General features: G+C 44.5%; 1 protein-coding gene and 7 gene segments (V, D, J or C); all 8 read left to right on the top strand.

Moving 5' to 3' along the window:
- The first annotated feature begins 6,370 nt into the window (after positions 1-6,370).
- On the top strand, positions 6,371-6,837 carry LOC136143284 (immunoglobulin heavy variable 3-23-like). The segment is given in 2 exon segments: positions 6,371-6,416; positions 6,521-6,837. Coding segments are annotated over 2 exon segments (363 nt in total).
- A 6,089-nt stretch (positions 6,838-12,926) lies between these two features.
- LOC136143292 (immunoglobulin heavy variable 4-38-2-like) lies at positions 12,927-15,733 on the top strand. The segment is given in 3 exon segments: positions 12,927-12,993; positions 13,077-13,370; positions 15,585-15,733. Coding segments are annotated over 3 exon segments (510 nt in total).
- A 5,179-nt stretch (positions 15,734-20,912) lies between these two features.
- On the top strand, positions 20,913-21,379 carry LOC136143285 (immunoglobulin heavy variable 3-23-like). The segment is given in 2 exon segments: positions 20,913-20,958; positions 21,063-21,379. Coding segments are annotated over 2 exon segments (363 nt in total).
- A 6,089-nt stretch (positions 21,380-27,468) lies between these two features.
- Positions 27,469-30,276, top strand: LOC136143291 (immunoglobulin heavy variable 4-38-2-like). The segment is given in 3 exon segments: positions 27,469-27,535; positions 27,619-27,912; positions 30,128-30,276. Coding segments are annotated over 3 exon segments (510 nt in total).
- A 5,179-nt stretch (positions 30,277-35,455) lies between these two features.
- On the top strand, positions 35,456-35,922 carry LOC136143283 (immunoglobulin heavy variable 3-23-like). The segment is given in 2 exon segments: positions 35,456-35,501; positions 35,606-35,922. Coding segments are annotated over 2 exon segments (363 nt in total).
- A 6,089-nt stretch (positions 35,923-42,011) lies between these two features.
- Positions 42,012-44,819, top strand: LOC136143290 (immunoglobulin heavy variable 4-38-2-like). The segment is given in 3 exon segments: positions 42,012-42,078; positions 42,162-42,455; positions 44,671-44,819. Coding segments are annotated over 3 exon segments (510 nt in total).
- Positions 44,820-49,998: 5,179 nt separating this feature from the next.
- LOC136143282 (immunoglobulin heavy variable 3-23-like) lies at positions 49,999-50,465 on the top strand. The segment is given in 2 exon segments: positions 49,999-50,044; positions 50,149-50,465. Coding segments are annotated over 2 exon segments (363 nt in total).
- Positions 50,466-56,575: 6,110 nt separating this feature from the next.
- On the top strand, positions 56,576-69,873 carry LOC136143288 (uncharacterized; the record flags this gene model as incomplete). The annotated part of the gene is made up of 5 exons (XM_065901424.1): positions 56,576-56,621; positions 56,705-57,120; positions 64,478-64,592; positions 64,697-65,009; positions 69,712-69,873. Coding segments are annotated over exons 1-5 (1,052 nt in total), but the record flags the coding sequence as incomplete, so codon positions are not given.
- Positions 69,874-71,071: the final 1,198 nt, after the last annotated feature.

Below are 71,071 nucleotides of genomic sequence, written 5' to 3'. Positions count from 1 at the left end.
TTGATTCCAAATAGAGCCTGGCAAGTAGGGACTTATGGCCAAGCCGACGGTGGGGTGGAGTGGACTGGAAATTACTAACAGAAGAAATACAAGCTAAGGGGATTCTGGTTACATAGCCTCAAAAGGATTCTTGCTAAAGGGAGACCAGGGTGGTCAGATACCGCGTGGGTGATAGGAGGTTTGATGGCTTTGATCAAATACTGTGGGTGATCAGAGTTCAAAGGTTGGGGATTCTCATTATTCTCACTTAGCAGGGCTCTTGACAAAACCTGGCCATGCACATATAAACACAGAAGCCCACAGGTCAAGACTACTTGAGAAGAGAATTACAAGGATCCTGTTGGCTAAGGGGTGGTCAGGGGTCTTTGTCACACTTAAGAAGAGGAATACTGAACAGACAAGTAAACCAGGGATGCACACAGACACACAGAGAAAAGACCATCTGAGGACTCAGTGAGAAGAGGTCCACCTGCAAGCAAAGGAGAAAGGCCTGAGAAGGACCCAAACCTGCTGACACCGTGACCTTAGACTTCTTGCCTCCAGGCCTGAGAGGAATCCATTGCTCTTGTTTAATCCACCCAGTCTGTTATTCTGTAATGGCCACACTAGCCAACGAGTACACCTATAATATAGACGCAGACAGACATATATGGAAATGTAAGTATCGTATTGGAAAAGAAATATCAGCCATTCTTCAGAGGTGACATGAAGCTGTGTCCACCCTGGATCTCAGCCAGCACCCTCCTCCACAACCCTAGAGAAGGACAATCCATGACCATCTTTATATGGAAGCATCCCTCCCACCTGCACATCACACCCAGGCTCAAGGGGAAAGCACAGCATCTGTGCTACTCAGAGTCAGGGTTCTCATCTTCACTGACATAACTCTCTGAAAGTCAAAGCATTGATCAAAATGAACATGAAAATCTTCTGCTCATTCCTCCTCTTGCGGGCATCCCTCAGCTGTGAACATCTCCTGGGTCTGAGGAAGGTGGAGTTATGAGATGACATCTGTGAACTGGGTGTCTCCTTGTTTCTCCTTCACCAGGTGTCGTGTCCCAGGTGCTGGTGCAGAAATCGGGCCCAGGACTATTGAAGCTCCTCTCCCTTACCCGCTCAGTCTCTGGATTCTCCATCACAAACAGTGCTGGCTGCTGGGACTGGATCCCTCAGCCCCCAGGGAAAGGGCTGAGGAGACTGGGGTGCTTTGGTTCTGGGAATAGCACAGCATACAAGATGTCTCTCCAGAAATGACTCTCCACCTCCAGAGACACCTCACAAATTCAGTTTTCCCTGCAGCTCAGCTCCGTGATGACCTAGGACACAGCCCTGTGTTAGTTACTCTCCCAGTTGGTTCAGTGAGAAGTCAGGGTGAGTCCAGACACGACCCTCCCTGCAGGGGCCGCCCCAACCACCAGGGGGCGATCAGGGTTATCAGGAAACAAGAGGACCCATTTCAGGGCAGGTGCAGACATTGGGATGGAGGGATTCTCTCTCAGAAGCTGTGGTTTCTCCACTGGATCATTGCCACCCCGGAAGCCTCATCCACAATGATTCCAGAGAACTTTCTTGTCTCTAATCTTGAGACTTTCATGGAGTCAGGCTTGTCTGTCTTTCCCCATCTATCTTTGGAAGAGCTGCACAGAAATATTTCTCCATGAGAACTTTATTTGAAGGTTAGGTCACTACTTTCTGTTATTAGTTGTCAAGTTTTTAATCGTTTAATGGCATAAGTAATTTTTACTGTTGAACTTTAAATCTGCTTTCCACCATCAGATGGATTTCCAATTCCTCTCATCCTCACAATCTCTCCAGTCTTGTCTGATGCAATGCCTTTCACTTGAATAGTATGAGTCATGTTGATATTCGGAAACTGATGTCCATACAGCACTGCAGGCATTCTCTCCTCTGAGAACATTTTGAAATGTCGGGACACAGGTTGGGCTGTAACATGTGGGCTGTGTTGCCTGCACCTTGTTATCTCGTGTGGACATGGATAATGGATATTTAGATAAAAGAGAGAGAGAGATAAAACGGCACACATACAGGTATATGATCATCGTTTGGAAAATAACCATAAAAACTGGCTACATAACCCATTTTTAGGGAGTGGTAAAGGCTCGAAGGTGTAAAGATGATACAAGCACCCGTATGAAGTTATTTGAGCAAACATAAATATTCAAACAAATTTGGTAAATACTTTTCTAGCTCACTCATCAATCCAATGGTGAGTGTCTGGTTTTCTCTCTAAGAAATTGACAAATATATTCCATTTGGCGGCCATTGACATTCCTTCCAGCAAACGGATGAGGGGCCTTTTGCTCTACACCATCCCCAATATTTGAATTTCTTAATATTTTGTGCTTTAACTGTTGTAATAAGTGAGTAGCAATATCTCATGATTGTTTTATTTTATGTTTCCTTAACGAAGAATCTTGTGAAAACCTTTTATCTCTTCTTTGTGGAAGTATCTTCAGATCACTGGCAAAGTGTTCATTATTTTCATTTTTTGTTACTGTTGTTGAGCTGTGAAGTTGCTGTATAGTCACGATACAAGTCCTTTATAAATATGATATTAGAGAGCACATTCTCCAAGTCTGTGCCTAATTCCCTTATCAGTGAAGTTATTGTTACTCTTGCTGTTGTTGGTTTCAGGACAGAAATTTTAATGGATACAGAAAAATTACAAATTGATTTTACGAATGATGTTTGCGATATTATACCTAAAAATTCATCATGAAACTCAAGGACACTCTTTCATTTCTATCACGTCTCTACACCAGGCCTCATTGTGGGATGGAGGGTTAAGTGCAACTTCTTGAAGGGAGGATGACCATGATGAGGTACCTGAAGTTATTCCTTAAGGGAGATTTATCCTACCTTCCCCATTCAATCTCTTTATATAAGTATGAATCAAGACATTTGTTTCATACCTTGTATTAAGGTTATATACTAAGGCATTTTCTTTGCTTCTGTAATTGTTACAGCTTGTCTCCCATGAGGAGCTCTTTCAGATAGTCTTCTGTGTCCTCTTTACGGGCACCCATCCATTTGTGTGAAGACGTACTTAATTTCTGGTGCCACAAGAATCTGCAGGATAAGCGTGTGTATTCTATTCTGTGGCCCTGGAATTAGCCAGGCCTCACATGAGTCGTGGATCCTTTTCTGGAGAATAGCATTAACAACCAGAAGAGTTGGTATTAGGACACTAATGCTGGTGTCCTGTCCACTGGGGGCATTGACTCTAGACCCTATAAGCTAAAAGACCTTGGAAATATATCTGTGTTCTCTACCCACGTATACACACACTCATCGGCAACTATCTCTGTATCTCACTTTCTGACCTGTGTGGAGGTAAAAGTGAGATCATTCTTACATCTCCGATCCTAGTGCAACAACACTTGGGGAAATCCAGCCTTTCCCCCTTGCTTCTCTGTTACTTTCCATCTGACAGTGAGAAGCCTGGCTCCACCGATGCCATCCAGCTACTAATTGTTCAAGTCCACATGCACAGTTGGAACTGAACGCTTAGCCTGACTCCTGATGGAAATACCGTTATCCACCAGGCTCTAGTGCTTACGTGCAGTGGCTTAGAACTTAGCCATCAGACTCCACTCATTTCCAAAGTCACTTAGGTCAAAACCTATTTTCCCACCTTCTACTGACATGCTAATTCATAGATTCACTATGATATTAGCTATCATCTCTACAGTGTGCATCCTTCAATACTTGAGTCGCCTTCTTATAAGTGGCATTTATATTTATATTCAATAAGGTTCACTCTTTCTGCCATTACTTTACATATTTTGACAAATTCATAGTGCAATGTTTCCACCACTGCAATTTCATAGAGTAGAATTTCACTATCCTTAAATATTGCCCATGTTTCACGTATCAAACACCTTCTCCCCAATTCCTGCTAAATGCTCATCTGATAGGTTTATGTATAGACTGAAGTTTTCCCAAATGTGAAATAGGTGAAATTGAACGTTTTCAGACCGGTTTTTTAATTAGCAATATGCATTTAGGATTCCCTCATGTCCTTTCGTGGTACAATACTTTAATATTTAAACTGTTGAATACAATTCCACAGCATGGATACATCACTCATTGTTTATGTACTAATTTGTTGAAGAACATATTTGTTGCTTGCACTTTTTCTCAGTTGTAAATGAAGAGACCACAATAATTCATGGGCAGTCAATGATGGAGCTGTAAGTTTCCAGTCAGTTATGTAAATATTACAAGCATGACTTCTGGGGTCTTACATTAAGCTCTGTCTAGGTGTGTAAGTGACTGCACGGAGAATGGGCTCTGATGCAGAGAACACTCAGCTGACCCAGACATTGTGCTAAAAGGATGTCAGAGCCCAAGCAATGTCCACACGAGGTGGACACAAATCCCAGCCCTCAGACCCGGCTGAGCCCCCAGCGTACAGTCAGGGTCAGCCTCCCTTACACGTGAGTGTTCCTCACAGGAGCAGGTCCTGTAGCTGAACTTGAGCCTCTCACAGCGACCCTGCATGGGGCAGGGTGGGCTTCTCCTCCAGACACTCCCTAAGCAGAGACGGTGAACAAAATAAAGAGCTGCTCTCAGTGGAAACTGTCAAGGGTTGTGACAGGGTTTTGTGCATCAATCAGAACCTGGATCATTATTTTTCATTTCCGCATGTGATCCTATTCCATATGTGGTAAGTATATGGCACATTGGGACTGGATGAGGGGACACAGGTCACACTGTGAGCGGAGATGCTATGAAACAGTGCAGATCCAAGTCCAGGGCCAATGTCCTCCTCCCCAGGATGTAGGAGGACCTAACAGCTCAGGCAGGACTCCTGGGCTGTCCCAGGTAGGAAGACACACCTGTGTGGATAGAGAGGTAACACCATCTGACTCACACTTTAGCAGGACCACGCTGACACTGGCGAAGTAGTTACTTAGGAGACGTTGGGGCACTATTACACCCTAACCACGCTCGACCTCAAGGCATCCGTTTGTAGCTTAATCTTGTAGTAGTTTTTGTTGCATTCAGCAGCCTATGTCAGGGTTAACAACCTTAGTCTTTGTTATTCTGTGAGCATTTGTCTCTCTCCAAGACTTAAATTTCTTGCTCTCTTCGTTCTCTAATTATCTGATATATTGGTGAGATTTTGATAATGTGCAACCTGCCCCATTTTGAGGTTGCTTGAAGAACATTAAATAAGAAGCGTTTTCTCAGCTGCTCATCTCTCTGCATCTCCAAGACGAGTATCAGCTTTATTGTGACACCCAGAAACTGGAAACAGTTCCAATATCACACATCAGCTTAATAAATAAGACAATCATGCTACGATCATTCATTAACTGCGACCTGTTACTAAAACCAAGGATTCCTGACACACACAATAACATGATAGTGTTCACAACTATTTGTGCTGAGTAAAATAAGCCATAACAATAAGAATACATACAATATCATCCCACTTTTATGAATTCTAGAAAATGAAAAGTAATCTGAGATAACAAGGGAAGATCAACGGTGATGTGGTGACAGGATGGAAGATAAGAAGGGACAGGAAGGAGGAAACCCAGAAACTACTGAAAATAACGAGAGGAATTGACTTGTTCTCTCCTGATAATGCTGGTGCCTCCGTCAGTATTCATTACAGTGTTCATTCTGAGTGTGTGCGCTTTAGTACATGTCAAAAACCTCATTAAAGTGATTACAAATGAAGAAATGCATGAGTTGGGAGGGAAGGAGTGAAGGGAAGAGACTGAAACATAAGAGACTCTTGAAAATACTTCTCATCACCCCTGACCCCCTCCATACATTTTAGGTAAACACGAGAAGACAGCACAGTCATCGTGACCTCATTACAGGAGGGGGATCTGCAAACCTCACCCGGCAACTCCAACTCTGTCCTGTAGTAGGTTCCAGGGAGCAGCCTGGCCCAGAGCTCAGGAGCAGATGCTGGATCTAACGGTCACCCCATGTTTCTCCTTGGACACTACACACACCCTCCATTCCTCTGGGTGTAGTTTACACCTCTAATATGAGGGTAACAATGGCAACTACATCACGGGATGTGAGTGCATATGTAAGATGATATATGGGTCCTAAGGGTTTACTCTGGAACAATCACACAATGAAAGTTATATTTCCCAGATGCTATCAACACCACAAAATCCAAGACTCTCACACCTGCTCTGAGACGCTGCCCTTTCTGAGGACATTCAACAACATAGCCTCTTATATACTAGAAGGTCATGCAAATAGAGTCCTTCCTCTGCTGATATAAAGCAGCCCCAGCCCTGACCCTGCAGCTCTGGGAAAGGAGCTCCAAGCCGGGATTTCCACGTGCTCCATTCGGGGTTCAGACAGAACACTCACCATGGACTTTGGGCTGAGCTGGGTTGTCCTTGAGGCTATTTTACAAGGTAATTTATGGAGAGCAAGAGACACTGAGGATGTGAGTGGATATGAGTGAGGGAATCAGTGGATGTGTGACAGTCTCCTGACCAGGATGTCTCTGTGTTTGCAGGTGTCCAGTGTGAGGTGCAGCTGGTGGAGTCTGGGGGAGGCTTGGTGCAGCCTGGGGGGTCTCTGCGACTCTCCTGTGCAGCGTCTGGATTCACCTTCAGTAGCTATGGCATGAGCTGGTTCCGCCAGGCTCCAGGGAAGAGGCTGGAGTGGGTCTCAGCTATTAGTAGTAGTGGTGGTAACACAAACTATGCAGACTCTGTGAAGGGCCGATTCACCATCTCCAGAGACAACTCCAAGAACACGCTGTATCTTCAAATGAACAGCCTGAGATCTGAGGACACGGCCGTATATTACTGTGCGAAAGATACACAGTGAGGGGAAGTCAGTGTGAGCCCAGACACAAACCTCCTTGCAGCGAGACAGGAGGGGGGATGCAGGGGGCACTCAGGACATACAAGTGTATGTTTCAGCCCCAGGAGCAGGTGCAGATGGTAGTTAAGGGCTGCTTTCCTCCAAGGGTCTGGGGTTTCCTCTCCATATAGCAGTTTTCCCTGGGGAACCTCTCTGTACTCATCCATGGTTCTTCAGTTACACATTCAGCCTCTCAATTAGAAAGACTTTTTGAAATAGGAGAATAAATGTAATATATGAAAGGCAGAGACTCAAATTTATATGTTCAGGTTTTCCCTTGTCTAAATGTTGTCTAAATTGACCCGTTTCAATACTATCCCAGCGGATGTATAAAGAGTTAAACATATTCTTCCTTCCTCATTGTGATATCTCAGCCCTGCCCTACTGTAGACCAGCTGTCCCTGCCAGGATGCGGGCTGTTGACTTGCTGCTCACCTCTTGCATGAGAAGCATAAATGCGCTGAGCAGCCCCGGATCCTCAGGGGGTCGCTGGGAAAGATGCCAGTTAGAGGGGACGTGGGTGGGGGTGTTTCTACATGTGCTCCTTGCTTCCAGGCCCAATAGAATCCCTATACGCTTATATAAGACCTGCATCCTGTTCTCCTGTGCAGATTATTTTATGTCAAATATTCATCATCACAGCTATTACCAATAGACACATATGTAGTTGGCAGGGAAAGTTTAGAGTCAGGTGGATAATAACATGAATTTTCAGAAGCTGCTGAAAACAAATCTATTCTCCTTTCTTCACCTCAGCTTCTTATGTGAGCACTAAAATGCAGGAAATCACTGAGGTTCTCATTCCACGAAGAGTCCTGCCGACCTACAGGCAAGCCCACCTCTGTCCAGGAACCTTTGCAGGGGAGGCCAGATCCATGGTGGAGAAGCCCAGGCCTCGACCGGAGGCCTCACTGTGTCCTGATGTGTGCTCTCCAGCTCATCACGTGCCATGTCCAGGCTGCAGTTTACCTTCACATCTGTAGGATTCAAGTAAACCGATACCTACATCACATGCTTGCTGTGCATATGTAGAAACAAAATATACAGGAGGCCCTGAGTGTTGGGGTCCAGGGTAGGGCACCCCTAAATATGCCTCCAAGTGACTTAAGACAGAGCCAGTGCAGAGGGACATTCTGACCTTCCTAATGTCCCTCTTAAGTCCTTGGGGTTTAGGGGGCCCTAAGTCCTTGGGGCTTTAGGGGGGGAGGTGGAACTGAAATGGTCCTTTACCGCATATCTTCTGCCTGCCTTTTTCTGTGCCAAAACTTAACCCTAAGAGTAAGTTTAATCAGAGGAGTGAGAAAATCTAGGAAAGGAACGACGTGTCCAACCAAACAAATAATAATAGTTTATTCATTAAGCAAATCAAGAATCTTTAGTTCCTCCTCAAGGGCTATAGATAATATTCTTGTCCATGTCCCATGAGCCGTCTTGTAGATACTGAAACTCCCACCAGGAGGAAGAAGTTAACTGCATGACGACCAGACTGTAGCCATGACATAAGCTGCCACAATTCCAAGAAATGGCTTCAAGAAATGAGAACAAACCGACCCTGGTCCTGAAGATTAACTCTACTTAAAACAAGCAAGAGGAGGCTGATCAGACCACCTCATGACCAACTGCAAGACGACTGTCACAGCTGACTCTGCCGTTTCTGCCCGTAGCCCCTCCTTCCACCTGTAAAATCCCTTTCCCACAGATACTCGGTGCGGGGTGACCTTTGGAGAGAAGTCAGTCCCCAACCCCGGGTGCAGGCAGCCAAAATAAAGCAAACTTTCCTTTCACCAACTTTGCCTCTTTATTGGCTTTTCAGGACTGAGCAGCCGGACGCTGCTTTCCTTTGCAGACGGACACTCTTATCACCAGGAAGGGGGAATTCAGGCCTGGAATCTTCTATGAACAAACCTTGCTCCTTCTTTAATGACTAGCCAGCCCAAACCCTGCTTAGGTTCTTCACTAATTGAGCACCAAAAGCACACATTTCCTCCTTCTACCAATTCCTCACAAATATTGCATTTTGTCTAAAAATATAAAAGCTGCCTGCTTTGGTCACTTCTGGGTCCATTTCTATGGCACATCCATGCACATGGTTAAATTTTTTTTCTTTTCTCCTGTTAATCTGTCTTTGTCAATTCTGTTACCAGCCCAGCCTCAGGAACTCAAGAGGGGCAGAGGAGGAGATTTCCCTCCTGACATGTCCAAGGTGTCTTCTCTTCAGCCTCATGCTGTACAACCTCTAAGGAGGCTCAGTCCTCACGGCCACTGTCACTCTGTTGACGTCACCTTGCCAGGTGTGTTCTTCTGGAATCTCTACTTTGCATTTCCATCTCACTATTCGATATTTCTTCAAATCAGTATGTGATTTCAGTGTCCATTTTCTGGATATACACAGTTTATTAGTTATTCCCTATGAAAGGACATGTTGCTTTGTCCAAATTTCGGCAGATATCAATAAAGCTAACTAAGCATCATGGGCAGGGTTTTCTCTAGACTAAAGTCTTACTGTCTTTCACAAACATACAAAGGAGCACTATTGCTGAAACATAGATAACAGTATGTTTAGTTTTGCAGGAAGCCCCCAAAATGTCTCCCAAGGTGCACCCCGTTCTGCATTCCCACCAGCTGTGAATGGACCCCCTGCTGCTTCACATCCTGCAGGTGTTTGAGGATCTCAGAGTCCTGATCTGATCCACTCTTGTAAGTTTTCAGGGATATGTACTTGTTCGGAATGGCACTTCCCTGTGACATATGTTCTCCCACAGCCTTATTTGCAAACTCTTTGTCTTTTTGGTCAGGTGTCTGTTAAGGATTTTATCCCATTTTTTAATCCTTTTCTTTCTTTCTTATTGTTGAGTTTAAGGCTTCTTGGTACATGTTAGATAACAACCAGATATACTAGATATGTCTTTTGCAGATATTTTCTGCGAATCTCTAGCTTGCATTTGGGTAAATTTTAAATGTATTTTATTTTGCTTTTCAGTTATTACTTGTTGTGTTTCTATTACAATGAAAAGTGAAGTTAAACTTTCACTTCCTAAGCCATGGGAACTTCATGTGGGAACATGTCACAGTACAATCAAAGGCCTCTTTCAGATACTACAAGGATGGAATGGGTGAACAGAGGGGGGACTTCTTCAGAGATGCTCTTCTGGAAAAGTAGAAATGTACCAACGTACCCTCCTTCCTGTGTTGCTGGTGAGAACTGTGCTGCGTGTCCACAGAGACACAGATCCTTGATGAGAGAGTGAGATTTCATCAGTTAGAATGACCGTTTGCTAACAATAAATTTTACCCATAATGGATCTGAGTTTATGAATGATTGTTACTTGAATGATTCAGTGGATTTCCCAATGGTTGAAAACAAAATCAATTCCTTGAATTATTTTTATTAATTTTAATTCATGTTACCCCAGAGAAGAATTTGACAATCACAATTTCAGTAACACATTTCCATTACTTTGACATATACCTCTTAAATTTTAGATACCACGTTGTTGCATAATAAATGTTTCATTACATCCCTCACATTTGAAACTGGAATCCAAGTGGACCTAGAAGATGAAATGTGAGGGTAGTGAATGCCTCTACATTGAGTAACATCTAAGACAACTAATTTAATATCACACGAGGGCATTGCTGATTTCTAACTCTTGTTCCTGCTTCTTCTTTTCTCAGTAATTCCAAAAACATACTAAATGACCTAAACCAACTGTCCTCAATGTTCCTGAAGTCCACACCTCATTCTGAGCTTATACTCTCAAGATTTTATAAGGGAAAACACAGAGACCATCAGAAGGACCTGTCCACGTGGTCCCCATGAACCCACCACCATCAGCCCTTCTCCCTCCTATCACGATGGTCAGGCCCTCTTGCTGTGACGATCACTGTTAACCAGCAAAGCGAGACGACTTAAATCTCCCCACTTCATTTCCCATCACCCACTGGGCGTCTCTAATAGACAGTCCCTCCAGCATTATCATATGATCTGGTCTCCAGACTTAATGGACCCCAATTATCTCCACAAAAGAAAAATAACTTTTTTTAGGACTGGTGCCCTAACACATTTTTCCTAGGGTTAAATGGACCCTAACAACACATCCCCATCCACAGAAACATAAAGACACCTGCCATATATCCTTCTATGTTAACATGAATTTGGATGGATCTCCTCTAATCCACCAGCTCAAGAAGGGCAGGTCAGATGCTGGGGCGTCTGTACAAATTCAGGCCCTTCTTCCACCTGCTGAATAATGGGCCCACCTGATTCTAGGTTTTAGATGTCATCGCTTCCCCTCCCCTATCCCACAGCGTATCAGCTCAATTTTCAGGTCCTGACAACAGGGTCCAGACTTGTCCCGTGATTCTTGCCCATATCACTGTGGTTGGCTCTCCTATTATCAACATTCATGCAGGCAGATTCTTTAGTATTTATTTTACTCGGCAAATATTATTGGAAAAGCTAGAAGAAGTATACTACTCTGTTCACGAAATAGTATGGAGTAAATATCTTCTCATACACAGCAGGCTCAACATCAGTCAGTGTTCAGGTGAAATCACTGGGCTGAGGGAGAGCTGACCTGCCCCAGACCCACAGGTGTTACCTCTCAGGGCAGAAGTGGAGCCAGCGCTACATGTACAGGGTGTCAGTCAGAGATGGGGACTCACATTGGTCTTTCTGGTTCCCAGGAGAGATAACATCACTGATGACACTCATGTCAACATCCAACACCCCTGGCAACCCCACTATAAATTTCAGACATACCATTACCATCGTGATCCCCAGTTTACATCCTTGCAGACGGAAATGCAGATGGTGAGGCCACATCCTCAGTACCCACAATGAGATGGGATGGAGGTGTGCTCTGCTCTCCAGCACCACTTACTGATGTGACCTCAGGCACAGTCCCAGGACTCAGTGACCCAGGGACTCGGGAGAGCTGCTCTCAGGTGGACTTTTCAAGGGAAACTGCTTCCTGAGGTGAGGACTTTCCTCTGACCATGACACCCACATACTCTGCAAGCCATTCACTTTGAAGGTTTACTTCCAAGAATCATACATGTTCTCTCACCCAGTGCAGTGGGAACTGTATTCCCTGAGCTCCCATGTCACTAACTGTGACAGAGTTACAAATGAACACTTCTAGAAGGAGTGAGTCTGGGCACTGTCACCAGGTCACCTGCCCAGCATGTTGGAGTCCTGAGGATCTTCCAGGAGCTGTCTGTTCTTAGACCTTGCTAGCCCTGGGGATTCCCCAACGTCCACATGCATGGAAGGAGCCCTGAAGCTCGCGGTGTTCCTGCAGACACTCAGTGGTGCACAGGAAACAGAGAGGTCAGGCTTCAGGCCATGTCAGCAGTGCTGGGATCCATGACCATCTCAGCAAGAATGACTACCTTGTCCACAAAATACATGGTGTGTTTAGTTGTTAAGAGTAAATCCACCTCCAGAGCAACTCTTGATAATATTTAAACTGTTTCAGGTGAAGAAATGTTCACCCAAATTAAGGGAAACACGAAATCCGCTGTGAATTCTGATAAACATTAAATTTTACCTAACTTTGTCTGAATTCAATGTCAATATTATATGTATAGTTTGTCTCAAATACTTGCACATCCAAGAAATAAACATGAGGTAATGCAGAAAAGAAAAAACAAGAGTCTGTGTCTGACATCTTGGAGGACCCTGAATATATGAAGGGTATTGATGTGAAATATATACGTCCATGGGATTAAAGTCTATTCCCCAAATCTGCGGTTAATACTTGAGCACAGTTGATTTCCTGACTAGCCCTTCAGCATCATTTCATTCCAGGACAAAGAGATCCCCAGGCATAGGGAGGGGACCCCAGGTGGGACTGAGTTCTCTGAGGGCACAGTCAGCACCCTCTTCAGGTGGAGCCCCAGAGGCTGGGACCTCCCTTCACTACTTTCCGATTTTTATAGACTCGTCCCTCCCATATGCAAACATCCCCTTATGTCACAAGGTAAAAACAAAGTACCAGTTCACTTAAATTCGGGTTTCTCCTCATGCTTCAATAGATTTTCTTGGCTTCATGAATCCCATCTGCAGGAAGATGAATCCACTGTGGTTCTTCCTCTTTCTGGTGTCAGCTCCCAGAGGTGAGTGTCTCAGGGATTCAGACGTGAACACATGGGGAAGCTGCATCTGAGCCTATGAGTCACCGTGGTTCTTCTGTCCACAGGTGCCCTGTCCCAGGTGCAGCTGCAGGAGTCGGGACCCAGCCTGGTGAAGCCCTCACAGACCCTCTCCCTCACCTGCACTGTCTCTGGATTCTCCTTAACCAGCAATGCTGTAGCCTGGGTCCGACAGTCTCCAGGAAAGGGGCTGGAGTGGGTTGGGGGTATATATGGTGGTGGAAGCGCATATTATAACCCAACTCTTAAGTCCCGGCTCCGCATCACCACGGACACCTCCAAGAGCCAAGTCTACTTATCGCTGAGCAGCCTGACAACTGAGGACACAGCCGTGTATTACTGTGCGAGAGACACAGTGAGGGGAAGTCAGTGTGAGCCCAGACACAAACCTCCCTGCACGGAGGCGCGTTACCACCAGGGGTCGCACAAGACCCAACAAGTACAGGGCTGCGACCTGCAGCAGGTGCATATATGGGCTGGGAGGGGATTCTTGTTAGAACCTGTGCTTTCCTCTTCCTGCCCAGGACCTCTACCAGAGACCCTGTTCTGTATCCTAATGTTTCATTGCTGTGGATTACGAAGTGTCTAAAAATTTTTCTGTGCATATACATATTTGCTTTTTATTTTTATTATAGTTGTGTATATATATATATATATATTCATATGCACAGACACATATAATACTCAAGAATTAATTTGTTTATCATTTCTTTATCTTTTTCTCAAAGGAGCTCCAAAAAACCCTGCAGCTCACCATAATTTTCAAGTTCAGCCTGAACTTTGTGAAACGTGTAAATATCCTGACAATGAACAAGAGATTTTTAAACAGTATTAATTGTTGTTTTGTTTTTGTAGATGTGGAAGGAAGAGACACACCGTCCTGCTTTCAGGCAACCAGTACAGGCATTCTGAATTCTGCCGCAGACAGTGTTATAGACTCTAACGCCAGAGCGCTCCAATACTGCACATGCAATTATCCTCGTTATTCACAGATTCCATATCTGCAAATTCACCTACTTCTAGCTTTCATGAGCACCCCAAAATAAATACTGTCATTTTGTGGTCATTCACGGACATTAAGAATGTGGCCGGTTGTTTGAATCAGGAAACACACATGCGCGCACACACACACACACACACACACACACATACACATACACATTTTCCCAGCTGAGGTCAGTCAAGGTGATGCTCTCTTTTCTTGTTTCAGCTACCATCCTGTAATTGGGGACTTTCTGCGGTCAAATTAGTGCCATGCTTTTCACATTTCTGTGATTCTTGGCAATTGTTTAAAGTATCCCAGGCATAGGGCTGAGGAACTGTCTAGAGTCCCTACGCACAAATGGCTGTGAGTGGACTTAGGGAAAATATACGAGACATCAGCTTCATTCAGTCATGCGTTATATGGCCATGGGTGGTGAAATGATACTCATGTTTCCAATATAAAGTTCACCCAAAGCCTGAAAACAAAACTCACTGCTGCATATGGGATGCAGCCTTGGAAAATTGGCTTAATTCCAAATAGAGCCTGGCAAGTGGGGGCTTATCGCCAAGCAGATGGTGGGGTGGAGTTGACTGGAAATTACTAACAGAAGAAATACAAGCTAAGGGGATTCTGGTTACATAGCCTCAAATGCATTCTTGCTAAAGGGAGACCAGGGTGATCAGATACCGTGTGGGTGACAGGAGGTTTGATGGCTTTGATCAAATACTGAGGGTGATCAGAGTTCAAGGGTAGGGGATTCTCATTATTCTCACTTAGCAAGGCTCTTGACAAAACCTGGCCACGCACATATAAACACAGAAGCCCACAGGTCAAGACTACTTGAGAAGAGAATTACAAGGATCCTGTTGGCAGAGGGGTGGTCAGGGGTCTTTGTCACTCTTAAGAAGAGGAATAATGAACATACAAGTAAACCAGGAATGCACACAGACACACAGAGAAAAGACCATCTGAGGACTCAGTGAGTCGTGGTCCACCTGCAAGCAAAGGTGAAAGGACTAAGGACCCAAACCTGCTGACACTGTGACCTCAGACTTCTTGCCTCCAGGCCTGAGAGGAATCCATTGCTGTTGTTTAATCCACCCAGTCTGTTATTCTGTAATGGCCACACTAGCCAACGAGTACACCTATAATATAGACGCAGATGACACATATGGAAATGTAAGTATCGTATTGGAAAAGAAATATCAGCCATTCTTCAGAGGTGACATGAAGCTGTGTCCACCCTGGATCTCAGCCAGCACCCTCCTCCACTGCCCTAGAGGAGGACCAGCCGTGACCATCTTTATATGGAAGCATCCCTCGCACCTGCACATCACACCCAGGCTCAGGGGGAAAGCACAGCATCTGTGCTACTCAGAGTCAGGGTTCTCATCTTCACTGACATAACTCGCTGAAAGTCAAAGCATTGATCAAAATGAACATGAAAATCTTCTGGTCACTCCTCCTGTTGCTGCCATCCCTCAGCTGTGAGCATCTCCTGGGTCTGAGTAAGGTGGAGTTATGGGATGACATCTGTGAACTGGGTGTCTCCTCGTTTCTCCTTCACCAGGTGTCGTGTCCCAGGTGCTGGTGCAGAAATCGGGCCCAGGACTATTGAAGACCCTCTCCCTTATCCGCTCAGTCTCTGGATTCTCCATCACAAACAGTGCTGGCTGCTGGGACTGGATCCCTCAGCCCCCAGGGAAAGGGCTGAGGTGACTGGGGTGCTTTGGTTCTGGGAATAGCACAGCATACAAGATGTCTCTACAAAAATGACTCTCCACCTCCAGAGACACCTCACAAATTCAGTTTTCCCTGCAGCTCAGCTCCGTGATGATCTAGGACACAGCCCTGTGTTACTGTCCCAGTTTGTTCAGTGAGAAGTCAGGGTGAGTCCAGACACGACCCTCCCTGCAGGGGCCGCTCCAACCACCAGGGGGCAATCAGGGTCATCAGGAAACAAGGGGACCCATTTCAGGGCAGGTGCAGAAGTCGGGATGGAGGGATTTTCTCTCAGAAGCTGTGGTTTCTCCACTGGATCATTGCCACCCCGGAGGCCTCATCCACAATGATTCCAGGGAACTTTCTTATCTCTAATCTTGAGACTTTCATGGAGTCAGGCTTGTCTGTTTTTCCCCATCTATCTTTGGAAGAGCTGCACAGAAATATTTCTCCATGAGAACTTTATTTGAAGGTTAGGTCACTACTTTCTGTTATTAGTTGTCAAGTTTTTAATCGTTTAATGGCATAAGTAATTTTTACTGTTGAACTTTAAATCTGCTTTCCACCATCAGATGGATTTCCAATTCCTCTCATCCTCACAATCTCTCCAGTCTTGTCTGATGCAATGCCTTTCACTTGAATAGTATGAGTCATGTTGATATTCGGAAACTGATGTCCATACAGCACTGCAGGCATTCTCTCCTCTGAGAACATTTTGAAATGTCGGGACACAGGTTGGGCTGTAATATGTGGGCTGTGTTGCCTGCACCTTGTTATCTCGTGTGGACATTGATAATGGATATTTAGATAAAAGAGAGAGAGAGATAAAACGGAACAGATACAGGTATATGATCATCGTCTGGAAAATAACCATAAAAACTGGCTACATAACCCATTTTTAGGGAGTGGTAAAGGCTCGAAGGTGTAAAGATGATACAAGCACCCGTATGAAGTTATTTGAGCAAACATAAATATTCAAACAAATTTGGTAAATACTTTTCTACCACACTCCTCAATCCCATGGTGAGAGTCTGGTTTTCTCTCTAAGAAATTGACAAATATATTCCATTTGGCGGCCATTGGCACTCCTTCCAGCAAACGGATGAGGGGCCTTTTGCTCTACATCATCCCCAATATTTGAATTTCTTAATATTTTGTGCTTTAACTGTTGTAATAAGTGAGTAGCAATATCTCATGATTGTTTTATTTTATGTTTCCTTAACGAAGAATCTTGTTAAAACCTTTTATCTCTTCTTTGTGGAAGTATCTTCAGATCACTGGCAAAGTGTTCATTATTTTCATTTTTTGTTACTGTTGTTGAGCTGTGAAGTTGCTGTATAGTCACGATACAAGTCCTTTATAAATATGATATTAGAGAGCACATTCTCCAAGTCTGTGCCTAATTCCCTTATCAGTGAGTTATTGTTACTCTTGCTGTTGTTGGTTTCAGGACAGAAATTTTAATGGATACAGAAAAATTACAAATTGATTTTACGAATGATGTTTGCGATATTATACCTAAAAATTCATCATGAAACTCAAGACACTCTTTCATTTCTATCACGTCTCTACGCCAGGCCTCATTGTGGGATGGAGGGTTAAGTGCACCTTCTTGAAGGGAGCATGACCATGATGAGGTACCTGAAGTTATTCCTTAAGGGAGATTTATCCTACCTTCCCCATTAGATATATTTATTCAATCTCTTTACATAAGTATGAATCAAGACATTTGTTTCTTACCTTGTATTAAGGTTATATACTAAGGCATTTTCTTTGCTTCTGTAATTGTTACAGCTTGTCTCCCATGAGGAGCTCTTTCAGATAGTCTTCTGTGTCCTCTTTACGGGCACCCATCCATTTGTGTGAAGACGTCCTTAATTTCTGGTGCCACAAGAATCTGCAGGATAAGTGTGTGTATTCTATTCTGTGGCCCTGGAATTAGCCAGACCTCACATGAGTCATGGATCCTTTTCTGGAGAATAGCATTAATAACCAGAAGAGTTGGTATTAGGACACTAATGCTGGTGTCCTGTCCACTGGGAGCATTGGCTCTAGACCCTATAAGCTAAAAGACCTTGGAAATATATCTGTGTGCACTACCCCACGTATACACACACACGTCTGCAACTAGCTCTGTATCTCACCTTCTGACCTGTGTTAAGGTAAATGTGAGAAAATTCTTACATCTCCAATCCTAGTGCAACAACTCATGGTTAAATCCAGAGTTTCCCCCTTGCTTCTCTGTTACTTTCCATCCAACAGTGAGAAGCCTGGCTCCACCGATGCCATCCAGCTACTAATTGTTCAAGTCCACATGCACAGTTGGAACTGAACGCTTAGCCTGACTCCTGATGGAAATACCGTTATCCACCAGGCTCTACTGCTTACGTGCAGTGGCTTAGAACTTAGCCATCAGACTCCACTCATTTCCAAAGTCACTTAGGTCAAAACCTATTTTCCCACCTTCTACTGACATGCTAATTCATAGATTCACTATGATATTAGGTATCATCTATACAGTGTGCATCGTTCCATCCTTGAGTCGCCATCTTATAAGTGGCATTTATATTTATATTCAATAAGGTTCACTCTTTCTGCCATTACTTTACATATTTTGACAAGTTCATAGTGCAATGTTTCCACCACTGCAATTTCATAGAGAAGAATTTCACTATCCTTAAATATTGCTCATGTTTCACATATCAAACACCTTCTCCCCAATTCCTGCTAAATGCTCATCTGATAGGTTTATATATAGACTGAAGTCTTCCCAAATGTGAAATAGGTGAAATTGAACGTTTTCAGACCGGTTTTTTAATTAGCAATATGCATTTAGGATTCCCTCATGTCCTTTCGTGGTACAATACTTTAATATTTAAACTGTTGAATACAATTCCACAGCATGGATACATCACTCATTGTTTATGTACTAATTTGTTGAAGAACGTATTTGTTGCTTGCACTTTTTCTCAGTTGTAAATGAAGAGACCACAATAATTCATGGGCAGTCAATGATGGAGCTGTAAGTTTCCAGTCAGTTATGTAAATATTACAAGCATGACTTCTGGGGTCTAACATTAAGCTCTGTCTAGGTGTGTAAGTGACTGCACGGAGAATGGGCTCTGATGCAGAGAACACTCAGCTGACCCAGGCATTGTGCTAAAAGGATGTCAGAGCCCAAGCAATGTCCACACGAGGTGGACACAAGGCCCAGCCCTCAGACCCGGCTGAGCCCCCAGCGTACAGTCAGGGTCAGCCTCCCTTACATGTGAGTGTTCCTCACAGGAGCAGGTCCTGTAGCTGAACTTGAGCCTCTCACAGCGACCCTGCATGGGGCAGGGTGGGCTTCTCCTCCAGACACTCCCTAAGCAGAGACGGTGAACAAAATAAAGAGCTGCTCTCAGTGGAAACTGTCAAGGGTTGTGACAGGGTTTTGTGCATCAATCAGAACCTGGATCATTATTATTCATTTCCGCGCGTGATCCTATTCCATATGTGGTAAGTATATGGCACAGTGGGACTGGATGAGGGGATAGAGGTCACACTGTGAGCGCAAATGCTATGAAACAGTGCAGATCCAAGTCCACGGCCAATGTCCTCCTCCCCAGGATGCAGGAGGACCTAACAGCTCAGGCAGGAATCCTGGGCTGTCCCAGGTAGGAAGACACACCTGTGTGGATAGAGAGGTAACACCATCTGACTCACACTTTAGCAGGACCACGCTGACACTGGCGAGGTAGTTACTTAGGAGACGTTGGGGCACTATTACACCCTAACCACGCTCGACCTCAACACATCTGTTTATAGTTTAATCTTGTAGTAGTTTTTGTTCCGTTCAGCAGCCTATGTCAGGGTTAACAACCTTATGCTTTGTTATTCTGTGAGCATTTGTCTCTCCAAGATTTAAATTTGTTGCTCTCTTCGTTCTCTAATTATCTGATATATTGGTGAGATTTTGATAATGTGCAACCTGCCCCATTTTGAGGTTGCTTGAAGAACATTAAATAAGAAGCGTTTTCTCAGCTGCTCATCTCTCTGCATCTCCAAGACGAGTATCAGCTTTATTGTGACACCCAGAAACTGGAAACAGTTCCAATATCACACATCAGCTTAATAAATAAGACAATCATGCTACGATCATTCATTAACTGCGACCTGTTACTAAAACCAAGGATTCCTGACACACACAATAACATGATAGTGTTCACAACTATTTGTGCTGAGTAAAATAAGCCATAACAATAAGAATACATACAATATCATCCCACTTTTATGAATTCTAGAAAATGAAAAGTAATCTGAGATAACAAGGGAAGATCAACGGTGATGTGGTGACAGGATGGAAGATAAGAAGGGACAGGAAGGAGGAAACCCAGAAACTACTGAAAATAACGAGAGGAATTGACTTGTTCTCTCCTGATAATGCTGGTGCCTCCGTCAGTATTCATTACAGTGTTCATTCTGAGTGTGTGCGCTTTAGTACATGTCAAAAACCTCATTAAAGTGATTACAAATGAAGAAATGCATGAGTTGGGAGGGAAGGAGTGAAGGGAAGAGACTGAAACATAAGAGACTCTTGAAAATACTTCTCATCACCCCTGACCCCCTCCATACATTTTAGGTAAACACGAGAAGACAGCACAGTCATCGTGACCTCATTACAGGAGGGGGATCTGCAAACCTCACCCGGCAACTCCAACTCTGTCCTGTAGTAGGTTCCAGGGAGCAGCCTGGCCCAGAGCTCAGGAGCAGATGCTGGATCTAACGGTCACCCCATGTTTCTCCTTGGACACTACACACACCCTCCATTCCTCTGGGTGTAGTTTACACCTCTAATATGAGGGTAACAATGGCAACTACATCACGGGATGTGAGTGCATATGTAAGATGATATATGGGTCCTAAGGGTTTACTCTGGAACAATCACACAATGAAAGTTATATTTCCCAGATGCTATCAACACCACAAAATCCAAGACTCTCACACCTGCTCTGAGACGCTGCCCTTTCTGAGGACATTCAACAACATAGCCTCTTATATACTAGAAGGTCATGCAAATAGAGTCCTTCCTCTGCTGATATAAAGCAGCCCCAGCCCTGACCCTGCAGCTCTGGGAAAGGAGCTCCAAGCCGGGATTTCCACGTGCTCCATTCGGGGTTCAGACAGAACACTCACCATGGACTTTGGGCTGAGCTGGGTTGTCCTTGTGGCTATTTTACAAGGTAATTTATGGAGAGCAAGAGACACTGAGGATGTGAGTGGATATGAGTGAGGGAATCAGTGGATGTGTGACAGTCTCCTGACCAGGATGTCTCTGTGTTTGCAGGTGTCCAGTGTGAGGTGCAGCTGGTGGAGTCTGGGGGAGGCTTGGTGCAGCCTGGGGGGTCTCTGCGACTCTCCTGTGCAGCGTCTGGATTCACCTTCAGTAGCTATGGCATGAGCTGGTTCCGCCAGGCTCCAGGGAAGAGGCTGGAGTGGGTCTCAGCTATTAGTAGTAGTGGTGGTAGCACATACTATGCAGACTCTGTGAAGGGCCGATTCACCATCTCCAGAGACAACTCCAAGAACACGCTGTATCTTCAAATGAACAGCCTGAGATCTGAGGACACGGCCGTATATTACTGTGCGAAAGATACACAGTGAGGGGAAGTCAGTGTGAGCCCAGACACAAACCTCCTTGCAGCGAGACAGGAGGGGGGATGCAGGGGGCACTCAGGACATACAAGTGTATGTTTCAGCCCCAGGAGCAGGTGCAGATGGTAGTTAAGGGCTGCTTTCCTCCAAGGGTCTGGGGTTTCCTCTCCATATAGCAGTTTTCCCTGGGGAACCTCTCTGTACTCATCCATGGTTCTTCAGTTACACATTCAGCCTCTCAATTAGAAAGACTTTTTGAAATAGGAGAATAAATGTAATATATGAAAGGCAGAGACTCAAATTTATATGTTCAGGTTTTCCCTTGTCTAAATGTTGTCTAAATTGACCCGTTTCAATACTATCCCAGCGGATGTATAAAGAGTTAAACATATTCTTCCTTCCTCATTGTGATATCTCAGCCCTGCCCTACTGTAGACCAGCTGTCCCTGCCAGGATGCGGGCTGTTGACTTGCTGCTCACCTCTTGCATGAGAAGCATAAATGCGCTGAGCAGCCCCGGATCCTCAGGGGGTCGCTGGGAAAGATGCCAGTTAGAGGGGACGTGGGTGGGGGTGTTTCTACATGTGCTCCTTGCTTCCAGGCCCAATAGAATCCCTATACGCTTATATAAGACCTGCATCCTGTTCTCCTGTGCAGATTATTTTATGTCAAATATTCATCATCACAGCTATTACCAATAGACACATATGTAGTTGGCAGGGAAAGTTTAGAGTCAGGTGGATAATAACATGAATTTTCAGAAGCTGCTGAAAACAAATCTATTCTCCTTTCTTCACCTCAGCTTCTTATGTGAGCACTAAAATGCAGGAAATCACTGAGGTTCTCATTCCACGAAGAGTCCTGCCGACCTACAGGCAAGCCCACCTCTGTCCAGGAACCTTTGCAGGGGAGGCCAGATCCATGGTGGAGAAGCCCAGGCCTCGACCGGAGGCCTCACTGTGTCCTGATGTGTGCTCTCCAGCTCATCACGTGCCATGTCCAGGCTGCAGTTTACCTTCACATCTGTAGGATTCAAGTAAACCGATACCTACATCACATGCTTGCTGTGCATATGTAGAAACAAAATATAAAGGAGGCCCTGAGTGTTGGGGTCCAGGGTAGGGCACCCCTAAATATGCCTCCAAGTGACTTAAGACAGAGCCAGTGCAGAGGGACATTCTGACCTTCCTCCCTGTCACCCTGAAGCAAGAAATAAACCTCCCATGTGAAAGGTGCCCTCTCTGTACCTGGAGGTGGAACTGAAATGGTCCTTTACCGCATATCTTCTGCCTGCCTTTTTCTGTGCCAAAACTTAACCCTAAGAGTAAGTTTAATCAGAGGAGTGAGAAAATCTAGAAAGGAACGACGTGTCCAACCAAACCAAATAATAATAGTTTATTCATTAAGCAAATCAAGAACCTTTAGTTCCTCCTCAAGGGCTATAGATAATATTCTTGTCCATGTCCCATGAGCCGTCTTGTAGATACTGAAACTCCCACCAGGAGGAAGAAGTTAACTGCATGACGACCAGACTGTAGCCATGACATAAGCTGCCACAATTCCAAGAAATGGCTTCAAGAAATGAGAACAAACCGACCCTGGTCCTGAAGATTAACTCTACTTAAAACAAGCAAGAGGAGGCTGATCAGACCACCTCATGACCAACTGCAAGACGACTGTCACAGCTGACTCTGCCGTTTCTGCCCGTAGCCCCTCCTTCCACCTGTAAAATCCCTTTCCCACAGATACTCGGTGCGGGGTGACCTTTGGAGAGAAGTCAGTCCCCAACCCCGGGTGCAGGCAGCCAAAATAAAGCAAACTTTCCTTTCACCAACTTTGCCTCTTTATTGGCTTTTCAGGACTGAGCAGCCGGACGCTGCTTTCCTTTGCAGACGGACACTCTTATCACCAGGAAGGGGGAATTCAGGCCTGGAATCTTCTATGAACAAACCTTGCTCCTTCTTTAATGACTAGCCAGCCCAAACCCTGCTTAGGTTCTTCACTAATTGAGCACCAAAAGCACACATTTCCTCCTTCTACCAATTCCTCACAAATATTGCATTTTGTCTAAAAATATAAAAGCTGCCTGCTTTGGTCACTTCTGGGTCCATTTCTATGGCACATCCATGCACATGGTTAAATTTTTTTTCTTTTCTCCTGTTAATCTGTCTTTGTCAATTCTGTTACCAGCCCAGCCTCAGGAACTCAAGAGGGGCAGAGGAGGAGATTTCCCTCCTGACATGTCCAAGGTGTCTTCTCTTCAGCCTCATGCTGTACAACCTCTAAGGAGGCTCAGTCCTCACGGCCACTGTCACTCTGTTGACGTCACCTTGCCAGGTGTGTTCTTCTGGAATCTCTACTTTGCATTTCCATCTCACTATTCGATATTTCTTCAAATCAGTATGTGATTTCAGTGTCCATTTTCTGGATATACACAGTTTATTAGTTATTCCCTATGAAAGGACATGTTGCTTTGTCCAAATTTCGGCAGATATCAATAAAGCTAACTAAGCATCATGGGCAGGGTTTTCTCTAGACTAAAGTCTTACTGTCTTTCACAAACATACAAAGGAGCACTATTGCTGAAACATAGATAACAGTATGTTTAGTTTTGCAGGAAGCCCCCAAAATGTCTCCCAAGGTGCACCCCGTTCTGCATTCCCACCAGCTGTGAATGGACCCCCTGCTGCTTCACATCCTGCAGGTGTTTGAGGATCTCAGAGTCCTGATCTGATCCACTCTTGTAAGTTTTCAGGGATATGTACTTGTTCGGAATGGCACTTCCCTGTGACATATGTTCTCCCACAGCCTTATTTGCAAACTCTTTGTCTTTTTGGTCAGGTGTCTGTTAAGGATTTTATCCCATTTTTTAATCCTTTTCTTTCTTTCTTATTGTTGAGTTTAAGGCTTCTTGGTACATGTTAGATAACAACCAGATATACTAGATATGTCTTTTGCAGATATTTTCTGCGAATCTCTAGCTTGCATTTGGGTAAATTTTAAATGTATTTTATTTTGCTTTTCAGTTATTACTTGTTGTGTTTCTATTACAATGAAAAGTGAAGTTAAACTTTCACTTCCTAAGCCATGGGAACTTCATGTGGGAACATGTCACAGTACAATCAAAGGCCTCTTTCAGATACTACAAGGATGGAATGGGTGAACAGAGGGGGGACTTCTTCAGAGATGCTCTTCTGGAAAAGTAGAAATGTACCAACGTACCCTCCTTCCTGTGTTGCTGGTGAGAACTGTGCTGCGTGTCCACAGAGACACAGATCCTTGATGAGAGAGTGAGATTTCATCAGTTAGAATGACCGTTTGCTAACAATAAATTTTACCCATAATGGATCTGAGTTTATGAATGATTGTTACTTGAATGATTCAGTGGATTTCCCAATGGTTGAAAACAAAATCAATTCCTTGAATTATTTTTATTAATTTTAATTCATGTTACCCCAGAGAAGAATTTGACAATCACAATTTCAGTAACACATTTCCATTACTTTGACATATACCTCTTAAATTTTAGATACCACGTTGTTGCATAATAAATGTTTCATTACATCCCTCACATTTGAAACTGGAATCCAAGTGGACCTAGAAGATGAAATGTGAGGGTAGTGAATGCCTCTACATTGAGTAACATCTAAGACAACTAATTTAATATCACACGAGGGCATTGCTGATTTCTAACTCTTGTTCCTGCTTCTTCTTTTCTCAGTAATTCCAAAAACATACTAAATGACCTAAACCAACTGTCCTCAATGTTCCTGAAGTCCACACCTCATTCTGAGCTTATACTCTCAAGATTTTATAAGGGAAAACACAGAGACCATCAGAAGGACCTGTCCACGTGGTCCCCATGAACCCACCACCATCAGCCCTTCTCCCTCCTATCACGATGGTCAGGCCCTCTTGCTGTGACGATCACTGTTAACCAGCAAAGCGAGACGACTTAAATCTCCCCACTTCATTTCCCATCACCCACTGGGCGTCTCTAATAGACAGTCCCTCCAGCATTATCATATGATCTGGTCTCCAGACTTAATGGACCCCAATTATCTCCACAAAAGAAAAATAACTTTTTTTAGGACTGGTGCCCTAACACATTTTTCCTAGGGTTAAATGGACCCTAACAACACATCCCCATCCACAGAAACATAAAGACACCTGCCATATATCCTTCTATGTTAACATGAATTTGGATGGATCTCCTCTAATCCACCAGCTCAAGAAGGGCAGGTCAGATGCTGGGGCGTCTGTACAAATTCAGGCCCTTCTTCCACCTGCTGAATAATGGGCCCACCTGATTCTAGGTTTTAGATGTCATCGCTTCCCCTCCCCTATCCCACAGCGTATCAGCTCAATTTTCAGGTCCTGACAACAGGGTCCAGACTTGTCCCGTGATTCTTGCCCATATCACTGTGGTTGGCTCTCCTATTATCAACATTCATGCAGGCAGATTCTTTAGTATTTATTTTACTCGGCAAATATTATTGGAAAAGCTAGAAGAAGTATACTACTCTGTTCACGAAATAGTATGGAGTAAATATCTTCTCATACACAGCAGGCTCAACATCAGTCAGTGTTCAGGTGAAATCACTGGGCTGAGGGAGAGCTGACCTGCCCCAGACCCACAGGTGTTACCTCTCAGGGCAGAAGTGGAGCCAGCGCTACATGTACAGGGTGTCAGTCAGAGATGGGGACTCACATTGGTCTTTCTGGTTCCCAGGAGAGATAACATCACTGATGACACTCATGTCAACATCCAACACCCCTGGCAACCCCACTATAAATTTCAGACATACCATTACCATCGTGATCCCCAGTTTACATCCTTGCAGACGGAAATGCAGATGGTGAGGCCACATCCTCAGTACCCACAATGAGATGGGATGGAGGTGTGCTCTGCTCTCCAGCACCACTTACTGATGTGACCTCAGGCACAGTCCCAGGACTCAGTGACCCAGGGACTCGGGAGAGCTGCTCTCAGGTGGACTTTTCAAGGGAAACTGCTTCCTGAGGTGAGGACTTTCCTCTGACCATGACACCCACATACTCTGCAAGCCATTCACTTTGAAGGTTTACTTCCAAGAATCATACATGTTCTCTCACCCAGTGCAGTGGGAACTGTATTCCCTGAGCTCCCATGTCACTAACTGTGACAGAGTTACAAATGAACACTTCTAGAAGGAGTGAGTCTGGGCACTGTCACCAGGTCACCTGCCCAGCATGTTGGAGTCCTGAGGATCTTCCAGGAGCTGTCTGTTCTTAGACCTTGCTAGCCCTGGGGATTCCCCAACGTCCACATGCATGGAAGGAGCCCTGAAGCTCGCGGTGTTCCTGCAGACACTCAGTGGTGCACAGGAAACAGAGAGGTCAGGCTTCAGGCCATGTCAGCAGTGCTGGGATCCATGACCATCTCAGCAAGAATGACTACCTTGTCCACAAAATACATGGTGTGTTTAGTTGTTAAGAGTAAATCCACCTCCAGAGCAACTCTTGATAATATTTAAACTGTTTCAGGTGAAGAAATGTTCACCCAAATTAAGGGAAACACGAAATCCGCTGTGAATTCTGATAAACATTAAATTTTACCTAACTTTGTCTGAATTCAATGTCAATATTATATGTATAGTTTGTCTCAAATACTTGCACATCCAAGAAATAAACATGAGGTAATGCAGAAAAGAAAAAACAAGAGTCTGTGTCTGACATCTTGGAGGACCCTGAATATATGAAGGGTATTGATGTGAAATATATACGTCCATGGGATTAAAGTCTATTCCCCAAATCTGCGGTTAATACTTGAGCACAGTTGATTTCCTGACTAGCCCTTCAGCATCATTTCATTCCAGGACAAAGAGATCCCCAGGCATAGGGAGGGGACCCCAGGTGGGACTGAGTTCTCTGAGGGCACAGTCAGCACCCTCTTCAGGTGGAGCCCCAGAGGCTGGGACCTCCCTTCACTACTTTCCGATTTTTATAGACTCGTCCCTCCCATATGCAAACATCCCCTTATGTCACAAGGTAAAAACAAAGTACCAGTTCACTTAAATTCGGGTTTCTCCTCATGCTTCAATAGATTTTCTTGGCTTCATGAATCCCATCTGCAGGAAGATGAATCCACTGTGGTTCTTCCTCTTTCTGGTGTCAGCTCCCAGAGGTGAGTGTCTCAGGGATTCAGACGTGAACACATGGGGAAGCTGCATCTGAGCCTATGAGTCACCGTGGTTCTTCTGTCCACAGGTGCCCTGTCCCAGGTGCAGCTGCAGGAGTCGGGACCCAGCCTGGTGAAGCCCTCACAGACCCTCTCCCTCACCTGCACTGTCTCTGGATTCTCCTTAACCAGCAATGCTGTAGCCTGGGTCCGACAGTCTCCAGGAAAGGGGCTGGAGTGGGTTGGGGGTATATATGGTGGTGGAAGCGCATATTATAACCCAACTCTTAAGTCCCGGCTCCGCATCACCACGGACACCTCCAAGAGCCAAGTCTACTTATCGCTGAGCAGCCTGACAACTGAGGACACAGCCGTGTATTACTGTGCGAGAGACACAGTGAGGGGAAGTCAGTGTGAGCCCAGACACAAACCTCCCTGCACGGAGGCGCGTTACCACCAGGGGTCGCACAAGACCCAACAAGTACAGGGCTGCGACCTGCAGCAGGTGCATATATGGGCTGGGAGGGGATTCTTGTTAGAACCTGTGCTTTCCTCTTCCTGCCCAGGACCTCTACCAGAGACCCTGTTCTGTATCCTAATGTTTCATTGCTGTGGATTACGAAGTGTCTAAAAATTTTTCTGTGCATATACATATTTGCTTTTTATTTTTATTATAGTTGTGTATATATATATATATATATTCATATGCACAGACACATATAATACTCAAGAATTAATTTGTTTATCATTTCTTTATCTTTTTCTCAAAGGAGCTCCAAAAAACCCTGCAGCTCACCATAATTTTCAAGTTCAGCCTGAACTTTGTGAAACGTGTAAATATCCTGACAATGAACAAGAGATTTTTAAACAGTATTAATTGTTGTTTTGTTTTTGTAGATGTGGAAGGAAGAGACACACCGTCCTGCTTTCAGGCAACCAGTACAGGCATTCTGAATTCTGCCGCAGACAGTGTTATAGACTCTAACGCCAGAGCGCTCCAATACTGCACATGCAATTATCCTCGTTATTCACAGATTCCATATCTGCAAATTCACCTACTTCTAGCTTTCATGAGCACCCCAAAATAAATACTGTCATTTTGTGGTCATTCACGGACATTAAGAATGTGGCCGGTTGTTTGAATCAGGAAACACACATGCGCGCACACACACACACACACACACACACATACACATACACATTTTCCCAGCTGAGGTCAGTCAAGGTGATGCTCTCTTTTCTTGTTTCAGCTACCATCCTGTAATTGGGGACTTTCTGCGGTCAAATTAGTGCCATGCTTTTCACATTTCTGTGATTCTTGGCAATTGTTTAAAGTATCCCAGGCATAGGGCTGAGGAACTGTCTAGAGTCCCTACGCACAAATGGCTGTGAGTGGACTTAGGGAAAATATACGAGACATCAGCTTCATTCAGTCATGCGTTATATGGCCATGGGTGGTGAACTGATACTCATGTTTCCAATATAAAGTTCACCCAAAGCCTGAAAACAAAACTCACTGCTGCATATGGGATGCAGCCTTGGAAAATTGGCTTAATTCCAAATAGAGCCTGGCAAGTGGGGGCTTATCGCCAAGCAGATGGTGGGGTGGAGTTGACTGGAAATTACTAACAGAAGAAATACAAGCTAAGGGGATTCTGGTTACATAGCCTCAAATGGATTCTTGCTAAAGGGAGACCAGGGTGATCAGATACCGTGTGGGTGACAGGAGGTTTGATGGCTTTGATCAAATACTGAGGGTGATCAGAGTTCAAGGGTAGGGGATTCTCATTATTCTCACTTAGCAAGGCTCTTGACAAAACCTGGCCACGCACATATAAACACAGAAGCCCACAGGTCAAGACTACTTGAGAAGAGAATTACAAGGATCCTGTTGGCAGAGGGGTGGTCAGGGGTCTTTGTCACTCTTAAGAAGAGGAATAATGAACATACAAGTAAACCAGGAATGCACACAGACACACAGAGAAAAGACCATCTGAGGACTCAGTGAGTCGCGGTCCACCTGCAAGCAAAGGTGAAAGGACTGAGAAGGACCCAAACCTGCTGACACTGTGACCTCAGACTTCTTGCCTCCAGGCCTGAGAGGAATCCATTGCTGTTGTTTAATCCACCCAGTCTGTTATTCTGTAATGGCCACACTAGCCAACGAGTACACCTATAATATAGACGCAGATGACACATATGGAAATGTAAGTATCGTATTGGAAAAGAAATATCAGCCATTCTTCAGAGGTGACATGAAGCTGTGTCCACCCTGGATCTCAGCCAGCACCCTCCTCCACTGCCCTAGAGGAGGACCAGCCGTGACCATCTTTATATGGAAGCATCCCTCGCACCTGCACATCACACCCAGGCTCAGGGGGAAAGCACAGCATCTGTGCTACTCAGAGTCAGGGTTCTCATCTTCACTGACATAACTCGCTGAAAGTCAAAGCATTGATCAAAATGAACATGAAAATCTTCTGGTCACTCCTCCTGTTGCTGCCATCCCTCAGCTGTGAGCATCTCCTGGGTCTGAGTAAGGTGGAGTTATGGGATGACATCTGTGAACTGGGTGTCTCCTCGTTTCTCCTTCACCAGGTGTCGTGTCCCAGGTGCTGGTGCAGAAATCGGGCCCAGGACTATTGAAGACCCTCTCCCTTATCCGCTCAGTCTCTGGATTCTCCATCACAAACAGTGCTGGCTGCTGGGACTGGATCCCTCAGCCCCCAGGGAAAGGGCTGAGGTGACTGGGGTGCTTTGGTTCTGGGAATAGCACAGCATACAAGATGTCTCTACAAAAATGACTCTCCACCTCCAGAGACACCTCACAAATTCAGTTTTCCCTGCAGCTCAGCTCCGTGATGATCTAGGACACAGCCCTGTGTTACTGTCCCAGTTTGTTCAGTGAGAAGTCAGGGTGAGTCCAGACACGACCCTCCCTGCAGGGGCCGCTCCAACCACCAGGGGGCAATCAGGGTCATCAGGAAACAAGGGGACCCATTTCAGGGCAGGTGCAGAAGTCGGGATGGAGGGATTTTCTCTCAGAAGCTGTGGTTTCTCCACTGGATCATTGCCACCCCGGAGGCCTCATCCACAATGATTCCAGGGAACTTTCTTATCTCTAATCTTGAGACTTTCATGGAGTCAGGCTTGTCTGTTTTTCCCCATCTATCTTTGGAAGAGCTGCACAGAAATATTTCTCCATGAGAACTTTATTTGAAGGTTAGGTCACTACTTTCTGTTATTAGTTGTCAAGTTTTTAATCGTTTAATGGCATAAGTAATTTTTACTGTTGAACTTTAAATCTGCTTTCCACCATCAGATGGATTTCCAATTCCTCTCATCCTCACAATCTCTCCAGTCTTGTCTGATGCAATGCCTTTCACTTGAATAGTATGAGTCATGTTGATATTCGGAAACTGATGTCCATACAGCACTGCAGGCATTCTCTCCTCTGAGAACATTTTGAAATGTCGGGACACAGGTTGGGCTGTAATATGTGGGCTGTGTTGCCTGCACCTTGTTATCTCGTGTGGACATTGATAATGGATATTTAGATAAAAGAGAGAGAGAGATAAAACGGAACAGATACAGGTATATGATCATCGTCTGGAAAATAACCATAAAAACTGGCTACATAACCCATTTTTAGGGAGTGGTAAAGGCTCGAAGGTGTAAAGATGATACAAGCACCCGTATGAAGTTATTTGAGCAAACATAAATATTCAAACAAATTTGGTAAATACTTTTCTACCACACTCCTCAATCCCATGGTGAGAGTCTGGTTTTCTCTCTAAGAAATTGACAAATATATTCCATTTGGCGGCCATTGGCACTCCTTCCAGCAAACGGATGAGGGGCCTTTTGCTCTACATCATCCCCAATATTTGAATTTCTTAATATTTTGTGCTTTAACTGTTGTAATAAGTGAGTAGCAATATCTCATGATTGTTTTATTTTATGTTTCCTTAACGAAGAATCTTGTTAAAACCTTTTATCTCTTCTTTGTGGAAGTATCTTCAGATCACTGGCAAAGTGTTCATTATTTTCATTTTTTGTTACTGTTGTTGAGCTGTGAAGTTGCTGTATAGTCACGATACAAGTCCTTTATAAATATGATATTAGAGAGCACATTCTCCAAGTCTGTGCCTAATTCCCTTATCAGTGAGTTATTGTTACTCTTGCTGTTGTTGGTTTCAGGACAGAAATTTTAATGGATACAGAAAAATTACAAATTGATTTTACGAATGATGTTTGCGATATTATACCTAAAAATTCATCATGAAACTCAAGACACTCTTTCATTTCTATCACGTCTCTACGCCAGGCCTCATTGTGGGATGGAGGGTTAAGTGCACCTTCTTGAAGGGAGCATGACCATGATGAGGTACCTGAAGTTATTCCTTAAGGGAGATTTATCCTACCTTCCCCATTAGATATATTTATTCAATCTCTTTACATAAGTATGAATCAAGACATTTGTTTCTTACCTTGTATTAAGGTTATATACTAAGGCATTTTCTTTGCTTCTGTAATTGTTACAGCTTGTCTCCCATGAGGAGCTCTTTCAGATAGTCTTCTGTGTCCTCTTTACGGGCACCCATCCATTTGTGTGAAGACGTCCTTAATTTCTGGTGCCACAAGAATCTGCAGGATAAGTGTGTGTATTCTATTCTGTGGCCCTGGAATTAGCCAGACCTCACATGAGTCATGGATCCTTTTCTGGAGAATAGCATTAATAACCAGAAGAGTTGGTATTAGGACACTAATGCTGGTGTCCTGTCCACTGGGAGCATTGGCTCTAGACCCTATAAGCTAAAAGACCTTGGAAATATATCTGTGTGCACTACCCCACGTATACACACACACGTCTGCAACTAGCTCTGTATCTCACCTTCTGACCTGTGTTAAGGTAAATGTGAGAAAATTCTTACATCTCCAATCCTAGTGCAACAACTCATGGTTAAATCCAGAGTTTCCCCCTTGCTTCTCTGTTACTTTCCATCCAACAGTGAGAAGCCTGGCTCCACCGATGCCATCCAGCTACTAATTGTTCAAGTCCACATGCACAGTTGGAACTGAACGCTTAGCCTGACTCCTGATGGAAATACCGTTATCCACCAGGCTCTACTGCTTACGTGCAGTGGCTTAGAACTTAGCCATCAGACTCCACTCATTTCCAAAGTCACTTAGGTCAAAACCTATTTTCCCACCTTCTACTGACATGCTAATTCATAGATTCACTATGATATTAGGTATCATCTATACAGTGTGCATCGTTCCATCCTTGAGTCGCCATCTTATAAGTGGCATTTATATTTATATTCAATAAGGTTCACTCTTTCTGCCATTACTTTACATATTTTGACAAGTTCATAGTGCAATGTTTCCACCACTGCAATTTCATAGAGAAGAATTTCACTATCCTTAAATATTGCTCATGTTTCACATATCAAACACCTTCTCCCCAATTCCTGCTAAATGCTCATCTGATAGGTTTATATATAGACTGAAGTCTTCCCAAATGTGAAATAGGTGAAATTGAACGTTTTCAGACCGGTTTTTTAATTAGCAATATGCATTTAGGATTCCCTCATGTCCTTTCGTGGTACAATACTTTAATATTTAAACTGTTGAATACAATTCCACAGCATGGATACATCACTCATTGTTTATGTACTAATTTGTTGAAGAACATATTTGTTGCTTGCACTTTTTCTCAGTTGTAAATGAAGAGACCACAATAATTCATGGGCAGTCAATGATGGAGCTGTAAGTTTCCAGTCAGTTATGTAAATATTACAAGCATGACTTCTGGGGTCTAACATTAAGCTCTGTCTAGGTGTGTAAGTGACTGCACGGAGAATGGGCTCTGATGCAGAGAACACTCAGCTGACCCAGGCATTGTGCTAAAAGGATGTCAGAGCCCAAGCAATGTCCACACGAGGTGGACACAAGGCCCAGCCCTCAGACCCGGCTGAGCCCCCAGCGTACAGTCAGGGTCAGCCTCCCTTACATGTGAGTGTTCCTCACAGGAGCAGGTCCTGTAGCTGAACTTGAGCCTCTCACAGCGACCCTGCATGGGGCAGGGTGGGCTTCTCCTCCAGACACTCCCTAAGCAGAGACGGTGAACAAAATAAAGAGCTGCTCTCAGTGGAAACTGTCAAGGGTTGTGACAGGGTTTTGTGCATCAATCAGAACCTGGATCATTATTATTCATTTCCGCGCGTGATCCTATTCCATATGTGGTAAGTATATGGCACAGTGGGACTGGATGAGGGGATAGAGGTCACACTGTGAGCGCAAATGCTATGAAACAGTGCAGATCCAAGTCCACGGCCAATGTCCTCCTCCCCAGGATGCAGGAGGACCTAACAGCTCAGGCAGGAATCCTGGGCTGTCCCAGGTAGGAAGACACACCTGTGTGGATAGAGAGGTAACACCATCTGACTCACACTTTAGCAGGACCACGCTGACACTGGCGAGGTAGTTACTTAGGAGACGTTGGGGCACTATTACACCCTAACCACGCTCGACCTCAACACATCTGTTTATAGTTTAATCTTGTAGTAGTTTTTGTTCCGTTCAGCAGCCTATGTCAGGGTTAACAACCTTATGCTTTGTTATTCTGTGAGCATTTGTCTCTCCAAGATTTAAATTTGTTGCTCTCTTCGTTCTCTAATTATCTGATATATTGGTGAGATTTTGATAATGTGCAACCTGCCCCATTTTGAGGTTGCTTGAAGAACATTAAATAAGAAGCGTTTTCTCAGCTGCTCATCTCTCTGCATCTCCAAGACGAGTATCAGCTTTATTGTGACACCCAGAAACTGGAAACAGTTCCAATATCACACATCAGCTTAATAAATAAGACAATCATGCTACGATCATTCATTAACTGCGACCTGTTACTAAAACCAAGGATTCCTGACACACACAATAACATGATAGTGTTCACAACTATTTGTGCTGAGTAAAATAAGCCATAACAATAAGAATACATACAATATCATCCCACTTTTATGAATTCTAGAAAATGAAAAGTAATCTGAGATAACAAGGGAAGATCAACGGTGATGTGGTGACAGGATGGAAGATAAGAAGGGACAGGAAGGAGGAAACCCAGAAACTACTGAAAATAACGAGAGGAATTGACTTGTTCTCTCCTGATAATGCTGGTGCCTCCGTCAGTATTCATTACAGTGTTCATTCTGAGTGTGTGCGCTTTAGTACATGTCAAAAACCTCATTAAAGTGATTACAAATGAAGAAATGCATGAGTTGGGAGGGAAGGAGTGAAGGGAAGAGACTGAAACATAAGAGACTCTTGAAAATACTTCTCATCACCCCTGACCCCCTCCATACATTTTAGGTAAACACGAGAAGACAGCACAGTCATCGTGACCTCATTACAGGAGGGGGATCTGCAAACCTCACCCGGCAACTCCAACTCTGTCCTGTAGTAGGTTCCAGGGAGCAGCCTGGCCCAGAGCTCAGGAGCAGATGCTGGATCTAACGGTCACCCCATGTTTCTCCTTGGACACTACACACACCCTCCATTCCTCTGGGTGTAGTTTACACCTCTAATATGAGGGTAACAATGGCAACTACATCACGGGATGTGAGTGCATATGTAAGATGATATATGGGTCCTAAGGGTTTACTCTGGAACAATCACACAATGAAAGTTATATTTCCCAGATGCTATCAACACCACAAAATCCAAGACTCTCACACCTGCTCTGAGACGCTGCCCTTTCTGAGGACATTCAACAACATAGCCTCTTATATACTAGAAGGTCATGCAAATAGAGTCCTTCCTCTGCTGATATAAAGCAGCCCCAGCCCTGACCCTGCAGCTCTGGGAAAGGAGCTCCAAGCCGGGATTTCCACGTGCTCCATTCGGGGTTCAGACAGAACACTCACCATGGACTTTGGGCTGAGCTGGGTTGTCCTTGTGGCTATTTTACAAGGTAATTTATGGAGAGCAAGAGACACTGAGGATGTGAGTGGATATGAGTGAGGGAATCAGTGGATGTGTGACAGTCTCCTGACCAGGATGTCTCTGTGTTTGCAGGTGTCCAGTGTGAGGTGCAGCTGGTGGAGTCTGGGGGAGGCTTGGTGCAGCCTGGGGGGTCTCTGCGACTCTCCTGTGCAGCGTCTGGATTCACCTTCAGTAGCTATGGCATGAGCTGGTTCCGCCAGGCTCCAGGGAAGAGGCTGGAGTGGGTCTCAGCTATTAGTAGTAGTGGTGGTAGCACATACTATGCAGACTCTGTGAAGGGCCGATTCACCATCTCCAGAGACAACTCCAAGAACACGCTGTATCTTCAAATGAACAGCCTGAGATCTGAGGACACGGCCGTATATTACTGTGCGAAAGATACACAGTGAGGGGAAGTCAGTGTGAGCCCAGACACAAACCTCCTTGCAGCGAGACAGGAGGGGGGATGCAGGGGGCACTCAGGACATACAAGTGTATGTTTCAGCCCCAGGAGCAGGTGCAGATGGTAGTTAAGGGCTGCTTTCCTCCAAGGGTCTGGGGTTTCCTCTCCATATAGCAGTTTTCCCTGGGGAACCTCTCTGTACTCATCCATGGTTCTTCAGTTACACATTCAGCCTCTCAATTAGAAAGACTTTTTGAAATAGGAGAATAAATGTAATATATGAAAGGCAGAGACTCAAATTTATATGTTCAGGTTTTCCCTTGTCTAAATGTTGTCTAAATTGACCCGTTTCAATACTATCCCAGCGGATGTATAAAGAGTTAAACATATTCTTCCTTCCTCATTGTGATATCTCAGCCCTGCCCTACTGTAGACCAGCTGTCCCTGCCAGGATGCGGGCTGTTGACTTGCTGCTCACCTCTTGCATGAGAAGCATAAATGCGCTGAGCAGCCCCGGATCCTCAGGGGGTCGCTGGGAAAGATGCCAGTTAGAGGGGACGTGGGTGGGGGTGTTTCTACATGTGCTCCTTGCTTCCAGGCCCAATAGAATCCCTATACGCTTATATAAGACCTGCATCCTGTTCTCCTGTGCAGATTATTTTATGTCAAATATTCATCATCACAGCTATTACCAATAGACACATATGTAGTTGGCAGGGAAAGTTTAGAGTCAGGTGGATAATAACATGAATTTTCAGAAGCTGCTGAAAACAAATCTATTCTCCTTTCTTCACCTCAGCTTCTTATGTGAGCACTAAAATGCAGGAAATCACTGAGGTTCTCATTCCACGAAGAGTCCTGCCGACCTACAGGCAAGCCCACCTCTGTCCAGGAACCTTTGCAGGGGAGGCCAGATCCATGGTGGAGAAGCCCAGGCCTCGACCGGAGGCCTCACTGTGTCCTGATGTGTGCTCTCCAGCTCATCACGTGCCATGTCCAGGCTGCAGTTTACCTTCACATCTGTAGGATTCAAGTAAACCGATACCTACATCACATGCTTGCTGTGCATATGTAGAAACAAAATATAAAGGAGGCCCTGAGTGTTGGGGTCCAGGGTAGGGCACCCCTAAATATGCCTCCAAGTGACTTAAGACAGAGCCAGTGCAGAGGGACATTCTGACCTTCCTCCCTGTCACCCTGAAGCAAGAAATAAACCTCCCATGTGAAAGGTGCCCTCTCTGTACCTGGAGGTGGAACTGAAATGGTCCTTTACCGCATATCTTCTGCCTGCCTTTTTCTGTGCCAAAACTTAACCCTAAGAGTAAGTTTAATCAGAGGAGTGAGAAAATCTAGAAAGGAACGACGTGTCCAACCAAACCAAATAATAATAGTTTATTCATTAAGCAAATCAAGAACCTTTAGTTCCTCCTCAAGGGCTATAGATAATATTCTTGTCCATGTCCCATGAGCCGTCTTGTAGATACTGAAACTCCCACCAGGAGGAAGAAGTTAACTGCATGACGACCAGACTGTAGCCATGACATAAGCTGCCACAATTCCAAGAAATGGCTTCAAGAAATGAGAACAAACCGACCCTGGTCCTGAAGATTAACTCTACTTAAAACAAGCAAGAGGAGGCTGATCAGACCACCTCATGACCAACTGCAAGACGACTGTCACAGCTGACTCTGCCGTTTCTGCCCGTAGCCCCTCCTTCCACCTGTAAAATCCCTTTCCCACAGATACTCGGTGCGGGGTGACCTTTGGAGAGAAGTCAGTCCCCAACCCCGGGTGCAGGCAGCCAAAATAAAGCAAACTTTCCTTTCACCAACTTTGCCTCTTTATTGGCTTTTCAGGACTGAGCAGCCGGACGCTGCTTTCCTTTGCAGACGGACACTCTTATCACCAGGAAGGGGGAATTCAGGCCTGGAATCTTCTATGAACAAACCTTGCTCCTTCTTTAATGACTAGCCAGCCCAAACCCTGCTTAGGTTCTTCACTAATTGAGCACCAAAAGCACACATTTCCTCCTTCTACCAATTCCTCACAAATATTGCATTTTGTCTAAAAATATAAAAGCTGCCTGCTTTGGTCACTTCTGGGTCCATTTCTATGGCACATCCATGCACATGGTTAAATTTTTTTTCTTTTCTCCTGTTAATCTGTCTTTGTCAATTCTGTTACCAGCCCAGCCTCAGGAACTCAAGAGGGGCAGAGGAGGAGATTTCCCTCCTGACATGTCCAAGGTGTCTTCTCTTCAGCCTCATGCTGTACAACCTCTAAGGAGGCTCAGTCCTCACGGCCACTGTCACTCTGTTGACGTCACCTTGCCAGGTGTGTTCTTCTGGAATCTCTACTTTGCATTTCCATCTCACTATTCGATATTTCTTCAAATCAGTATGTGATTTCAGTGTCCATTTTCTGGATATACACAGTTTATTAGTTATTCCCTATGAAAGGACATGTTGCTTTGTCCAAATTTCGGCAGATATCAATAAAGCTAACTAAGCATCATGGGCAGGGTTTTCTCTAGACTAAAGTCTTACTGTCTTTCACAAACATACAAAGGAGCACTATTGCTGAAACATAGATAACAGTATGTTTAGTTTTGCAGGAAGCCCCCAAAATGTCTCCCAAGGTGCACCCCGTTCTGCATTCCCACCAGCTGTGAATGGACCCCCTGCTGCTTCACATCCTGCAGGTGTTTGAGGATCTCAGAGTCCTGATCTGATCCACTCTTGTAAGTTTTCAGGGATATGTACTTGTTCGGAATGGCACTTCCCTGTGACATATGTTCTCCCACAGCCTTATTTGCAAACTCTTTGTCTTTTTGGTCAGGTGTCTGTTAAGGATTTTATCCCATTTTTTAATCCTTTTCTTTCTTTCTTATTGTTGAGTTTAAGGCTTCTTGGTACATGTTAGATAACAACCAGATATACTAGATATGTCTTTTGCAGATATTTTCTGCGAATCTCTAGCTTGCATTTGGGTAAATTTTAAATGTATTTTATTTTGCTTTTCAGTTATTACTTGTTGTGTTTCTATTACAATGAAAAGTGAAGTTAAACTTTCACTTCCTAAGCCATGGGAACTTCATGTGGGAACATGTCACAGTACAATCAAAGGCCTCTTTCAGATACTACAAGGATGGAATGGGTGAACAGAGGGGGGACTTCTTCAGAGATGCTCTTCTGGAAAAGTAGAAATGTACCAACGTACCCTCCTTCCTGTGTTGCTGGTGAGAACTGTGCTGCGTGTCCACAGAGACACAGATCCTTGATGAGAGAGTGAGATTTCATCAGTTAGAATGACCGTTTGCTAACAATAAATTTTACCCATAATGGATCTGAGTTTATGAATGATTGTTACTTGAATGATTCAGTGGATTTCCCAATGGTTGAAAACAAAATCAATTCCTTGAATTATTTTTATTAATTTTAATTCATGTTACCCCAGAGAAGAATTTGACAATCACAATTTCAGTAACACATTTCCATTACTTTGACATATACCTCTTAAATTTTAGATACCACGTTGTTGCATAATAAATGTTTCATTACATCCCTCACATTTGAAACTGGAATCCAAGTGGACCTAGAAGATGAAATGTGAGGGTAGTGAATGCCTCTACATTGAGTAACATCTAAGACAACTAATTTAATATCACACGAGGGCATTGCTGATTTCTAACTCTTGTTCCTGCTTCTTCTTTTCTCAGTAATTCCAAAAACATACTAAATGACCTAAACCAACTGTCCTCAATGTTCCTGAAGTCCACACCTCATTCTGAGCTTATACTCTCAAGATTTTATAAGGGAAAACACAGAGACCATCAGAAGGACCTGTCCACGTGGTCCCCATGAACCCACCACCATCAGCCCTTCTCCCTCCTATCACGATGGTCAGGCCCTCTTGCTGTGACGATCACTGTTAACCAGCAAAGCGAGACGACTTAAATCTCCCCACTTCATTTCCCATCACCCACTGGGCGTCTCTAATAGACAGTCCCTCCAGCATTATCATATGATCTGGTCTCCAGACTTAATGGACCCCAATTATCTCCACAAAAGAAAAATAACTTTTTTTAGGACTGGTGCCCTAACACATTTTTCCTAGGGTTAAATGGACCCTAACAACACATCCCCATCCACAGAAACATAAAGACACCTGCCATATATCCTTCTATGTTAACATGAATTTGGATGGATCTCCTCTAATCCACCAGCTCAAGAAGGGCAGGTCAGATGCTGGGGCGTCTGTACAAATTCAGGCCCTTCTTCCACCTGCTGAATAATGGGCCCACCTGATTCTAGGTTTTAGATGTCATCGCTTCCCCTCCCCTATCCCACAGCGTATCAGCTCAATTTTCAGGTCCTGACAACAGGGTCCAGACTTGTCCCGTGATTCTTGCCCATATCACTGTGGTTGGCTCTCCTATTATCAACATTCATGCAGGCAGATTCTTTAGTATTTATTTTACTCGGCAAATATTATTGGAAAAGCTAGAAGAAGTATACTACTCTGTTCACGAAATAGTATGGAGTAAATATCTTCTCATACACAGCAGGCTCAACATCAGTCAGTGTTCAGGTGAAATCACTGGGCTGAGGGAGAGCTGACCTGCCCCAGACCCACAGGTGTTACCTCTCAGGGCAGAAGTGGAGCCAGCGCTACATGTACAGGGTGTCAGTCAGAGATGGGGACTCACATTGGTCTTTCTGGTTCCCAGGAGAGATAACATCACTGATGACACTCATGTCAACATCCAACACCCCTGGCAACCCCACTATAAATTTCAGACATACCATTACCATCGTGATCCCCAGTTTACATCCTTGCAGACGGAAATGCAGATGGTGAGGCCACATCCTCAGTACCCACAATGAGATGGGATGGAGGTGTGCTCTGCTCTCCAGCACCACTTACTGATGTGACCTCAGGCACAGTCCCAGGACTCAGTGACCCAGGGACTCGGGAGAGCTGCTCTCAGGTGGACTTTTCAAGGGAAACTGCTTCCTGAGGTGAGGACTTTCCTCTGACCATGACACCCACATACTCTGCAAGCCATTCACTTTGAAGGTTTACTTCCAAGAATCATACATGTTCTCTCACCCAGTGCAGTGGGAACTGTATTCCCTGAGCTCCCATGTCACTAACTGTGACAGAGTTACAAATGAACACTTCTAGAAGGAGTGAGTCTGGGCACTGTCACCAGGTCACCTGCCCAGCATGTTGGAGTCCTGAGGATCTTCCAGGAGCTGTCTGTTCTTAGACCTTGCTAGCCCTGGGGATTCCCCAACGTCCACATGCATGGAAGGAGCCCTGAAGCTCGCGGTGTTCCTGCAGACACTCAGTGGTGCACAGGAAACAGAGAGGTCAGGCTTCAGGCCATGTCAGCAGTGCTGGGATCCATGACCATCTCAGCAAGAATGACTACCTTGTCCACAAAATACATGGTGTGTTTAGTTGTTAAGAGTAAATCCACCTCCAGAGCAACTCTTGATAATATTTAAACTGTTTCAGGTGAAGAAATGTTCACCCAAATTAAGGGAAACACGAAATCCGCTGTGAATTCTGATAAACATTAAATTTTACCTAACTTTGTCTGAATTCAATGTCAATATTATATGTATAGTTTGTCTCAAATACTTGCACATCCAAGAAATAAACATGAGGTAATGCAGAAAAGAAAAAACAAGAGTCTGTGTCTGACATCTTGGAGGACCCTGAATATATGAAGGGTATTGATGTGAAATATATACGTCCATGGGATTAAAGTCTATTCCCCAAATCTGCGGTTAATACTTGAGCACAGTTGATTTCCTGACTAGCCCTTCAGCATCATTTCATTCCAGGACAAAGAGATCCCCAGGCATAGGGAGGGGACCCCAGGTGGGACTGAGTTCTCTGAGGGCACAGTCAGCACCCTCTTCAGGTGGAGCCCCAGAGGCTGGGACCTCCCTTCACTACTTTCCGATTTTTATAGACTCGTCCCTCCCATATGCAAACATCCCCTTATGTCACAAGGTAAAAACAAAGTACCAGTTCACTTAAATTCGGGTTTCTCCTCATGCTTCAATAGATTTTCTTGGCTTCATGAATCCCATCTGCAGGAAGATGAATCCACTGTGGTTCTTCCTCTTTCTGGTGTCAGCTCCCAGAGGTGAGTGTCTCAGGGATTCAGACGTGAACACATGGGGAAGCTGCATCTGAGCCTATGAGTCACCGTGGTTCTTCTGTCCACAGGTGCCCTGTCCCAGGTGCAGCTGCAGGAGTCGGGACCCAGCCTGGTGAAGCCCTCACAGACCCTCTCCCTCACCTGCACTGTCTCTGGATTCTCCTTAACCAGCAATGCTGTAGCCTGGGTCCGACAGTCTCCAGGAAAGGGGCTGGAGTGGGTTGGGGGTATATATGGTGGTGGAAGCGCATATTATAACCCAACTCTTAAGTCCCGGCTCCGCATCACCACGGACACCTCCAAGAGCCAAGTCTACTTATCGCTGAGCAGCCTGACAACTGAGGACACAGCCGTGTATTACTGTGCGAGAGACACAGTGAGGGGAAGTCAGTGTGAGCCCAGACACAAACCTCCCTGCACGGAGGCGCGTTACCACCAGGGGTCGCACAAGACCCAACAAGTACAGGGCTGCGACCTGCAGCAGGTGCATATATGGGCTGGGAGGGGATTCTTGTTAGAACCTGTGCTTTCCTCTTCCTGCCCAGGACCTCTACCAGAGACCCTGTTCTGTATCCTAATGTTTCATTGCTGTGGATTACGAAGTGTCTAAAAATTTTTCTGTGCATATACATATTTGCTTTTTATTTTTATTATAGTTGTGTATATATATATATATATATTCATATGCACAGACACATATAATACTCAAGAATTAATTTGTTTATCATTTCTTTATCTTTTTCTCAAAGGAGCTCCAAAAAACCCTGCAGCTCACCATAATTTTCAAGTTCAGCCTGAACTTTGTGAAACGTGTAAATATCCTGACAATGAACAAGAGATTTTTAAACAGTATTAATTGTTGTTTTGTTTTTGTAGATGTGGAAGGAAGAGACACACCGTCCTGCTTTCAGGCAACCAGTACAGGCATTCTGAATTCTGCCGCAGACAGTGTTATAGACTCTAACGCCAGAGCGCTCCAATACTGCACATGCAATTATCCTCGTTATTCACAGATTCCATATCTGCAAATTCACCTACTTCTAGCTTTCATGAGCACCCCAAAATAAATACTGTCATTTTGTGGTCATTCACGGACATTAAGAATGTGGCCGGTTGTTTGAATCAGGAAACACACATGCGCGCACACACACACACACACACACACACATACACATACACATTTTCCCAGCTGAGGTCAGTCAAGGTGATGCTCTCTTTTCTTGTTTCAGCTACCATCCTGTAATTGGGGACTTTCTGCGGTCAAATTAGTGCCATGCTTTTCACATTTCTGTGATTCTTGGCAATTGTTTAAAGTATCCCAGGCATAGGGCTGAGGAACTGTCTAGAGTCCCTACGCACAAATGGCTGTGAGTGGACTTAGGGAAAATATACGAGACATCAGCTTCATTCAGTCATGCGTTATATGGCCATGGGTGGTGAACTGATACTCATGTTTCCAATATAAAGTTCACCCAAAGCCTGAAAACAAAACTCACTGCTGCATATGGGATGCAGCCTTGGAAAATTGGCTTAATTCCAAATAGAGCCTGGCAAGTGGGGGCTTATCGCCAAGCAGATGGTGGGGTGGAGTTGACTGGAAATTACTAACAGAAGAAATACAAGCTAAGGGGATTCTGGTTACATAGCCTCAAATGGATTCTTGCTAAAGGGAGACCAGGGTGATCAGATACCGTGTGGGTGACAGGAGGTTTGATGGCTTTGATCAAATACTGAGGGTGATCAGAGTTCAAGGGTAGGGGATTCTCATTATTCTCACTTAGCAAGGCTCTTGACAAAACCTGGCCACGCACATATAAACACAGAAGCCCACAGGTCAAGACTACTTGAGAAGAGAATTACAAGGATCCTGTTGGCAGAGGGGTGGTCAGGGGTCTTTGTCACTCTTAAGAAGAGGAATAATGAACATACAAGTAAACCAGGAATGCACACAGACACACAGAGAAAAGACCATCTGAGGACTCAGTGAGTCGCGGTCCACCTGCAAGCAAAGGTGAAAGGACTGAGAAGGACCCAAACCTGCTGACACTGTGACCTCAGACTTCTTGCCTCCAGGCCTGAGAGGAATCCATTGCTGTTGTTTAATCCACCCAGTCTGTTATTCTGTAATGGCCACACTAGCCAACGAGTACACCTATAATATAGACGCAGATGACACATATGGAAATGTAAGTATCGTATTGGAAAAGAAATATCAGCCATTCTTCAGAGGTGACATGAAGCTGTGTCCACCCTGGATCTCAGCCAGCACCCTCCTCCACTGCCCTAGAGGAGGACCAGCCGTGACCATCTTTATATGGAAGCATCCCTCGCACCTGCACATCACACCCAGGCTCAGGGGGAAAGCACAGCATCTGTGCTACTCAGAGTCAGGGTTCTCATCTTCACTGACATAACTCGCTGAAAGTCAAAGCATTGATCAAAATGAACATGAAAATCTTCTGGTCACTCCTCCTGTTGCTGCCATCCCTCAGCTGTGAGCATCTCCTGGGTCTGAGTAAGGTGGAGTTATGGGATGACATCTGTGAACTGGGTGTCTCCTCGTTTCTCCTTCACCAGGTGTCGTGTCCCAGGTGCTGGTGCAGAAATCGGGCCCAGGACTATTGAAGACCCTCTCCCTTATCCGCTCAGTCTCTGGATTCTCCATCACAAACAGTGCTGGCTGCTGGGACTGGATCCCTCAGCCCCCAGGGAAAGGGCTGAGGTGACTGGGGTGCTTTGGTTCTGGGAATAGCACAGCATACAAGATGTCTCTACAAAAATGACTCTCCACCTCCAGAGACACCTCACAAATTCAGTTTTCCCTGCAGCTCAGCTCCGTGATGATCTAGGACACAGCCCTGTGTTACTGTCCCAGTTTGTTCAGTGAGAAGTCAGGGTGAGTCCAGACACGACCCTCCCTGCAGGGGCCGCTCCAACCACCAGGGGGCAATCAGGGTCATCAGGAAACAAGGGGACCCATTTCAGGGCAGGTGCAGAAGTCGGGATGGAGGGATTTTCTCTCAGAAGCTGTGGTTTCTCCACTGGATCATTGCCACCCCGGAGGCCTCATCCACAATGATTCCAGGGAACTTTCTTATCTCTAATCTTGAGACTTTCATGGAGTCAGGCTTGTCTGTTTTTCCCCATCTATCTTTGGAAGAGCTGCACAGAAATATTTCTCCATGAGAACTTTATTTGAAGGTTAGGTCACTACTTTCTGTTATTAGTTGTCAAGTTTTTAATCGTTTAATGGCATAAGTAATTTTTACTGTTGAACTTTAAATCTGCTTTCCACCATCAGATGGATTTCCAATTCCTCTCATCCTCACAATCTCTCCAGTCTTGTCTGATGCAATGCCTTTCACTTGAATAGTATGAGTCATGTTGATATTCGGAAACTGATGTCCATACAGCACTGCAGGCATTCTCTCCTCTGAGAACATTTTGAAATGTCGGGACACAGGTTGGGCTGTAATATGTGGGCTGTGTTGCCTGCACCTTGTTATCTCGTGTGGACATTGATAATGGATATTTAGATAAAAGAGAGAGAGAGATAAAACGGAACAGATACAGGTATATGATCATCGTCTGGAAAATAACCATAAAAACTGGCTACATAACCCATTTTTAGGGAGTGGTAAAGGCTCGAAGGTGTAAAGATGATACAAGCACCCGTATGAAGTTATTTGAGCAAACATAAATATTCAAACAAATTTGGTAAATACTTTTCTACCACACTCCTCAATCCCATGGTGAGAGTCTGGTTTTCTCTCTAAGAAATTGACAAATATATTCCATTTGGCGGCCATTGGCACTCCTTCCAGCAAACGGATGAGGGGCCTTTTGCTCTACATCATCCCCAATATTTGAATTTCTTAATATTTTGTGCTTTAACTGTTGTAATAAGTGAGTAGCAATATCTCATGATTGTTTTATTTTATGTTTCCTTAACGAAGAATCTTGTTAAAACCTTTTATCTCTTCTTTGTGGAAGTATCTTCAGATCACTGGCAAAGTGTTCATTATTTTCATTTTTTGTTACTGTTGTTGAGCTGTGAAGTTGCTGTATAGTCACGATACAAGTCCTTTATAAATATGATATTAGAGAGCACATTCTCCAAGTCTGTGCCTAATTCCCTTATCAGTGAGTTATTGTTACTCTTGCTGTTGTTGGTTTCAGGACAGAAATTTTAATGGATACAGAAAAATTACAAATTGATTTTACGAATGATGTTTGCGATATTATACCTAAAAATTCATCATGAAACTCAAGACACTCTTTCATTTCTATCACGTCTCTACGCCAGGCCTCATTGTGGGATGGAGGGTTAAGTGCACCTTCTTGAAGGGAGCATGACCATGATGAGGTACCTGAAGTTATTCCTTAAGGGAGATTTATCCTACCTTCCCCATTAGATATATTTATTCAATCTCTTTACATAAGTATGAATCAAGACATTTGTTTCTTACCTTGTATTAAGGTTATATACTAAGGCATTTTCTTTGCTTCTGTAATTGTTACAGCTTGTCTCCCATGAGGAGCTCTTTCAGATAGTCTTCTGTGTCCTCTTTACGGGCACCCATCCATTTGTGTGAAGACGTCCTTAATTTCTGGTGCCACAAGAATCTGCAGGATAAGTGTGTGTATTCTATTCTGTGGCCCTGGAATTAGCCAGACCTCACATGAGTCATGGATCCTTTTCTGGAGAATAGCATTAATAACCAGAAGAGTTGGTATTAGGACACTAATGCTGGTGTCCTGTCCACTGGGAGCATTGGCTCTAGACCCTATAAGCTAAAAGACCTTGGAAATATATCTGTGTGCACTACCCCACGTATACACACACACGTCTGCAACTAGCTCTGTATCTCACCTTCTGACCTGTGTTAAGGTAAATGTGAGAAAATTCTTACATCTCCAATCCTAGTGCAACAACTCATGGTTAAATCCAGAGTTTCCCCCTTGCTTCTCTGTTACTTTCCATCCAACAGTGAGAAGCCTGGCTCCACCGATGCCATCCAGCTACTAATTGTTCAAGTCCACATGCACAGTTGGAACTGAACGCTTAGCCTGACTCCTGATGGAAATACCGTTATCCACCAGGCTCTACTGCTTACGTGCAGTGGCTTAGAACTTAGCCATCAGACTCCACTCATTTCCAAAGTCACTTAGGTCAAAACCTATTTTCCCACCTTCTACTGACATGCTAATTCATAGATTCACTATGATATTAGGTATCATCTATACAGTGTGCATCGTTCCATCCTTGAGTCGCCATCTTATAAGTGGCATTTATATTTATATTCAATAAGGTTCACTCTTTCTGCCATTACTTTACATATTTTGACAAGTTCATAGTGCAATGTTTCCACCACTGCAATTTCATAGAGAAGAATTTCACTATCCTTAAATATTGCTCATGTTTCACATATCAAACACCTTCTCCCCAATTCCTGCTAAATGCTCATCTGATAGGTTTATATATAGACTGAAGTCTTCCCAAATGTGAAATAGGTGAAATTGAACGTTTTCAGACCGGTTTTTTAATTAGCAATATGCATTTAGGATTCCCTCATGTCCTTTCGTGGTACAATACTTTAATATTTAAACTGTTGAATACAATTCCACAGCATGGATACATCACTCATTGTTTATGTACTAATTTGTTGAAGAACATATTTGTTGCTTGCACTTTTTCTCAGTTGTAAATGAAGAGACCACAATAATTCATGGGCAGTCAATGATGGAGCTGTAAGTTTCCAGTCAGTTATGTAAATATTACAAGCATGACTTCTGGGGTCTAACATTAAGCTCTGTCTAGGTGTGTAAGTGACTGCACGGAGAATGGGCTCTGATGCAGAGAACACTCAGCTGACCCAGGCATTGTGCTAAAAGGATGTCAGAGCCCAAGCAATGTCCACACGAGGTGGACACAAGGCCCAGCCCTCAGACCCGGCTGAGCCCCCAGCGTACAGTCAGGGTCAGCCTCCCTTACATGTGAGTGTTCCTCACAGGAGCAGGTCCTGTAGCTGAACTTGAGCCTCTCACAGCGACCCTGCATGGGGCAGGGTGGGCTTCTCCTCCAGACACTCCCTAAGCAGAGACGGTGAACAAAATAAAGAGCTGCTCTCAGTGGAAACTGTCAAGGGTTGTGACAGGGTTTTGTGCATCAATCAGAACCTGGATCATTATTATTCATTTCCGCGCGTGATCCTATTCCATATGTGGTAAGTATATGGCACAGTGGGACTGGATGAGGGGATAGAGGTCACACTGTGAGCGCAAATGCTATGAAACAGTGCAGATCCAAGTCCACGGCCAATGTCCTCCTCCCCAGGATGCAGGAGGACCTAACAGCTCAGGCAGGAATCCTGGGCTGTCCCAGGTAGGAAGACACACCTGTGTGGATAGAGAGGTAACACCATCTGACTCACACTTTAGCAGGACCACGCTGACACTGGCGAGGTAGTTACTTAGGAGACGTTGGGGCACTATTACACCCTAACCACGCTCGACCTCAACACATCTGTTTATAGTTTAATCTTGTAGTAGTTTTTGTTCCGTTCAGCAGCCTATGTCAGGGTTAACAACCTTATGCTTTGTTATTCTGTGAGCATTTGTCTCTCCAAGATTTAAATTTGTTGCTCTCTTCGTTCTCTAATTATCTGATATATTGGTGAGATTTTGATAATGTGCAACCTGCCCCATTTTGAGGTTGCTTGAAGAACATTAAATAAGAAGCGTTTTCTCAGCTGCTCATCTCTCTGCATCTCCAAGACGAGTATCAGCTTTATTGTGACACCCAGAAACTGGAAACAGTTCCAATATCACACATCAGCTTAATAAATAAGACAATCATGCTACGATCATTCATTAACTGCGACCTGTTACTAAAACCAAGGATTCCTGACACACACAATAACATGATAGTGTTCACAACTATTTGTGCTGAGTAAAATAAGCCATAACAATAAGAATACATACAATATCATCCCACTTTTATGAATTCTAGAAAATGAAAAGTAATCTGAGATAACAAGGGAAGATCAACGGTGATGTGGTGACAGGATGGAAGATAAGAAGGGACAGGAAGGAGGAAACCCAGAAACTACTGAAAATAACGAGAGGAATTGACTTGTTCTCTCCTGATAATGCTGGTGCCTCCGTCAGTATTCATTACAGTGTTCATTCTGAGTGTGTGCGCTTTAGTACATGTCAAAAACCTCATTAAAGTGATTACAAATGAAGAAATGCATGAGTTGGGAGGGAAGGAGTGAAGGGAAGAGACTGAAACATAAGAGACTCTTGAAAATACTTCTCATCACCCCTGACCCCCTCCATACATTTTAGGTAAACACGAGAAGACAGCACAGTCATCGTGACCTCATTACAGGAGGGGGATCTGCAAACCTCACCCGGCAACTCCAACTCTGTCCTGTAGTAGGTTCCAGGGAGCAGCCTGGCCCAGAGCTCAGGAGCAGATGCTGGATCTAACGGTCACCCCATGTTTCTCCTTGGACACTACACACACCCTCCATTCCTCTGGGTGTAGTTTACACCTCTAATATGAGGGTAACAATGGCAACTACATCACGGGATGTGAGTGCATATGTAAGATGATATATGGGTCCTAAGGGTTTACTCTGGAACAATCACACAATGAAAGTTATATTTCCCAGATGCTATCAACACCACAAAATCCAAGACTCTCACACCTGCTCTGAGACGCTGCCCTTTCTGAGGACATTCAACAACATAGCCTCTTATATACTAGAAGGTCATGCAAATAGAGTCCTTCCTCTGCTGATATAAAGCAGCCCCAGCCCTGACCCTGCAGCTCTGGGAAAGGAGCTCCAAGCCGGGATTTCCACGTGCTCCATTCGGGGTTCAGACAGAACACTCACCATGGACTTTGGGCTGAGCTGGGTTGTCCTTGTGGCTATTTTACAAGGTAATTTATGGAGAGCAAGAGACACTGAGGATGTGAGTGGATATGAGTGAGGGAATCAGTGGATGTGTGACAGTCTCCTGACCAGGATGTCTCTGTGTTTGCAGGTGTCCAGTGTGAGGTGCAGCTGGTGGAGTCTGGGGGAGGCTTGGTGCAGCCTGGGGGGTCTCTGCGACTCTCCTGTGCAGCGTCTGGATTCACCTTCAGTAGCTATGGCATGAGCTGGTTCCGCCAGGCTCCAGGGAAGAGGCTGGAGTGGGTCTCAGCTATTAGTAGTAGTGGTGGTAGCACATACTATGCAGACTCTGTGAAGGGCCGATTCACCATCTCCAGAGACAACTCCAAGAACACGCTGTATCTTCAAATGAACAGCCTGAGATCTGAGGACACGGCCGTATATTACTGTGCGAAAGATACACAGTGAGGGGAAGTCAGTGTGAGCCCAGACACAAACCTCCTTGCAGCGAGACAGGAGGGGGGATGCAGGGGGCACTCAGGACATACAAGTGTATGTTTCAGCCCCAGGAGCAGGTGCAGATGGTAGTTAAGGGCTGCTTTCCTCCAAGGGTCTGGGGTTTCCTCTCCATATAGCAGTTTTCCCTGGGGAACCTCTCTGTACTCATCCATGGTTCTTCAGTTACACATTCAGCCTCTCAATTAGAAAGACTTTTTGAAATAGGAGAATAAATGTAATATATGAAAGGCAGAGACTCAAATTTATATGTTCAGGTTTTCCCTTGTCTAAATGTTGTCTAAATTGACCCGTTTCAATACTATCCCAGCGGATGTATAAAGAGTTAAACATATTCTTCCTTCCTCATTGTGATATCTCAGCCCTGCCCTACTGTAGACCAGCTGTCCCTGCCAGGATGCGGGCTGTTGACTTGCTGCTCACCTCTTGCATGAGAAGCATAAATGCGCTGAGCAGCCCCGGATCCTCAGGGGGTCGCTGGGAAAGATGCCAGTTAGAGGGGACGTGGGTGGGGGTGTTTCTACATGTGCTCCTTGCTTCCAGGCCCAATAGAATCCCTATACGCTTATATAAGACCTGCATCCTGTTCTCCTGTGCAGATTATTTTATGTCAAATATTCATCATCACAGCTATTACCAATAGACACATATGTAGTTGGCAGGGAAAGTTTAGAGTCAGGTGGATAATAACATGAATTTTCAGAAGCTGCTGAAAACAAATCTATTCTCCTTTCTTCACCTCAGCTTCTTATGTGAGCACTAAAATGCAGGAAATCACTGAGGTTCTCATTCCACGAAGAGTCCTGCCGACCTACAGGCAAGCCCACCTCTGTCCAGGAACCTTTGCAGGGGAGGCCAGATCCATGGTGGAGAAGCCCAGGCCTCGACCGGAGGCCTCACTGTGTCCTGATGTGTGCTCTCCAGCTCATCACGTGCCATGTCCAGGCTGCAGTTTACCTTCACATCTGTAGGATTCAAGTAAACCGATACCTACATCACATGCTTGCTGTGCATATGTAGAAACAAAATATAAAGGAGGCCCTGAGTGTTGGGGTCCAGGGTAGGGCACCCCTAAATATGCCTCCAAGTGACTTAAGACAGAGCCAGTGCAGAGGGACATTCTGACCTTCCTCCCTGTCACCCTGAAGCAAGAAATAAACCTCCCATGTGAAAGGTGCCCTCTCTGTACCTGGAGGTGGAACTGAAATGGTCCTTTACCGCATATCTTCTGCCTGCCTTTTTCTGTGCCAAAACTTAACCCTAAGAGTAAGTTTAATCAGAGGAGTGAGAAAATCTAGAAAGGAACGACGTGTCCAACCAAACCAAATAATAATAGTTTATTCATTAAGCAAATCAAGAACCTTTAGTTCCTCCTCAAGGGCTATAGATAATATTCTTGTCCATGTCCCATGAGCCGTCTTGTAGATACTGAAACTCCCACCAGGAGGAAGAAGTTAACTGCATGACGACCAGACTGTAGCCATGACATAAGCTGCCACAATTCCAAGAAATGGCTTCAAGAAATGAGAACAAACCGACCCTGGTCCTGAAGATTAACTCTACTTAAAACAAGCAAGAGGAGGCTGATCAGACCACCTCATGACCAACTGCAAGACGACTGTCACAGCTGACTCTGCCGTTTCTGCCCGTAGCCCCTCCTTCCACCTGTAAAATCCCTTTCCCACAGATACTCGGTGCGGGGTGACCTTTGGAGAGAAGTCAGTCCCCAACCCCGGGTGCAGGCAGCCAAAATAAAGCAAACTTTCCTTTCACCAACTTTGCCTCTTTATTGGCTTTTCAGGACTGAGCAGCCGGACGCTGCTTTCCTTTGCAGACGGACACTCTTATCACCAGGAAGGGGGAATTCAGGCCTGGAATCTTCTATGAACAAACCTTGCTCCTTCTTTAATGACTAGCCAGCCCAAACCCTGCTTAGGTTCTTCACTAATTGAGCACCAAAAGCACACATTTCCTCCTTCTACCAATTCCTCACAAATATTGCATTTTGTCTAAAAATATAAAAGCTGCCTGCTTTGGTCACTTCTGGGTCCATTTCTATGGCACATCCATGCACATGGTTAAATTTTTTTTCTTTTCTCCTGTTAATCTGTCTTTGTCAATTCTGTTACCAGCCCAGCCTCAGGAACTCAAGAGGGGCAGAGGAGGAGATTTCCCTCCTGACATGTCCAAGGTGTCTTCTCTTCAGCCTCATGCTGTACAACCTCTAAGGAGGCTCAGTCCTCACGGCCACTGTCACTCTGTTGACGTCACCTTGCCAGGTGTGTTCTTCTGGAATCTCTACTTTGCATTTCCATCTCACTATTCGATATTTCTTCAAATCAGTATGTGATTTCAGTGTCCATTTTCTGGATATACACAGTTTATTAGTTATTCCCTATGAAAGGACATGTTGCTTTGTCCAAATTTCGGCAGATATCAATAAAGCTAACTAAGCATCATGGGCAGGGTTTTCTCTAGACTAAAGTCTTACTGTCTTTCACAAACATACAAAGGAGCACTATTGCTGAAACATAGATAACAGTATGTTTAGTTTTGCAGGAAGCCCCCAAAATGTCTCCCAAGGTGCACCCCGTTCTGCATTCCCACCAGCTGTGAATGGACCCCCTGCTGCTTCACATCCTGCAGGTGTTTGAGGATCTCAGAGTCCTGATCTGATCCACTCTTGTAAGTTTTCAGGGATATGTACTTGTTCGGAATGGCACTTCCCTGTGACATATGTTCTCCCACAGCCTTATTTGCAAACTCTTTGTCTTTTTGGTCAGGTGTCTGTTAAGGATTTTATCCCATTTTTTAATCCTTTTCTTTCTTTCTTATTGTTGAGTTTAAGGCTTCTTGGTACATGTTAGATAACAACCAGATATACTAGATATGTCTTTTGCAGATATTTTCTGCGAATCTCTAGCTTGCATTTGGGTAAATTTTAAATGTATTTTATTTTGCTTTTCAGTTATTACTTGTTGTGTTTCTATTACAATGAAAAGTGAAGTTAAACTTTCACTTCCTAAGCCATGGGAACTTCATGTGGGAACATGTCACAGTACAATCAAAGGCCTCTTTCAGATACTACAAGGATGGAATGGGTGAACAGAGGGGGGACTTCTTCAGAGATGCTCTTCTGGAAAAGTAGAAATGTACCAACGTACCCTCCTTCCTGTGTTGCTGGTGAGAACTGTGCTGCGTGTCCACAGAGACACAGATCCTTGATGAGAGAGTGAGATTTCATCAGTTAGAATGACCGTTTGCTAACAATAAATTTTACCCATAATGGATCTGAGTTTATGAATGATTGTTACTTGAATGATTCAGTGGATTTCCCAATGGTTGAAAACAAAATCAATTCCTTGAATTATTTTTATTAATTTTAATTCATGTTACCCCAGAGAAGAATTTGACAATCACAATTTCAGTAACACATTTCCATTACTTTGACATATACCTCTTAAATTTTAGATACCACGTTGTTGCATAATAAATGTTTCATTACATCCCTCACATTTGAAACTGGAATCCAAGTGGACCTAGAAGATGAAATGTGAGGGTAGTGAATGCCTCTACATTGAGTAACATCTAAGACAACTAATTTAATATCACACGAGGGCATTGCTGATTTCTAACTCTTGTTCCTGCTTCTTCTTTTCTCAGTAATTCCAAAAACATACTAAATGACCTAAACCAACTGTCCTCAATGTTCCTGAAGTCCACACCTCATTCTGAGCTTATACTCTCAAGATTTTATAAGGGAAAACACAGAGACCATCAGAAGGACCTGTCCACGTGGTCCCCATGAACCCACCACCATCAGCCCTTCTCCCTCCTATCACGATGGTCAGGCCCTCTTGCTGTGACGATCACTGTTAACCAGCAAAGCGAGACGACTTAAATCTCCCCACTTCATTTCCCATCACCCACTGGGCGTCTCTAATAGACAGTCCCTCCAGCATTATCATATGATCTGGTCTCCAGACTTAATGGACCCCAATTATCTCCACAAAAGAAAAATAACTTTTTTTAGGACTGGTGCCCTAACACATTTTTCCTAGGGTTAAATGGACCCTAACAACACATCCCCATCCACAGAAACATAAAGACACCTGCCATATATCCTTCTATGTTAACATGAATTTGGATGGATCTCCTCTAATCCACCAGCTCAAGAAGGGCAGGTCAGATGCTGGGGCGTCTGTACAAATTCAGGCCCTTCTTCCACCTGCTGAATAATGGGCCCACCTGATTCTAGGTTTTAGATGTCATCGCTTCCCCTCCCCTATCCCACAGCGTATCAGCTCAATTTTCAGGTCCTGACAACAGGGTCCAGACTTGTCCCGTGATTCTTGCCCATATCACTGTGGTTGGCTCTCCTATTATCAACATTCATGCAGGCAGATTCTTTAGTATTTATTTTACTCGGCAAATATTATTGGAAAAGCTAGAAGAAGTATACTACTCTGTTCACGAAATAGTATGGAGTAAATATCTTCTCATACACAGCAGGCTCAACATCAGTCAGTGTTCAGGTGAAATCACTGGGCTGAGGGAGAGCTGACCTGCCCCAGACCCACAGGTGTTACCTCTCAGGGCAGAAGTGGAGCCAGCGCTACATGTACAGGGTGTCAGTCAGAGATGGGGACTCACATTGGTCTTTCTGGTTCCCAGGAGAGATAACATCACTGATGACACTCATGTCAACATCCAACACCCCTGGCAACCCCACTATAAATTTCAGACATACCATTACCATCGTGATCCCCAGTTTACATCCTTGCAGACGGAAATGCAGATGGTGAGGCCACATCCTCAGTACCCACAATGAGATGGGATGGAGGTGTGCTCTGCTCTCCAGCACCACTTACTGATGTGACCTCAGGCACAGTCCCAGGACTCAGTGACCCAGGGACTCGGGAGAGCTGCTCTCAGGTGGACTTTTCAAGGGAAACTGCTTCCTGAGGTGAGGACTTTCCTCTGACCATGACACCCACATACTCTGCAAGCCATTCACTTTGAAGGTTTACTTCCAAGAATCATACATGTTCTCTCACCCAGTGCAGTGGGAACTGTATTCCCTGAGCTCCCATGTCACTAACTGTGACAGAGTTACAAATGAACACTTCTAGAAGGAGTGAGTCTGGGCACTGTCACCAGGTCACCTGCCCAGCATGTTGGAGTCCTGAGGATCTTCCAGGAGCTGTCTGTTCTTAGACCTTGCTAGCCCTGGGGATTCCCCAACGTCCACATGCATGGAAGGAGCCCTGAAGCTCGCGGTGTTCCTGCAGACACTCAGTGGTGCACAGGAAACAGAGAGGTCAGGCTTCAGGCCATGTCAGCAGTGCTGGGATCCATGACCATCTCAGCAAGAATGACTACCTTGTCCACAAAATACATGGTGTGTTTAGTTGTTAAGAGTAAATCCACCTCCAGAGCAACTCTTGATAATATTTAAACTGTTTCAGGTGAAGAAATGTTCACCCAAATTAAGGGAAACACGAAATCCGCTGTGAATTCTGATAAACATTAAATTTTACCTAACTTTGTCTGAATTCAATGTCAATATTATATGTATAGTTTGTCTCAAATACTTGCACATCCAAGAAATAAACATGAGGTAATGCAGAAAAGAAAAAACAAGAGTCTGTGTCTGACATCTTGGAGGACCCTGAATATATGAAGGGTATTGATGTGAAATATATACGTCCATGGGATTAAAGTCTATTCCCCAAATCTGCGGTTAATACTTGAGCACAGTTGATTTCCTGACTAGCCCTTCAGCATCATTTCATTCCAGGACAAAGAGATCCCCAGGCATAGGGAGGGGACCCCAGGTGGGACTGAGTTCTCTGAGGGCACAGTCAGCACCCTCTTCAGGTGGAGCCCCAGAGGCTGGGACCTCCCTTCACTACTTTCCGATTTTTATAGACTCGTCCCTCCCATATGCAAACATCCCCTTATGTCACAAGGTAAAAACAAAGTACCAGTTCACTTAAATTCGGGTTTCTCCTCATGCTTCAATAGATTTTCTTGGCTTCATGAATCCCATCTGCAGGAAGATGAATCCACTGTGGTTCTTCCTCTTTCTGGTGTCAGCTCCCAGAGGTGAGTGTCTCAGGGATTCAGACGTGAACACATGGGGAAGCTGCATCTGAGCCTATGAGTCACCGTGGTTCTTCTGTCCACAGGTGCCCTGTCCCAGGTGCAGCTGCAGGAGTCGGGACCCAGCCTGGTGAAGCCCTCACAGACCCTCTCCCTCACCTGCACTGTCTCTGGATTCTCCTTAACCAGCAATGCTGTAGCCTGGGTCCGACAGTCTCCAGGAAAGGGGCTGGAGTGGGTTGGGGGTATATATGGTGGTGGAAGCGCATATTATAACCCAACTCTTAAGTCCCGGCTCCGCATCACCACGGACACCTCCAAGAGCCAAGTCTACTTATCGCTGAGCAGCCTGACAACTGAGGACACAGCCGTGTATTACTGTGCGAGAGACACAGTGAGGGGAAGTCAGTGTGAGCCCAGACACAAACCTCCCTGCACGGAGGCGCGTTACCACCAGGGGTCGCACAAGACCCAACAAGTACAGGGCTGCGACCTGCAGCAGGTGCATATATGGGCTGGGAGGGGATTCTTGTTAGAACCTGTGCTTTCCTCTTCCTGCCCAGGACCTCTACCAGAGACCCTGTTCTGTATCCTAATGTTTCATTGCTGTGGATTACGAAGTGTCTAAAAATTTTTCTGTGCATATACATATTTGCTTTTTATTTTTATTATAGTTGTGTATATATATATATATATATTCATATGCACAGACACATATAATACTCAAGAATTAATTTGTTTATCATTTCTTTATCTTTTTCTCAAAGGAGCTCCAAAAAACCCTGCAGCTCACCATAATTTTCAAGTTCAGCCTGAACTTTGTGAAACGTGTAAATATCCTGACAATGAACAAGAGATTTTTAAACAGTATTAATTGTTGTTTTGTTTTTGTAGATGTGGAAGGAAGAGACACACCGTCCTGCTTTCAGGCAACCAGTACAGGCATTCTGAATTCTGCCGCAGACAGTGTTATAGACTCTAACGCCAGAGCGCTCCAATACTGCACATGCAATTATCCTCGTTATTCACAGATTCCATATCTGCAAATTCACCTACTTCTAGCTTTCATGAGCACCCCAAAATAAATACTGTCATTTTGTGGTCATTCACGGACATTAAGAATGTGGCCGGTTGTTTGAATCAGGAAACACACATGCGCGCACACACACACACACACACACACACACACATACACATACACATTTTCCCAGCTGAGGTCAGTCAAGGTGATGCTCTCTTTTCTTGTTTCAGCTACCATCCTGTAATTGGGGACTTTCTGCGGTCAAATTAGTGCCATGCTTTTCACATTTCTGTGATTCTTGGCAATTGTTTAAAGTATCCCAGGCATAGGGCTGAGGAACTGTCTAGAGTCCCTACGCACAAATGGCTGTGAGTGGACTTAGGGAAAATATACGAGACATCAGCTTCATTCAGTCATGCGTTATATGGCCATGGGTGGTGAAATGATACTCATGTTTCCAATATAAAGTTCACCCAAAGCCTGAAAACAAAACTCACTGCTGCATATGGGATGCAGCCTTGGAAAATTGGCTTAATTCCAAATAGAGCCTGGCAAGTGGGGGCTTATCGCCAAGCAGATGGTGGGGTGGAGTTGACTGGAAATTACTAACAGAAGAAATACAAGCTAAGGGGATTCTGGTTACATAGCCTCAAATGGATTCTTGCTAAAGGGAGACCAGGGTGATCAGATACCGTGTGGGTGACAGGAGGTTTGATGGCTTTGATCAAATACTGAGGGTGATCAGAGTTCAAGGGTAGGGGATTCTCATTATTCTCACTTAGCAAGGCTCTTGACAAAACCTGGCCACGCACATATAAACACAGAAGCCCACAGGTCAAGACTACTTGAGAAGAGAATTACAAGGATCCTGTTGGCAGAGGGGTGGTCAGGGGTCTTTGTCACTCTTAAGAAGAGGAATAATGAACATACAAGTAAACCAGGAATGCACACAGACACACAGAGAAAAGACCATCTGAGGACTCAGTGAGTCGCGGTCCACCTGCAAGCAAAGGTGAAAGGACTGAGAAGGACCCAAACCTGCTGACACTGTGACCTCAGACTTCTTGCCTCCAGGCCTGAGAGGAATCCATTGCTGTTGTTTAATCCACCCAGTCTGTTATTCTGTAATGGCCACACTAGCCAACGAGTACACCTATAATATAGACGCAGATGACACATATGGAAATGTAAGTATCGTATTGGAAAAGAAATATCAGCCATTCTTCAGAGGTGACATGAAGCTGTGTCCACCCTGGATCTCAGCCAGCACCCTCCTCCACTGCCCTAGAGGAGGACCAGCCGTGACCATCTTTATATGGAAGCATCCCTCGCACCTGCACATCACACCCAGGCTCAGGGGGAAAGCACAGCATCTGTGCTACTCAGAGTCAGGGTTCTCATCTTCACTGACATAACTCGCTGAAAGTCAAAGCATTGATCAAAATGAACATGAAAATCTTCTGGTCACTCCTCCTGTTGCTGCCATCCCTCAGCTGTGAGCATCTCCTGGGTCTGAGTAAGGTGGAGTTATGGGATGACATCTGTGAACTGGGTGTCTCCTCGTTTCTCCTTCACCAGGTGTCGTGTCCCAGGTGCTGGTGCAGAAATCGGGCCCAGGACTATTGAAGACCCTCTCCCTTATCCGCTCAGTCTCTGGATTCTCCATCACAAACAGTGCTGGCTGCTGGGACTGGATCCCTCAGCCCCCAGGGAAAGGGCTGAGGTGACTGGGGTGCTTTGGTTCTGGGAATAGCACAGCATACAAGATGTCTCTACAAAAATGACTCTCCACCTCCAGAGACACCTCACAAATTCAGTTTTCCCTGCAGCTCAGCTCCGTGATGATCTAGGACACAGCCCTGTGTTACTGTCCCAGTTTGTTCAGTGAGAAGTCAGGGTGAGTCCAGACACGACCCTCCCTGCAGGGGCCGCTCCAACCACCAGGGGGCAATCAGGGTCATCAGGAAACAAGGGGACCCATTTCAGGGCAGGTGCAGAAGTCGGGATGGAGGGATTTTCTCTCAGAAGCTGTGGTTTCTCCACTGGATCATTGCCACCCCGGAGGCCTCATCCACAATGATTCCAGGGAACTTTCTTATCTCTAATCTTGAGACTTTCATGGAGTCAGGCTTGTCTGTTTTTCCCCATCTATCTTTGGAAGAGCTGCACAGAAATATTTCTCCATGAGAACTTTATTTGAAGGTTAGGTCACTACTTTCTGTTATTAGTTGTCAAGTTTTTAATCGTTTAATGGCATAAGTAATTTTTACTGTTGAACTTTAAATCTGCTTTCCACCATCAGATGGATTTCCAATTCCTCTCATCTTCACAATCTCTCCAGTCTTGTCTGATGCAATGCCTTTCACTTGAATAGTATGAGTCATGTTGATATTCGGAAACTGATGTCCATACAGCACTGCAGGCATTCTCTCCTCTGAGAACATTTTGAAATGTCGGGACACAGGTTGGGCTGTAATATGTGGGCTGTGTTGCCTGCACCTTGTTATCTCGTGTGGACATTGATAATGGATATTTAGATAAAAGAGAGAGAGAGATAAAACGGAACAGATACAGGTATATGATCATCGTCTGGAAAATAACCATAAAAACTGGCTACATAACCCATTTTTAGGGAGTGGTAAAGGCTCGAAGGTGTAAAGATGATACAAGCACCCGTATGAAGTTATTTGAGCAAACATAAATATTCAAACAAATTTGGTAAATACTTTTCTACCACACTCCTCAATCCCATGGTGAGAGTCTGGTTTTCTCTCTAAGAAATTGACAAATATATTCCATTTGGCGGCCATTGGCACTCCTTCCAGCAAACGGATGAGGGGCCTTTTGCTCTACATCATCCCCAATATTTGAATTTCTTAATATTTTGTGCTTTAACTGTTGTAATAAGTGAGTAGCAATATCTCATGATTGTTTTATTTTATGTTTCCTTAACGAAGAATCTTGTTAAAACCTTTTATCTCTTCTTTGTGGAAGTATCTTCAGATCACTGGCAAAGTGTTCATTATTTTCATTTTTTGTTACTGTTGTTGAGCTGTGAAGTTGCTGTATAGTCACGATACAAGTCCTTTATAAATATGATATTAGAGAGCACATTCTCCAAGTCTGTGCCTAATTCCCTTATCAGTGAGTTATTGTTACTCTTGCTGTTGTTGGTTTCAGGACAGAAATTTTAATGGATACAGAAAAATTACAAATTGATTTTACGAATGATGTTTGCGATATTATACCTAAGAATTCATCATGAAACTCAAGACACTCTTTCATTTCTATCACGTCTCTACGCCAGGCCTCATTGTGGGATGGAGGGTTAAGTGCACCTTCTTGAAGGGAGCATGACCATGATGAGGTACCTGAAGTTATTCCTTAAGGGAGATTTATCCTACCTTCCCCATTAGATATATTTATTCAATCTCTTTACATAAGTATGAATCAAGACATTTGTTTCTTACCTTGTATTAAGGTTATATACTAAGGCATTTTCTTTGCTTCTGTAATTGTTACAGCTTGTCTCCCATGAGGAGCTCTTTCAGATAGTCTTCTGTGTCCTCTTTACGGGCACCCATCCATTTGTGTGAAGACGTCCTTAATTTCTGGTGCCACAAGAATCTGCAGGATAAGTGTGTGTATTCTATTCTGTGGCCCTGGAATTAGCCAGACCTCACATGAGTCATGGATCCTTTTCTGGAGAATAGCATTAATAACCAGAAGAGTTGGTATTAGGACACTAATGCTGGTGTCCTGTCCACTGGGAGCATTGGCTCTAGACCCTATAAGCTAAAAGACCTTGGAAATATATCTGTGTGCACTACCCCACGTATACACACACACGTCTGCAACTAGCTCTGTATCTCACCTTCTGACCTGTGTTAAGGTAAATGTGAGAAAATTCTTACATCTCCAATCCTAGTGCAACAACTCATGGTTAAATCCAGAGTTTCCCCCTTGCTTCTCTGTTACTTTCCATCCAACAGTGAGAAGCCTGGCTCCACCGATGCCATCCAGCTACTAATTGTTCAAGTCCACATGCACAGTTGGAACTGAACGCTTAGCCTGACTCCTGATGGAAATACCGTTATCCACCAGGCTCTACTGCTTACGTGCAGTGGCTTAGAACTTAGCCATCAGACTCCACTCATTTCCAAAGTCACTTAGGTCAAAACCTATTTTCCCACCTTCTACTGACATGCTAATTCATAGATTCACTATGATATTAGGTATCATCTATACAGTGTGCATCGTTCCATCCTTGAGTCGCCATCTTATAAGTGGCATTTATATTTATATTCAATAAGGTTCACTCTTTCTGCCATTACTTTACATATTTTGACAAGTTCATAGTGCAATGTTTCCACCACTGCAATTTCATAGAGAAGAATTTCACTATCCTTAAATATTGCTCATGTTTCACATATCAAACACCTTCTCCCCAATTCCTGCTAAATGCTCATCTGATAGGTTTATATATAGACTGAAGTCTTCCCAAATGTGAAATAGGTGAAATTGAACGTTTTCAGACCGGTTTTTTAATTAGCAATATGCATTTAGGATTCCCTCATGTCCTTTCGTGGTACAATACTTTAATATTTAAACTGTTGAATACAATTCCACAGCATGGATACATCACTCATTGTTTATGTACTAATTTGTTGAAGAACGTATTTGTTGCTTGCACTTTTTCTCAGTTGTAAATGAAGAGACCACAATAATTCATGGGCAGTCAATGATGGAGCTGTAAGTTTCCAGTCAGTTATGTAAATATTACAAGCATGACTTCTGGGGTCTAACATTAAGCTCTGTCTAGGTGTGTAAGTGACTGCACGGAGAATGGGCTCTGATGCAGAGAACACTCAGCTGACCCAGGCATTGTGCTAAAAGGATGTCAGAGCCCAAGCAATGTCCACACGAGGTGGACACAAATCCCAGCCCTCAGACCCGGCTGAGCTCCCAGCCTACAGTCAGGGTCAGCCTCCCTTACATGTGAGTGTTCCTCACAGGAGCAGGTCCTGTAGCTGAACTTGAGCCTCTCACAGCGACCCTGCATGGGGCAGGGTGGGCTTCTCCTCCAGACACTCCCTAAGCAGAGACGGTGAACAAAATAAAGAGCTGCTCTCAGTGGAAACTGTCAAGGGTTGTGACAGGGTTTTGTGCATCAATCAGAACCTGGATCATTATTATTCATTTCCGCGCGTGATCCTATTCCATATGTGGTAAGTATATGGCACAGTGGGACTGGATGAGGGGACAGAGGTCACACTGTGAGCGCAAATGCTATGAAACAGTGCAGATCCAAGTCCACGGCCAATGTCCTCCTCCCCAGGATGCAGAAGGACCTAACAGCTCAGGCAGGAATCCTGGGCTGTCCCAGGTAGGAAGACACACCTGTGTGGATAGAGAGGTAACACCATCTGACTCACACTTTAGCAGGACCACGCTGACACTGGCGAGGTAGTTACTTAGGAGACGTTGGGGCACTATTACACCCTAACCACGCTCGACCTCAACACATCTGTTTATAGTTTAATCTTGTAGTAGTTTTTGTTCCGTTCAGCAGCCTATGTCAGGGTTAACAACCTTATGCTTTGTTATTCTGTGAGCATTTGTCTCTCCAAGATTTAAATTTGTTGCTCTCTTCGTTCTCTAATTATATGATATATTGGTGAGATTTTGATAATGTGCAACTTGCCAAATCTTGAGGCTGTTTTAAGAACATTAAATAAGAAGCGTTTTCTCAGCTTCTCATCTCTCTTCATCTCCAAGACGAGTATCAGCTTTATTGTAACAACCAGAAACTGGAAACAATTCCAATATCACACATCAGCTTAATAAATAAGCCAATCATGCTATGATCATTCTTTAAATGCAACCTGTTACTAAGACCAAAGATTCCTGACACACACAATAACATGATAGTGTTCACAACTATTTGTGCTGAGTAAAATAAGCCATAACAATAAGAATACATACAATATCATCCCACTTTTATGAATTCTAGAAAATGAAAAGTAATCTGAGATAACAAGGGAAGATCAACGGTGATGTGGTGACAGGATGGAAGATAAGAAGGGACAGGAAGGAGGAAACCCAGAAACTACTGAAAATAACGAGAGGAATTGACTTGTTCTCTCCTGATAATGCTGGTGCCTCCGTCAGTATTCATCACAGTGTTCATTCTGAGTGCGTGCGCTTTAGTACATGTCAAGAACCTCATTAAAGTGATTACAAATGAAGAAATGCATGAGTTGGGACGGAAGGAGTGAAGGGAAGATACTGAAACATAAGAGACTCTTGAAAATACTTCTCATCACCCCTGACCCCCTCCATACATTTTAGGTAAACACGAGAAGACAGCAAAGTCATCGTGACCTCATTACAGGAGGGGGATCTGCAAACCTCACCCAGAAACTCCAACTCTGTCCACTAGTAGGTTCCAGGGAGCAGCCTGGCGCACAGCTCAGGTGCAGATGCTGGATCTAACGGGCACCCCATGTTTCTCCTTGGACGGTACACACACACTCAATTCCTCTGGGTGTAGTTTACACCTCTACTATGAGGGTAACAATGACAGCTTCATCACGAGATGTGTGTGCATATGTAGGATGACATATGGGTCCTAAGTGTTTACTCTGGAACAATCACACAATGAAAGTTATATTTCCCAAATGCTATCAACACCACAAAATCCAAGACTCTCACACCTGCTCTGAGACCCTGCCCTTTTTGAGGACATTCAACGACATAGCCTCTTATATACTAGAAGGTCATGCAAATAGGGTCCTTCCTCTGCTGATATAAAGCAGCCCCAGCCCTGACCCTGCAGCTCTGGGAGAGGAGCTCCAGCCCCGGATTCCCACGTGCTCCCATTCGGGGTTCAGACAGAACACTCACCATGGACTTTGGGCTGAGCTGGGTTGTCCTTGTGGCTATTTTACAAGGTAATTTATGGAGAGCAAGAGACACTGAGGATGTGAGTGGATATGAGTGAGGGAATCAGTGGATGTGTGACAGTCTCCTGACCAGGATGTCTCTGTGTTTGCAGGTGTCCAGTGTGAGGTGCAGCTGGTGGAGTCTGGGGGAGGCTTGGTGCAGCCTGGGGGGTCTCTGCGACTCTCCTGTGCAGCGTCTGGATTCACCTTCAGTAGCTATGGCATGAGCTGGTTCCGCCAGGCTCCAGGGAAGAGGCTGGAGTGGGTCTCAGCTATTAGTAGTAGTGGTGGTAACACAAACTATGCAGACTCTGTGAAGGGCCGATTCACCATCTCCAGAGACAACTCCAAGAACACGCTGTATCTTCAAATGAACAGCCTGAGATCTGAGGACACGGCCGTATATTACTGTGCGAAAGATACACAGTGAGGGGAAGTCAGTGTGAGCCCAGACACAAACCTCCTTGCAGCGAGACAGGAGGGGGGATGCAGGGGGCACTCAGGACATACAAGTGTATGTTTCAGCCCCAGGAGCAGGTGCAGATGGTAGTTAAGGGCTGCTTTCCTCCAAGGGTCTGGGGTTTCCTCTCCATATAGCAGTTTTCCCTGGGGAACCTCTCTGTACTCATCCATGGTTCTTCAGTTACACATTCAGCCTCTCAATTAGAAAGACTTTTTGAAATAGGAGAATAAATGTAATATATGAAAGGCAGAGACTCAAATTTATATGTTCAGGTTTTCCCTTGTCTAAATGTTGTCTAAATTGACCCGTTTCAATACTATTCCAGCGGATGTATAAAGAGTTAAACATACTCTTCCTTCCTCATTGTGATATCTCAGCCCTGCCCTACTGTAGACCAGCTGTCCCTGCCAGGATGCGGGCTGTTGACTTGCTGCTCACCTCTTGCATGAGAAGCATAAATGCGCTGAGCAGCCCCGGATCCTCAGGGGGTCGCTGGGAAAGATGCCAGTTAGAGGGGACGTGGGTCGGGGTGTTTCTACATGTGCTCCTTGCTTCTAGGCCCAATAGGATCCCTATATGCTTATATAAGACCTGCAACCTCTTCTACTGTGTAATTTATTTTATGTCAAATATTCATCATCAAAGCTATTACCAATAGACACATATGTAGTTGGCAGGGAAAGTTTAGAGTCAGGTGGATAATAACATGAATTTTCAGAAGCTGCTGAAAACAAATCTATTCTCCTTTCTTCAGCACAGCATCTTACGTGAGCACTAAAATGCAGGAAAGTCCCACAGCTTCTCATTCCAGGAAGAGTCCTTCACCCTCACTATGCAGGCCCACCTCCATCCAGGAACCCCTGCACGAGCGAACATAACCAGGGTGGAGACGCCCAGGCCTGGACGGGAGGCCTCACTGTGTCCTGATGTGTGCTCTCCAGCACATCACGTGCCAAGTCCAGGCTGCAGTTTAGCTTCACATCTGTAAGATGCAGGTAAACCGATACCTACATCACATGCTTGCTGTGCATATGTAGAAACAAAATAATAAAGGAGGCCCTGAGTGTTGGCGCCAAGGGTAGGCCACCCGAAAATATGCCTCCAAGTGACTTAAGACAGAGCCAGTGCAGAGGGACATTCTGACCTTCCTCCCTGTCACCCTGAAGCAAGAAATAAGCCTCCCATGTGAAAGGTACTCTCCCCACATCTAGGCGTTGAAATGAAATCGTCCTTCACCTCATGCTTTCCACCTGCCATTTTTCTGTGGAAAAATATTTAGCCAAAGAATAAGTTTAATCAGAGAAGCGAGCAAATGCAGAAAGAAGGGAAAACTGTCCAACAAAACCAAATAATAATAGTTTATTCATTAAGCAAATCAAGAACCTTTAGTTCCTCCTCAAGGGCTGCAGATAATATGCTTGTCCATGGCCCATGAGCCGTCTTATAGATACTGAAACTCCCACCAGGAGGAAGAAGTTAACTCCATGATGACCAGACTGTAGCCATGACATAAGCTGCCACAATTCCAAGAACTGGGATCAAGAAATGAGAACAAACCGACCCTGGACCTGAAGATTAACTCTACTTAAATCAATCAAGATGAGGCTGATCAGACCACCTCATGACCAACTGCAAGACGACTGTCACAGCTGACTCTGCCGTTTCTGCCCGTAGCCCCTCCTTCCACCTGTAAAATCCCTTTCCCACAGATGCTCGGTGCGGGGTGACCTTTGGAGAGAAGTCAGTCCCCACCCCCGGGTGCAGGCAGCCAAAAGAAAGCAAATTTTCCTTTCTACCAACTTTGCCTCTTTATTGGATTTTCAGGACCCAGCAGCCGGACCGTGTTCTCCTTTGCAGAGGGACACTCTTATCACCAGGAAGGGGGAATTCAGGCCTGGAATCTTCTATGAACAAATCTTGCTCCTTCTTTAATGACTACGCCAGCCCAAACCCTGCCTAGGTTCTTCACTAATTGAGCACCCAAAGCACACATTTCCTCCTTCTACCAATTCCTCACAAATATTGCATCTTTGTCTTAAAATATAAAAGCTACCTGCTTTGGTCACTTCTGGGTCCATATCTATGGCACGTCCATGCACATGGTTAAATATTTTTTCTTTTCTCCTGTTAATCTGTCTTTGTCAATATTTTATCAGACCAGCCTCAGGAACTCAAGAGGGGCAGAGGAGGAGATTTCCCTCCTGACATGTCCAAGTTGTCTTCTCTTCAGCCTCACACTGTACAACCTCTTAGGATCCTCAGTCCTCACGGCCACTGTCACTCTGCTGACATCACCTTGCCAGGTGTATTCTTCTGGCATCTCTGTTCTTCATTTCCATCTCACCCTTCAATATTTCTTCCAAATCGGTGTGACATTTCAGTGTCTATTGTCTGCATGTACACAGTTTATTACTCATACCCTATGAAAGGACGTCTTGGTCTTTTCCAAATTGTGGCAAATATGAATAATGGTAAGTGAGCATCGTGTGCAGGGTTTTCTCTAGACTAAAGTCTTACTGTCTTTCAGATACGTACAAAGGAGCACTATTGCTGAAACACAGATAAGAGTATGTTTAGTTTTGCAGGAAGCCCCCAAAATGTCTCCCAAGGTGCACCCCGTTCTGCATCCCCACAAGCTGTGAATGGACCCCCTTCTGCTTCACATCCTGCAGGTGTTTGAGGTTCTCAGAGTCCTGATCTGATCCACTCTTGTAAGTTTTCAGGGATATGTCCTTGTTCGGAATGGCACTTCCCTGTGACATATGTTCTCCCACAGCCTTATTTGCAAACTCTTTGTCTTTTTGGTCAGGTGTCTGTTAAGGATTTTATCCCATTTTTTAATCCTTTTCTTTCTTTCTTATTGTTGAGTTTAAGGCTTCTTGGTACATATTAGATAACAACCAGATATACTAGATATGTCTTTTAGAAATATTTTCTGTGAATCTCTAGCTTGCATTTGGGTAAATTTTAAATGTATTTTTTTTTTGCTTCTCAGTTAGTAGTTGTTGTGTTTCTATTACAATGAAAAGTGAAGTTAAACTTTCACTTCCTAAGCCATGGGAACTTCATGTGGGAACATGTCACAGTACACTCAAAGGCCTCTCTCAGATACTACAAGGATGGAATGGGTGAACAGAGGGGGGACTTCTTCAGAGATGCTCTTCTGGAAAAGTAGAAATGTACCAACGTACCCTCCTTCCTGTGTTGCTGGTGAGAACTGTGCTGCGTGTCCACAGAGACACAGATCCTTGATGAGAGAGTGAGATTTCATCAGTTAGAATGACCGTTTGCTAACAATAAATTTTACCCATGATGGATCTGAGTTTATGAATGATTGTAACTTGAGTGATTCAATGTATTTAGCAATGGTTGAAAACAAAATCAATAACTTGTATTATTATTATTAATTTTAATATATGTTGCCCCAGAGAAGAGTTTGACAAATACAATTTCAGTAACACATTTCCATTACTTTGACTTATACCTCTTAAATTTTAGATACGTTTTTGTTTCATAATAAATGTTTCATTACATCCCTCACATTTGAAACTGGATTCCAAGTGGACCGAGAAGATGAAATGTGAGGATAACGAATGTGTCTACAGTCAATAACGTCTAAGACAAATAATTTAATATCACACGAGGGCATTCCTGATTTCCAAGTATACTTCCTGCTTCTTCTTTTCTCAATGATTCCAACAAACATACTAAATGACCTAAACCATCTGGTCTCAATGTTCCTGAAGTCCACACCTCATTCTGAGCTTATACTCTCAAGATTTTATAAGGAAAACACAGAGACCATCAGAAGGACCTGTCCACGTGGTCCCCATGAACCCACCACCATCAGCCCTTCTCCCTCCCATCACAATGTTCAGGGCCTCTTGCTGTGACCATCACTGGCAACCTGCAAAGCAAGATGACTGAAATCTCCCCACTTCATTTCTCATCATCCACTGGGCGTCTCTAATGGATACTCCCTCCAGCATTATCATATGATCTGGTCTCCAGACTTAATCCCCTCCAATTTTCTCCACAAAGGAAAAGTAAATTTTTTTAGTCCTGGTGACCTTACACATTTTTCCTAGGGTTAAATGGACCCTAACAACACATCCCCAACCACTGAAGCATAAAGACACCTGTTATACACCCTTCTATGTTAACATGAATTTGGATGGATCTCCTCTAATCCACCAGCTCAAGAAGGGCAGGTCAGATGCTGGGGCATCTGTACAAATACAGGCCCTTCTTCCACCTGGTGAATAATGGGCCCACCTGGTTCTAGGTTTTAGATGCCATCCCTTCCATGCCCCTATCGCACAGCGTATGAGGTCGATATTCAGTTCCTTACAGTCGGGTCCATATGTGTCCTGTGATTCTTGCCCATATTACATTGTACGGCTCTCCTATTATCGACATTCAAGCAGGCAGATGCTTTAGTATTTAATTTACTCTGCAAATATTATTGCAAAAGCTAGAAGAAGTATAGTACTGTGTTCATAAAATAGTATGCAATAAATATCTTCCATAGACGGCAGGCTCGACATCAGTCAGTGTACAGGTGAAATCACTGGGATGAGGGAGAGCTGACCTACCCCACACCCACAGGTGTGACCTCTCAGGGCAGGAGTGGAGCCAGCGCTACATGTACAGGGTGTCAGTCAGAGATGGGGACTCACATTGGTCTTTCTGGTTCCCAGGAGAAGTAACATCACTGATGACACTCGTGTCAACATTCAACACCTCTGGCAACCCCACTATAAATTTCAGACACACCATTACCGCCGTGATCCCCAGTTTACAGCCTTGCAGACTGAAATGCAGATGGTGAGGCCACATCCTCAGTGCCCACAGTGAGATGGGATGGAGCTGTTCTCTGCCCTCCAGCACCACTTACTGATGTGACCTCAGGCACATTCCAGGACTCAGTGACCAGGGACTCAGGAAAGCTCTCACGTGGAGTTTTCAAGGGAACCTGCCTCCTGAGGTGAGGACTTTCTTCTGACCATGACACCCACATACTCTGCAAGCCATTCACTGTGAAGGTTTACTTCCAAGAATCATGCATGTTCTCTCACCCAGTGCAGTGGGAACTGTGTTCCCTGAGCTCCCATGTCACTGGCTGTGACAGGGAGAGTAAAAATGAACACTTCTAGAAGGAGTGAGTCTGTGCGCTGTGACCAGGTCACCTGCCCAGCATGTTGGAGTCCTGAGGAGCTTCCAGGAGCTGTCTGTTCTTAGACCTTGCTAGCCCTGGGGATTCCTCAACGTCCACCCGCAAGGAAGGGGCCCTGAAGCTCGCGGTGTTCCTGCAGACACTCAGTGGTGCACAGGAAACAGGCAGGTCAGGCTAGTGGCCATGTCAGCAGTGCTGGGATCCATGACCATCTCAGCAAGAATGACTACCTTGTCCACAAAATACACTGTGTGTTTACTCGTTAAGAGTAAATCCACCTCCAGAGCAACTCTTGATAATATTTAAACTGTTTCAGTTGAAGAAATGTTCACCCAAATTGAGGGAAACACGAAATCCATTGTGAATTCTGATAAACATTAAATTTTACCTAACTTTGTCTGAATTCAATGTCAATATTACCTGTATAGTTTGTCTCAAACACTTGCACGTCCAAGAAATAAACATGAGGTAATGCAGAAAAGAAAAAACAAGAGTCTGTGTATGACATTTTGGAGGACCGTGAATATATGAAGGGTATTGATGTGAAATATATACGTCCATGGGATTAAAGTCTATTCTCCAAATCTGCCGTTAATACTTGAGCACAGTTGATTTCCTGACTAGCCCTTCAGCATCATTTCATTCCAGGACAAAGAGTCCCCCAGGCATAGGGAGGGGACCCCAGGTGGGACTGAGTTCTCTGAAGGCACAGTCAGCACCTTCCACAGGTGGAGCCCCAGAGGCTGGGACCTCCCTTCAATACTTTCCGATTTTTATAGACTGTTCCCTCCCATATGCAAACATCCCCATATGTCACAAGGTAAAAACAAAGTACCTGTTCACTTAAAT

The sequence above is a fragment of the Phocoena phocoena genome, unplaced genomic scaffold (assembly GCF_963924675.1).
Source record: "Phocoena phocoena unplaced genomic scaffold, mPhoPho1.1 SCAFFOLD_205, whole genome shotgun sequence".
NCBI lineage: Eukaryota > Metazoa > Chordata > Mammalia > Artiodactyla > Phocoenidae > Phocoena > Phocoena phocoena.
The sequence above is the reverse complement of the archived record's forward strand: the minus strand, read 5'-3'. Positions and strand labels throughout refer to the sequence as shown.